This window comes from Ornithorhynchus anatinus, chromosome 3 (assembly GCF_004115215.2).
Source record: "Ornithorhynchus anatinus isolate Pmale09 chromosome 3, mOrnAna1.pri.v4, whole genome shotgun sequence".
Lineage (NCBI taxonomy): Eukaryota > Metazoa > Chordata > Mammalia > Monotremata > Ornithorhynchidae > Ornithorhynchus > Ornithorhynchus anatinus.
In genome coordinates this window covers 141,895,091-141,966,587 of record NC_041730.1, presented here as the reverse complement: position 1 = coordinate 141,966,587, position 71,497 = coordinate 141,895,091, and the positions used below count along the sequence as shown (strand labels likewise).

Here is a 71,497-nt window from a genome sequence, read left to right as displayed (position 1 = left end):
GGTCTGCTGGTGCTTTGGGGGGCTGAAAAGCAGAAAAAAAAAAAAAACATGGGAGGAAACGCAAAACAATGCTGTTTCTCTAAATGAGACACTGCTCCACTACCCCTCAATCAACCTATCGTTCAAAAGGCATCAGACAACATCCACAGAAACCTAAGCTTCTCCACTCCTCCCTCCCCCTACATCTCCACACTCCAAGGCCAGGGAAGACTTGGATGTGAAGGCCAAGATGGTTCCAGGGCAACTGCTGACTGAACAGGTGAGTGAGAAGAGCTACAGTACCCAGGAGAAAGGCACACACAGTCTTAACAAATTTGCCTCCCACTCCCAAGTCAACAACACTCTGGGAGTCACTGATGGGTAAGGCAGTTCCAATGAGAGGACTGTTCAATATGCTCTACTCTACTCCTATACTGGACCCCTCTCTCCCCCAGAGATCCACCCCCAAGTCTCAAACCTGGTATTTCTGACTTCAAATACCCCAAACTTCTGTACAGGCCTATGTCAATTTCTAGGACAATGCCTACATCTTCACCTCTCCAGCCTCTGTGCAGCTTACTCACAGCAGCTCATTCTCTCACCAAAGATATCAATCTCAAATGCCCATAATTCAGTTTCTTCAAAGAGAATAAAGGAGCTCCACCTGGCTCTTTTGTACACGTTTAGCTGATTGTGCATTCGGTGGCTTAGCTCCATAAGGTGTAACTATTTCTATGCCAGCCTCCCCCATCGGCATGGAAGCTCTTTTGATCCTAGGAATGTGTCAGTTCTTTGTTTTTACTTCAAATGCTCAGCTCAGTCCATCACACCCCATGGGTGTGCAATAAGATACTCTACTACCATTGCAGATTTAAGTGAGTTGCATGCACCTGAAGGCCATTTAACTGATATAAATATTAAAAACAAAAAATGATTTACACCTGAGCTATTTAGCACCATACTAAACACCTGCGTCACAGCTTTCACACTTGTATGTTTTCTGCATTGAAGGCATAGCTTTGGTATGTTTACACATTCACACTCTAGCTTTAGTTGCAAGACTCATACATTTGTGTGTTTCATTTTTCTGCGACCAGAGCCCAGCAACCACAGACAGACCCCCCTCCTTCGGGGTACGTCACCCTGTTCTTACCTTTCTTCCTCGTGATTGGGCCGAGAAGACCTAGACGGCAAGACTCAAATATGAGGTTAATGACCTAAAGCCCGATGAGCAAGAGGAGAGGAGTTTCTGTTGGATGCGGAGGTGGATGGGCGACCAATGGCGCGTCGTGGGGTCCAGCATCACATTCTCTAAATATATGGCTGATATGTAAGTGTTTACTATGTGCCAGGTACTGTACTGAGCGCTGGAGTAGATAGGAGCCAATCAGAATGGACGCGGTACCTCTCCCACGTGGGACTCACGATCTTAACCCCCCTTTCGCAGATGAGATAACTGATGAGAAGTGAAATGATTTGCCCAAGGTCACACAGCAGAGGAATGGCAGAGCCGGGACCAGAATCCAGGCCCTCATTCTATCCCCTAGGCCCCATTGTTTCTTTAAGGGGTTAGGGGTTCAGGCCTACCTGCTCTGCGGAGCCCTCAGCCACCTACGAGGAAGAATGTGGTAGACACGTTCGCTGACCTGCAAAAATCTTGGTTGGGAAAGGAGCTCCTGTCCTGCCAATCATCGGACCCCACTCCTTAGAACAGCACAGACCCAATCCCCACACAGGAGACCACCAACAGGCCTGAGACTGGGGCTAAGACATTTTTATTCATTTTTTCCCATGTGCATGAGACCAGAGGGTCCCGGGGCCTATCTCGGGGGGCTGCCGATGGCGTTCGGAGACGATCCCGGCAGACGTTCCGCGAACGTGGCTCCGGTGGTTTCGGCCGGGGGTGTCGAGGAACGATGAATCCGGCACGTTCCGGGATGGCTGCCGGTGGATTCCAGAGGAAGACGGTCCGGCTGGCGGGCCGTGGGCCACAATTATGGGGTCGCTGTTATATCTACCCATTTATTTATTTTGGCGGGGGCCGGGGTGGGAGTAGTGAGAGGAGATGAAGTCAAAGGAGGGAAAGGGCATGGGGGTGGAGGAAGGGGTGCTTGGGGAGAAATAGTCCCCAAGCATTGCCCTCCTCCATGCCCATCCCTCCCCATGACTGCCACCGTCCCCCCTGAGATCTCTCCCTCAGAAGGGTCAGGGGGCACCGAGTGGCAGTGCTGCAGGGAGTTCAGACCCACAATCCCACCTCTTCCTACCCTGTCCTCCCGCTCCCCCTCACCGCGCCACCTCCGCTGCCCCCCTGCAATAAGAGGCCACGGAGATGGCCGCCGGCCCCAGATGCGGACACGATCGCACTACCTCACCGCCGGACACGGAAGCTCTCTCTCTCTTGGCCCCCGTCTTCGCCTCGTTCTTCCCGGACACGGGGACGTCCGGGTCCACTCTCAAGTCGGAGGGTACAAATGACCTCTAGGCAGATATTGAAGGTGAAGATCCAAGCGGAGGTGAAAGCCCTGATAGGGAGTCAGCCTGAAATTCCCTCGCCCATACGATTCATGCCACAGAGCGCCGGGAAGCTCTCCTCCTCTGGAAGTCTTCTCTGATCCCTCTCATCTCGGTCCAGGGAGAAGCCGTCTCCTAAAGGGAATTAGAATATTCAGGGAAAAATCATTCGCTTACACCAAATCCCCTGCTGAAAATAGTCGTTCGCTCTGGGCCCGACCTACAGCCGGAAGAATCCCACAGATCTGTCGGTTTCTCCTCATTCATTCTGGGAGTCACGGTTGAACCCAGCATCTACAGAAAAGGCAAGAGAGACATTTAGAGACTTTCTGGTGCCCAATGGGGCTGCAGATATACAGAAGATTGTCAACTCCTCATGGACAGGGATTCTATCTTTCGACTGTATTATACCTTCCCCGGTGCTCAGTTCGATGCTCTGTACACAAACACCCTTTGTGGATCGAGATCGGTTCGATAAAGGGATGCGTGAGGAATCCGATCACGCAGAAGTACATAGGCTCGACTGAGCGTCGGACCCGTTTTAAAAACCAACTTCTTTAGAATAAGAGTAATAATAAATACTAATTTGGTATTTGTTAAGCACTTGCTATGTACCAAGCACTGTTCTGAGCACTGGGGTAGATACGGGGTAATCAGATTGTCCCACATGAGGCTCACAGGCTTAATCCCCATTTTCCAGATGAGGTAACTGAGGCAAAGAGAAGTGAAGTGACTTGCCCACAGTCACACAGCTAAGTGGCAGAGTCAGGATTCGAACCCATGACCTCTGACTCCCAAGCCCTCGATCTTTCCAGTGAGCCATGCTATTGACAAGTGATATGGGGTTGAGGGAGCGGTGAATAAAGGGAGCAAATCCAAGCGCAGGTATTGAATCGACACGTTACAGGTTAAGAAACTGAGGCAGAGCTGGGATGAGAACCCAGGTCCTCCACAATGCCCAGGCCTGAACTTTTCCTGCTCAGCGACACTGCCCAAACCCAAGTTTTAAGAAAAGATAAAAAGCACCCTGCCCCAGAGTGATGCCGATTCTAACCTGTTCAGTAGGCTCAGAGTCCGAGGTACACGCTCCATCTGGTCACTGCAAAGATAGTAGAGCCGACCGGTGGGAACGATACAGGTGGAGACTCTTCCAGTGATCATCTCTGACTGAGCGGGAAGCTCTTACACCTGTTGAGCCTCAAATGTGGCTAAGCCCCAAACCCAAGGGTAGAGTCCAACCGAGGGGAAAGTGACAAAGCCAAAGCCATCTTCACTCTCCCTAGAGCCCAGACACAAATATGCAACTGAGAAAATCGATTCCCAAGGTTCTGAAGCCAGTCCTTGAGAAGCAGCGTGGCTCAGTGGAAAGAGCACGGGCTTTGGAGTCAGAGGTCATGGGTTCGAATCCCGGCTCAGCCACTTGTCAGCTGTGTGACTTTGGGCAAGTCACTTAACTTCTCGGTGCCTCAGTTACCTCATCTGTAAAATGGGGATTAAGACTGTGAGCCCCACGTGGGACAACCTGACTCCCCTGTGTCTACCCCAGCGCTTAGAACAGTGCTTGGCACATAGTAAGCGCTTAACAAATACCAACATTATTAGTCCCCCATTTTCCTGGCACCAAACTGTTTCTTGCTCTGCCCGATGCTCAGGCCACGAAGACCCGACTGGGAGAGTTACATATGGGGTTCATGGCACTAAGCCAGCCCCCCTTTTGCTTGCACCCATACTTTTATCGCTCTTCCTGGTGCCCGGGCTGTGAAGATCCAAATGGGAAGACTCAAATCTAGAGTTTGGGGAATGAATGATAATGTTGGTATTTGTTAAGCGCTTACTATGTGCAGAGCACTGTTCTAAGCGCTGGGGTAGATATAGGGTCATCAGGGTGTCCCACGTGAGGCTCACAGTTAATCCCCATTTTACAGATGAGGTAACTGAGGCCCAGAGAAGTGAAGTGACTTGCCCACAGTCACACAACTGTCAAGTGGCAGAGCCAGGATTTGAACCCAGGACCTCTGACTCCCAAGCCTGGGTTCTTTCCACTGAGCCACGCTGCCAAGCCCCCTTTCGCTGGCACTCCTATTTCACTGTTTTTGGACCATGAAGACCCAGATAGGAAAACTGAAGTCTGGGGTTCATGGCCTGAAGTCAGTCCCCACTTTTGCTGGCACACATGTAATTTTTATTCTTCTCAATGCCTGGGCTATGAAGACCCAAAATAGAAACACTCAAATACAGGATCTGTGCCATGAAGTCAGCTCTCCGGTTTGCTAGCGCTCATGTTACTATTGCTCTTTCCGGCGTTGGGGCCACGGAGACCCAAATGGGAACACTTAAATCTGGGGTTCGTGGTGTGAAGCCAGCTCACATTTTGCCAGCACTCACAAGATCTGTTGCCTTTGTGCCTGGGCCGTGAAGACCCAGTTGGAAAGATGTGAAAATGGGACTCGTGGCATGAAGACAGTACCCTGTTTTGCCAAAACCCATGTTATTATCAAGCTTTCAAATGCCTGGGCCGTGAAGACCCAAAAGGGAGTCAAATCTGGGCTTCATTTCATGAAGCCATACCCTCTTTTGCCACCATTCATTTTTATTGTTTTTCTCAGTATCTGGGCCTTGAAGACCCACATGGGAAGACTCAAATCAGGGGTTCAGGGCATGAAGCCATGCCCCCTTTTACATGCATTAATATTTCTCTCTCCCCCTGATACCCAGGCCATAATGACCCAATAATAGAGTCAAATATAGGGTTCACAACTTTAAGCCAGTATCTCCCTTTTGCTGGCATGTTTTTATTGTTCATTCCTGTGCCCTGGCCATTAAAAGACCCAAATGAAACTACTCAAATCTGGAGTTCTTGGCATGAAGCCAGATCCCCTTTTGCTGGCACCCAAATTTTTAAATTGTTCTCCCCAGTGCGCAGGTCACGAAGACCCAGATGCAAAGACTCAAATCTTGGGTTCATGGCATGAGGCCACTACCCCTTTTTGCCAGCACTCACATTTTATTATTTTCTCTGATGCCCAGGATACGAAAAACCAAATGGGAAGACTCAAATCTGGGGTTTGTAGCCTGAAGCCAGTCCCTGCTATCTTTACTGTTGTTCCCAGTGCCTGAGCCTTGAAGACCCAAGTAGGAAGGTTCATATCTGGGATTCGTGGCAGGAAGGCAAGACCCTTTTGCCGGTATCCACATTTTCTCTCTCCCCCTGGTACATGGGCCATGAAGACCCAATAAGAAATAAAATCTGGGCTGCATGGCATGAAGCCACACCCTCTTTTACAGGCACTCATTTTTATTGTTCTTCCCAGTGCCCAAGCAATGAAGACCCAAATGGGAAGACTCAAATCTGGGGTTTGTGGCACAAAGCCAGTCCCCACTTCTGCCGGCATCCATCTTTTCATTGTTCTTCCCGGTACCTCGGCCATGAAGACCCAAATTGGAAGACTTAAATCTGGGGTTCACAGCATGAAGCCAGTTCCCCCTTTGCCAACAGCCATACTTTCACTGTTTTTCCTAGCACCGGGATCATGAAGACCCAAATGGGAAAATTCAAATTTGGGGTTTGTGGCATGAAGCCAGTCCCTCTTTTGCCGGCATCCATAATTTCACTGCTTTTCCTGGCACCAGGGTCATGAAGACCCAATGGGAAGTCTCAAATTGGGGGTTTGTGGCATGAAGCCAAGTTTCCCATTTTGCCAGCACCCATATTTGTAATTACTCTTCCCAGCACCTGGGCCATGAAGACCCAAAAAGGGAATAAAATCTGGACTGCATGGCATGAAGCCACACCCTCTTTTACCAGCACTCATTTTTATTGTTCTTCCCGGTGCTCGGGCCATAAAGACCCAAATGGGAAGATTCAAATCTGGGGTTTGTGGCATGAAGCCAGTCCCCACTTTTGCCGGCAACCATCTTTTCATTGTTCTTCCCGGTACCTCGGCCATGAAGACCCAAGTTGGAAGACTCAAATAGGGGGTTCATGGCATGAAGCCAGTTTCCCCTTTTACCACCATCCATATTTGTAATTAATTACTCTTCCCAGCACCTGGGCCATGAAGACCTCAACGGGAAGACTCAAATCTGAGGTTTGTGGCTTGAAGCCAGTACCCCCTTTTGCCAGGACACATGTCATTACTGTTCTTCCCAGGACCTGGGCCATGAAGACCCAATAAGGGAATAAAATCTGGGCTGCATGGCATGAAGCCACACCCTCTTTTACCAGCACTCATTTTTATTGTTCTTCCCGGTGCTCGGGCCATAAAGACCCAAATGGGAAGATTCAAATCTGGGGTTTGTGGCATGAAGCCAGTCCCCACTTTTGCCGGCAACCATCTTTTCATTGTTCTTCCCGGTACCTCGGCCATGAAGACCCAAGTTGGAAGACTCAAATAGGGGGTTCATGGCATGAAGCCAGTTTCCCCTTTTACCACCATCCATATTTGTAATTAATTGCTCTTCCCAGCACCTGGGTCATGAAGACCTCAACGGGAAGACTCAAATCTGAGGTTTGTGGCTTGAAGCCAGTACCCCCTTTTGCCAGGACACGTGTCATTATTGCTCTTCTCAGAACCTGGGCCATGAAGACCCAAGTGGAAAGACTCAAATATAGTGTTTGTGGCATTAAGCCGGTACCTCTTTTGCCGGCACCCATAATTTTAATGTTCCTCCTTGCACCCGGGCCATGAAGACCCAAAAGGGGAAATCAAGTCTGATATTTGTCACATGAAGCCAGGTCTCCCATTTCCCAGCACCCAGATTTTAATTGTTCTTCCAGTCATCAGGCCACAAAGACCCAAATGGAAAGGCTAATCTGGGGTTTGTGGCAAAAAGCCAGCCCCCTTTCTCAGTCATTCTGACCAATGACTAGACCTTGAAGGCTCACGTGGTCCAACGGGCTCAACTTAGTGATGGCCCAGGCCCGGGGCGGGATCACAGAGTCAGACAGGCCCATGGTCCAGCATCAAGGCAACCCTTCCCCAAGGGAGCTCAGGGTGGCAAACAAACCCATCATCAGTGGCAGTGGCCCTGCCCCTCGGTGTGGTTCGGGGGCTCACAGTGCCAGACAGGCACAACATTAAAGCGACCCTGCCCTGGGAGGGTGATCAGAGTAGCAGAAAGACAACATCATGGCAGCCCAGCCCCCAAGGAGCTCAGAGTATCAGACAGGCCCACTGTCAGTGGTGGTGGCCCTGCCCCTCGGTGCGGTGCAGTGCTGGGGGCTCACCGTGCCAGAAACGCACAACGTTGCAGCAGTCCTGCCCCGGGGGGGGGGGGTGGGGTGCTCAAAGTGTCAGAAAGACACATCATGGCAACCCGGCCCCCAGGGAGCTCAGAGGGTCACACAGGCCCATTGTCAGTGGCGGCAGCCCTGTCCCTCGGTATGGTGCGAGGGGATCACAATGTCACATAGGCACAACGCTGCAGTGGCCCTGCCCCAGGCGGGTGCTCAGAGCATCAAACGGGAACAACATCATGGCAGCCCGGCCCCCAGGGAGCTCAGAGGGTCACACAGGCCCATTGTCAGTGGCGGTGGCCCTGTCCCTCGGTGCGGTGCGAGAGGCTCACAGTACCAGGCAGGCACAAAGTTGCAGGGGCCCTTCCCCGGGTGGGGTGCTCAGAGTGTCAAAAAGACAACATTATGGCAGTCAGGCCCCCAGGGAGCTCAGAGGGTCACACAGGCCCATTGTCAATGGCGGCAGCCCTGTCCCTCGGTGCGGTGTGAGGGGGTCACAATGTCACATAAGCACAACGCTGCAGTGGCCCTGCCCCAGGGGGGTGCTCAGAGTATCCAACGGGAACAACATCATGGCAGCCCGGCCCCCAGGGAGCTCAGAGGGTCACACTAGCCCATTGTCAGTGGCGGCAGCCCTGTCCCTCGGTGCGGTGCGAGGGGGTCACAGTGTCACATAGGCACAACGCTGCAGTGGCCCTGCCCCAAGGGGGTGCTCAGAGTATCAAACGGGAACAACATCATGGCAGCCCGGCCCCCAGGGAGCTCAGAGGGTCACACTGGCCCATTTTCAGTGGCGGTGGCCCTGCCTCTTGGTGCGGTGCGAGGGGCTCACAGTACCAGACAGGCACAAAGTTGCAGCGGCCCTTCCCCGGGTGGGGTGCTCAGAATGTCAAAAAGACACAACATAGGGCAGCCCGGCCCCCAGGGAGCTCAGAGGGTCACACAAGCTCATTGTCAGTGGCGGCAGCCCTGTCCCTCGGTGCGGTGCGAGGGGGGTCACAGTGTCACACAGGAACATTGCTGCAGTGGCCCTGCCCCAGGGGGGTGCTCAGAGTATCAAACGGTCACAACATCACGGCAGCCCGGCACCCTGGGGGCTCAGAGGGTCAGACAGGCCCATTGTCAGTGGCGGTGGCCCTGCCCCTCGGTGCGGTGCGAGGGGCTCACAGTGTCACACAGGCACAACGCTGCAGTGGCCCTGCCCCAGGGGGGTGCTCAGAGTATCAAATGGGTACAACATCATGGCAGCCTGGCACCCTGGGGGCTCAGAGGGTCAGTCAGGCCCATTGTCAGTGGCGGTGGCCCTGCCCCTCAGTGCGGTGCGAGGGGCTCACAGTACCAGACAGGCACAAAGTTGCAGTGGCCCTTCCCTGGGTGGTGTGCTCAGTGTCAAAAAGACACAACATTCTGGCAGCCGGGCCCCCAGGGAGCTCAGAGGGTCACACAGGCCCATTGTCAGTGGCGGCAGCCCTGTCCCTCGGTATGGTGCGAGGGGAATCACAATGTCACATAGGCACAACGCTGCAGTGGCCCTGCCCCAGGGGGGTCCTCAGAGCATCAAACGGGAACAACATCATGGCAGCCCGGCCCCCAGGGAGCTCAGAGGGTCACACAGGCCCATTGTCAGTGGCGGTGGCCCTGCCCCTCGGTGCGGTGCGAGGGGTTCCCAGTACCAGACAGGCACAAAGTTGCAGCGGCCCTTCCCCGGGTGGGGTGCTCAGAGTGTCAAAAAGACAACATTATGGCAGTCAGGCCCCCAGGGAGCTCAGAGGGTCACACAGGCCCATTGGCAGTGGCGGCAGCCCTGTCCCTCGGTGCGGTGCGAGGGGCTCACAGTGTCACACAGGCACAACGCTGCAGTGGCCCTGCCCCAGGGGGGTGCTCAGAGTATCAGACGGGCACAACATCGTGGCAGCCCGGCACCCTGGGGGCTCAGAGGGTCAGACAGGCCCATTGCCAGTGACGGCATCCCTGTCCCTCGCTGTGTTGGGGGCAGCTCATAGTGTCACACGGGCACAGAGCCATGGCGGCCTAACCCTTCTCACAATGTCAGACATTCAATCGTATTTATTGGGTGCTTACTGTGTGCAGAGCACTGTGCTAAACACTAGGGAGTGTACAATATAACAATAAGCAGATGCATTCCCTGCCCACACTGAGTTTACAGTCTAGAGATAAGCTTACTTTGCCAGTGCCAGACCAGTCTAAGGATCTGGCAGCCCCGCCCCAGGTGGGTGTTCAAAGTGTCAGAGAAGCACATCATCATAGCAGCCCTCTCTCCAGGGGGAGCAGACAGACCCAATGTCAGTCACAGGGGCCCTGCCTCTCAGTGTGTAGTCCAGGGGTGGGGGGTTGCTCACAATGCGAGACAGGCACAGTGTTGCGGCGGAGCTCGAAGTGTCAGAGAGGCACATGGGTCCGAGGCACGAATCCAGACTCCTTTTGCTCACTCTGGTATTTCTAGTGTGCTTCCTGGCATCCGGGTCAGGAAGATCCAAATGGGTAGCGTCAAAACAGCACTCATGTTATTATTGTTCTTCCTGGTGCCTGGGCCACGAAGACCCAGATAGGAACATTCAAATCTGGGGTTCATGGCACGAAGCCACTACCCCCTGTTGCTGGCACCCAGATTTTAAAATTCTCTTCCCTGGTGCCCAGGCCATAAAGACCCAAATGGGAACACTCGAATCTGGGGTTCATATCATGAAGCCATTCTCCACTTTTGCCGGCACCCCATCTCTATTATTGTACCCACTGCCTGGGCCATAAAGACCCAAATGGGAAGACTCAAATTTGGGGTTCATGGCATGAAGCCACTACCCCCTTTTGCCAGCACCCATATCTTTATTGTTGTTCCCAGTGCCTGAACCATGGAGACCCAAATGGGAAGAGTCAAGTCTTGGGTTCATGGCATGAAGCCACTTCCCCTTTTTGCCGGCACCCATATCTTTACTGTTGTTCCCAGTGCTTGGGTCATGAAGACCCAAATGGGAAGGGTCAAATATTGGGTTCATGACATAAAGCCAGTTCCCCCTTTTGCCGGCACCAAAAATTTTAAATTATTCTCCCCAGTGCCTGGGCCATGAAGACCCAATGGGAAGACTCAAATCTGGGGTTCATGGCATGAAGCCAGTCCCCTCTTTGCCGGCATCCAAATTTTTCATTACTCTCCCTGGCACCCAGGCCATGAAGACCTAAATGGGAACACTGAAATCTGGGGTTCATGGCATGAAGCCAGTTCCCTCTTTGCCAGCATCCAGATTTTTCATTACTCTCCCCAGCACCCAGGCCATGAAGACCTAAACGGGAACATTGAAATCTGGGGTTCTCGGCATGAAGCCGGTCCCCCCAACTTTTGCTGGCACCCATATTTTAAATTGTTCTTCCCAGCACCTGGGCCATGAAGACCCAAATAGGAACACTGAAGGCTGGGGTTCTTGGCATGAAGCCAGTCCCCACCTTTTGCCGGTATCCATATTTTCAGTGTTCTTCCCGGCACCTGGGCCACGAAGACCCAAATGGGAACACTGAATTCTGGAGTTCATGGCATGAAGCCACTCCCCATTTTTGCCAGCACGCAAATTTTCATTGTTTTTTCCAGCACCTGGGTCATGAAGACCCAAAATGGGAAGACAAATATAGGGTTTGGGACATGAAGCCAGTCCCCATTTTTGAGGGCACCCATGTTGTTCTTCCTGGGACCCAGGCTAGGAAGACCTAAATCTGGGGCTCATGACATCAAGCTAACCCCCTTTCTCTGTCATCCAGATTTCTGTTTGTTCTTCCCAGTGCTCGGGACAAGAACCACCAAATGGAAAAATTAAGGCCGGCCCCCTTTTGCCACCACCCATCTTTTTAATCAGTCTTCCCAGCACCCAGGTCCTAAAGGCTTACAGTGTTAGAGACACAACATTGCTATGGCCCTGCCCTCGAGGACTCAGTGTCACACAGATACGTCCCAGTGGCTCTGCTCTAGATGGGTTCAAAGTGTCACATGGGCAGAATATTTTTGTGGCCCTGTCCCAGAAGAGGTGGGGGAGGGAGGGAAGAGACTCACAGTGTCTGACGGGTCCAACATTGCAGCAGCCCTGCTCTTGAGGGCTCACAGTGTCACACAGGTAAAACATCACGGCGGCTCTGCTCTGGATGAGCTCACAGTGTCACATGAGCAGAATATTTTTGGGGCCCTGCCCTAAGGTGGAGGACTCACAGTATCCGACTGGTCCAACATTGTGGGGGCCCTGCCCTCGAGGGCTCACAGTGTCATGTGAGTATAGCATCACGGCGGCTCTGGTCTGGAGGGGCTCACAGTGTCACACGGGCAGAACGCTTTTGGGGCCCTGACCTTGGGGAGGGGGGGAAAACTAACAATATCCAACGGGTCCAACCCTGCAGCAGCCCTGCCCTCAAGGAGCTCCCAATGTCACCCAGGCATAACGTCACTGCAGCTCTGCCCTGGACGGCTTCAGACCACTCCACAATTGTGACAGCCTTGTCCTCGGTAGCGGCGGGTGGGGAGGGGGCCGATGGCCCCAGATCACGGCCGGCCACCCTGCTGTCAGTGTCCCTGCCTCAGGGGGTTCACCATGTCCGACGGGTCCCAGGTTGTGGTGGTCCACTGTTAAGGAGGGTCACTGTGTGCGACGGCAGCCGAGAACACTAGAGTGAGCACAATTTTACTTTAAGAGCATTTAATAATTGCAGTTTGTGCTAAAACCTCCCAAAGGTTTAGTGCACAACAACACACACCATCACTGCGCTTCAGGAGTTTACAAGTACTCTATACACAGTTTGTGTGCAATAAATACCACGGATTCATTGGATTGTACTCTCCCACATGCTTAGTTCAGTGTCCTGCACAAATAAAGTGCTCAATAAATACTACTGACAATGTCATGGCGGCTCTGCTCTGGATGGGCTCAGTGTCACATGGGCAGAACATTTTTGGGGCCCTGCCTTCAGGGGAGGGGCACAGCATCTTGTAGGTCCAAAGTTGCAGTGGCCCTGCCCTTGGGGGGTTCCCAGTGTCACCCAGGCACAAACGTCATGGTCACGGCGGCTCTGCCTTGGACAGGCTCACAGCTTCAGACTACTCCAGAGTTGTGGTAGCCTTGTCCTCGGTAACGGCGGGTGGGGAGGAGGCCGACGGCCACAGATCACGGCCGGCCACCCTGCTCTCAGTGGCCCGGCCCTCAGGGGGTTCACCATGTCCGACGGGTCCCAGGTTGTGGTCCACCCTTAAGGGGGCTCACTGTGTGCGACGGAGAGCCCAGCACACTAGAGTGAGCACGATTTTACATTAAGAGCATCTAATAAAGTACAGTTTTGTGTTAAACTTTTGGGAGGATTCAGCACAAACACACACCATCACTGCACTTCAGGAGTTTACGAGTACTCTGCACACAGCATATGTGCAATAAATACCATGGATTCACTGTATTGTACTCTCCCACACGCTTAGTTCAGTATACTGCACATATAAAGTGCTCAGTAAATACTATTGAAAAGTGTCACGGTGGCTCTGCTCTGGATGGGCACACAGCATCACACGGGCAGAACATTTTTGGGGCCCTGCCCTCGCAGGGCAGGGGGGAGAAGACTCACAATATCCGGCGGGTCCAAAGTTGCGGCGGCCCTGTCCTCGGGGGGCTCCCAGTGTCACCCAGGCACAACGTCACGGCGGTTCTGCCCTGGACAGGCTCACAGCTTCGGATCACTCCAGCTGTGACAGCCTTGCCCTCGGTAGCGGCTGGTGGGGAGAGGACTGACAGCCACAGATCACGGCCGGCCACCCTGTTTTCAGTGTCCTTGCCTCAGGGGGCTCACCGTGTCCGACGGGTCCCAGGTTGTGGTGGTCCACCGTTAAGGGGACTCACTGTGTGTGACAGAGAGCCCAGAACACTAGAGTGAGCACAATTTTACATAAAGAGCATTTAATAAGTGCAGTTTGTGCTGAATCCTCCCAAAGGTTTAGCACACAACACACCATCACTGCACTTCAGGAGTTTACAAGTACTCTGCACAAAGCAAGTGTGCAATAAATACCATGGATTCATTGTATTGTATTGTACTCTCCCACACGCTTAGTTCAGTGTCCTGCACAAATAAAGTGCTCAGTAAATACTATTAACAACGTCACAGCGGCTCTGCTCTGGATGGGCTCACAGTGTCACATGGGCAGAACATTTTTGTGGCCCTGCCCTCGGGGCAGGGGACCCCACAGTATCTGACAGCTTCAACGTTGCAGTGGCCCTGCCCTCGGGGGGTTCCCAGTGTCACCCAGGCAAAAAATGTCACAGCGGTTCTGCCTTGGAGGGGCTCACAGCTTCAGACCGGTCCACAGTTGTGGCAGCCTTGTCCTCAGTAACGGCGGGTGGGGAGGGGGCACATCACAGCTGGCCACCCTACTTCCAGTGGCCCTGGCCTCAGGGGGTTCACTGTGTCCGACGGGTCCCAAGTTGTAGTGGTCGACCCTTAAGCGGGCTATGTGAAACGGAAAGCCCAGCACACTAGAATGAGTACGATTTTACATTAAGAGCATTTAATAAGTGCAGCTGTGTGTTAAACTTTTGGGAGGATTCAGCACAAACAATACACACCATCACTGCACTTCAGGGGTTTACAAGTACTCTGCACACAGCATATATGCAATAAATACCATGGATTCATTGTACTGTACTCTCCCACATGCTTAGTTCAGTGTCCTGCACGTATAAAGTGTTCAGTAAATACTATTGAAAACTTCACGGTGGCTCTGCTCTGGATGGGCTCACAGTGTCACACGAGCTGAATATTTTGGGGCCCCTAGCCTCAGGGGGCACTCACAGCATCCGATGGGTCCAACATTGTGGCGGCCCTGACCCGGAGGGCTCAGTGTCACATGGGTATGACATCATGACGGCTCTGCTCTGGATGGGCTCAGTGTCACACGGGCAGAACATTTTGGGGGGCCTGCCCTCGGGGGGGACTCACAGTATCCGACAGGTCCAACGTTGCGGCAGCCCTGCCCTCGAGGGCTCACAGTGTCACACAGGTACAACATCAAGGTGGCTCTGCTCTGGATAACCTCACAGTGTCACAGGGGCAGAACATTTTGGGGCCCCTGCCCTGGGGGGGGGGGGGCAGCATCCAACAGGTCCAATGCTGCGGCAGCCCTGCCCTCGGGGGGCTCCCAGTGTCACCCAGGCATAACGTCACGGCGACTCTGCCCTAGATGGCCTCACAGCTTCAGACCACTCCACAGTAGTGGCAGCCTTGCCCTCAGTAGTGGCGGGTGGGGAGGGGGCTGAGCCACAGATCACGGCCGGCCACCCTGCTCTCAGTGGCCCGGCCCTCAGGGGGTTCACCATGTCCGACGGGTCTCAGGTTTTGGTGGTCCACCCTTAAGGGGGCTCACTATATGCAATGGAGAGTTCAGAACACTAGACTACGCACAATTTTACATTAAGTGCATTTAATAAGTGCAGTGATGTGCTAAACTTTTGGGAGGATTCAGCACAAACACCCACCATCACTGTGCTTCAGGAGCTAAAAGTACTCTGCACGTAGCAAGTGTGCAATAAATACCATGGATTCATTGCATTGTACTCACCCACATAATTAGTTCAGCATACTGCACAAAGTGCTCAGTAAATACCATTGACTGATTTGAAGGGACACAGCATTATAATTTTTCTTTCTTTTACAACATTTATTAAGGGCTTACCTTTTACCAGGCACTGTACTAAGCGATGGGATAGGCACAATTTATCGGTTGGGACACAATCCCGGTGCCACATGGGGCTCATGGTGTTAATCCCAGTTTTACAGGTGACATATCTGAGGCGGAGAGCAGTGGAGTGCCTTGCCCAAGGTGATGCAGTAAATACATGGCAGAGCTGGGACTAGAACCCAGGTCCTTTTGATTTCCAGGTCCAACTTCTATCCACTAGACCACAATGCTTCCTTCTTGTCTATAATTCCTTACAACTGGTTGGAAGAAGAGTAAGAACAAAAGACAGAGCAGGAAGCAGCCCCCCACCCTCTAACCCCCCTCTCCTAGTCCCGAGGAAGCAACACGGGCTCCTCGCCCACAACCCTGCAGGGGCGGGACCTCCCCTCTCCACCCCTCTCTGCCCTCGACCGGAACATTCTGGGCATCGGGCACCACTTTGAGTTCTGGGTCCTTTGTTTAAGGTATCTGGTAAGTGTTTTCTGTGTGTCAGACCCTCTAAGCATAAGGATAGATACAAGCTTATTGGACTGTGTCCAACGTGATTACCTTGTATCTACCCCAGTGCTTAAAACAGGGCTTGACACATGCTATTGTTATTATTATCATTAAATCATGTCCCACCCGGGACTCCCAATCTTAATCCCCATTTTACAGATGAGGTAACTGAGGCACAGAGAAGTGAATTGACTCACCCATGGTCACACAGCAGACAAGTGACAGACTTGGGAGTAGAAAGCAGGTCTTTTTAACTCCCAGGCCTGTGCTCTACACACTAGGCTGTGCTGCTTCTCATGGATGGAGAGGACAGTGTCCCAGCCCTCTTACTAGAGGGAGTGGGGCAGACAGACCAACATTCAGACACACAGAGGTGAAGACAGACAGACAGTGAGCATGCACCACCTGACACAGCCCACACGCACCATGCGTCCGTCAGTAAGGCGTCCTCTGTCCCAGCCATTCGGTACCCTCGACCGGAGATCCGGCGGTCACCCCAAAACCAGGCCAGACTTTCCCCAAGACCGAGGCTATCTGATCCCAAAACCTTCCCCCAGCCGCCACCCCCCAACCGACCTGCATATGCCCCCAACCCCCAACCAACAAGGGCAGCTCTCAGCCCCAGCTCCTCCTTCCTCAGAACCTCCTCCCACCCCCAAACCAACAATCAGAACCCTCAGGACAATCAGCCCCCGACACTCCCTCTGCAATTTCCCAAATCCTCCCCCACCCCAAGCAATACACAATATATGCACATCATTGGCAATGTCACAACCCATTAAGGCCCCAACACCCTTCCCTTGCCCCCCAACATATATATTTAAGTCATTTCAGAAACCCTAGAATCAACCCCTCCCCTTTCCCCCCCAACCCACCAACCCAATCCTAATGACCCTCCCCAACCTTCATTATCATGGTCGTCGTTGTCATCATCATCATCAATACAATAATCATCAGCAAACCCAACAATTTCAGTCCCACACCCACCCTAAAAAAAAAGAAGGGGAGTGTAGCTGGAACAGCCAGAACCCGGCCCCTCCCTACCTGAGCCCACGGCGGGCCACGCTCTGTCTCCTCTCCTCTTGTTAAACTGAAAGGGGCCAGCGTCAGAAGCCTTATGTAGAGCAGGGAAGGAGCCAGCACCCTCTGGGGCCATAAAGGGCCAGTGCCTCCGCACCTCATTTAGAAGCACCTGGGTTGATTAGGGCTGGGAGCAGGGCTGCCCTGCAACACTGAAAACACCTGAGCTCAGATCTGTTCTTTAACTCAGGCCAGATAAGTGGTTTGCCCAAAGCAGCTCTCTGTGGAGGTGGGGTTGATCAATCAGTTAATCAATCGATCATTCAAACACATTTACTGAGCTCTTACTGTGTGCAGAGTGCTGTACTAAGCGCTTGGGAAAGTATGATGTTAGACAGTTAGTAGACACCTTCCCTGCGCACCAGCTTAGAGACTAAAGAGGGGGAGACGATATTCATTCAATCATGTTTATTGAGCGCTCATTGTTTGCAGAGCACTGTACTTGAGAAAGTACAATACAGCAATAAAGAGAGATGATCCCTGCTCATAATGAGCTCACAGTCTAATTAATCAATCAGTGGTATTTATTTTTATGCTTACTGGGTGCAGAGCACTCTACTATACTGCTTGAAAGAGTTCAATACAACAGCTTGAGAAGCAGCGTGAGAGGCAGTGTGGAAAAGTGGATAGAGCGTGGGACTGGGAGTCAGAAGTTCATGGATTCTAGTCCTTGGGCAAGTCACTTAACTTCTCTGTGCCTCAGTTACCTCATCTGTAAAATGAAGATTGAGAATGTGAGCCCCACATGGGATAGGGACTGTGTCCAACCTTTTTCGTTTGTATCTACCCCCATGCTTAGTACAGTGCTTGGAACATAGTAAGTCCTTAATAAATATATTATTATTATTATCAACAGAGTTGTTATTCATTCATTCATTCAATAGTATTTATTGAGCGCTTACTATATGCAGAGCACTGTACTAAGCGCTTGGGATGAACAAGTCGGCAACAGATAGAGACAGTCCCTGCCGTTTGACAGGCTTACAGTCTAATCGGGGGAGACGGACAGACAAGAACAATGGCAATAATGTTCCCTGTCCATAATGAGTTTACAATCTAGAGGGGGAGACAGATCGTGGCTCAGTGGAAAGAGCACGGGCTTTGGAGTCAGAGATCATGGGTTTGAATCCCGGCTCTGCCACTTGTCAGCTGTGTGGCTTTGGGCAAGTCACTTAACTTCTCTGTGCCTCAGTTACCTCATCTGTGAAATGGGGATTAAGACTGTGAGCCCCAAGTGCGACAACCTGATTCCCTTGTGTCTACCCCAGCGCTTAGAACAGGGCTCTGCACACAGAAAGCGCTTAACAAATACCAACATTATTATTATACTATAAATTATGGAGATAGATATATATCTATTTATATACACATAAGATCTGTGTGGCTGAGGGTGAGCAAAATAAAAAGGATGTTAATCCAAGTGCAAGGGTGAGGCAGAAGGGAGTGGGAGAAGCGGAAATGAAGTTTTAGTCAGGGAAGGCCTCTTGGAGTTGGCTTTAAAGCACTCAATCACCTTGCTCCCTCCTAACTCACCTCGCTACTCTCCTACTACACCCAAGCCTGTACACTTTGCTCCTCTAATGCCAGCCTTCTCAACTGTATCTTGATCTCATCTATCTTCATTCATTCATTCATTCATTCACCTTGTAAACCCCCTCCCCCCTCCAGCGCTTAGAACAGCGCTAGGCACATAGTAAGCACTTAACAAATACTATTACTATTATTATTATTATTCGGGGTGGCTACACCTCTCTATCGCCACCTGGTGGCAGTAGGCTTGTTCAGGGAGGCTGTGCATCTCTATCGCCCTCTGGTGGCACCAATCTTTATTCTGGGCGGCTGCGCCTCTATCGCCCCCTGGTGGCACTAATTATTCTGGAAAGCTGTGCCTCTCTACTGCTCTCCTGGTGAATGAATGAATGAGTACCGCTACCTGGTGCCTCCCCCTGGTGGCGCTAATCGTTACTCTGGAAGGCTGCGTCTCTCTATCGCCCCCTGGTAGCAATAATCGTTATTCTTAGAAGCCGCACCTCTCTATCGCCCCCTGGTGGTGCAAGGTATCGTCCTGTGGGACCGTGCTTCTTTATCGCCCCCTGGTGGCAGTATGGTACGGCACGGCCGTAGGCTTGTTCTCCGAGGCTGCGCCTCCTTATCGCCACAGAGTGATCAATTGATCAATCAATCGTATTTATTGGGCGCTTACTTTCATTCATTCATTCATTCAATCCATTCATTCATTCAATAGTATTTATTGAGCGCTTACTATGTGCAGAGCACTGTACTAAGCGCTTGGAATGAACAAGTCGGCAACAGATAGAGGCAGTCCCTGCCGTTTGACGGGCTTACAGTCTAATCGGGGGAGACAGAAAGACAAGAACGATGGCAATAAATAGAGTCAAGGGGAAGAACATCTCGTAAAAACAATGGCAACTAAATAGAATCAAGGCGATGTAGAATTCATTAACAAAATAAATAGGGTAAAGAAAATATATACAGTTGAGCAGACGAGTACAGTGCTGAGGGGATGGGAAGGGAGAGGGGGAGGAGCAGAGGGAAAGGGGGAAAAGAGGGTTTAGCTGCGGAGAGGTGAAGGGGGGGTGGTAGAGGGAGTAGAGGGAGAAGAGGAGCTCAGTCTGGGAAGGCCTCTTGGAGGAGGTGAGTTTTAAGTAGGGTTTTGAAGAGGGGAAGAGAATCAGTTTGGCGGAGGTGAGGGAGGGCGTTCCAGGACCGCGGGAGGACGTGGCCCAGGGGTCGACGGCGGGATAGGCGAGACCGAGGGATGGTGAGGAGGTGGGCGGCAGAGGAGCGGAGCGTGCGGGGTGGGCAGTAGAAAGAGAGAAGGGAGGAGAGGTAGGAAGGGGCAAGGTGATGGAGAGCCTTGAAGCCTAGAGTGAGGAGTTTTTGTTTGGAGCGGAGGTCGATAGGCAACCACTGGAGTTGTTTAAGAAGGGGAGTGACATGCCCAGATCGTTTCTGCAGGAAGATGAGCCGGGCAGCGGAGTGAAGAATAGACCGGAGCGGGGCGAGAGAGGAGGAAGGGAGGTCAGAGAGAAGGCTGACACGGTAGTCTAGCCGGGATATAACGAGAACCTGTAGCAATAAAGTAGCTGTTTGGGTGGAGAGGAAAGGGCGGATCTTGGCGATATTGTAAAGGTGAAACCGGCAGGTCTCGGTAACGGATAGGATGTGTGGGGTGAACGAGAGAGACAAGTCAAGGATGACACCGAGATTGCGGGCCTGAGAGACGGGAAGGATGGTCGTGCCATCCACAGTGATAGAGAAGTCTGGGAGAGGACCGGGTTTGGGAGGGAAGATGAGGAGCTCAGTCTTGCTCATGTTGAGTTTTAGGTGGCGGGCAGACATCCAGGTGGAGACGTCCTGGAGGTGGGAGGAGATGCGAGCCCGAAGGGAGGGGGAGAGGACAGAGGCAGAAATGTAGATCTGCGTGCCATCTGCGTAGAGATGGTAGTCAAAGCCGTGAGAGCGAATGAGTTCACCGAGGGAGTGAGTGTAAATGGAGAACAGAAGAGGGCCAAGAACCGAGCCTTGAGGAACTCCAACAGTTAAAGGATGGGAGGGGGAGGAGGCGCCAGCAAAGGAGACCGAGAATGACCGGCCAGAGAGGTAAGAGGAGAACCAGGAGAGGACGGAGTCCGTGAAGCCAAGGTGAGATAAGGTATGGAGGAGGAGGAGATGGTCGACGGTGTCAAAGGCAGCAGAGAGGTCAAGGAGGATCAGATTGGAGTAGGAGCCATTGGATTTGGCAAGAAGGAGGTCACGGGTGACCTTAGAGAGAGCAGTCTCGGTAGAGTGGAGGGGACGGAAGCCAGATTGGGGGGGTCTAGGAGAGAATGGGAGTAAAGGAATTCTAAGCATCGATTGTAAACGACTCGTTCTAGGATTTTGGAAAGGAAGGGTAGTAGGGAGATAGGGCGATAACTGGAGGGGGAAGTGGGGTCGAGAGCGGGTTTTTTTAGGATGGGGGAGACGTGGGCATATTTGAAGGCAACGGGGAAGGAGCCCTTGGAGATTGAGTGGTTAAAAATAGAAGTTAAGGAAGGGAGGAGGGCAGGGGCGATGGTTTTAATAAGGTGAGAGGGAATGGGTTCCGAGGCGCAGGTGGAGGGGGTGGCGCTTGTGAGGAGGGAGGAGATCTCCTCTGAGGATACTGCAGGGAAGGATGGGAAAGTATTCATTCATTCATTCAATAGTATTTATTGAGCGCTTACTATGTGCAGAGCACTGTACTAAGCGCTTGGGATGAACAAGTCGGCAACAGATAGAGACAGTCCCTGCCGTTTGACGGGCTTACAGTCTAATCGGGGGAGACGGACAGACAAGAACAATGGCACTAAACAGCGTCAAGAAAGTAGGAAAGTAAGAAAGGAAAGTAGGGGAGAGGGTCGGTGGGGGGGAGGGGAGAGGAGGAGGGGTGACTTCGGGGAGCTCAGACCTGATTGTGTTGATTTTCGTGAGGAAATAGGTGGCCAGATCATTGGGGGGTGAGAGATGGGGGAAGGGGAGGAACAGGGGGTCTAAGGAGAGAGTTAAAGGTCCGGAACAATCGGCGGGGGTGACGGGCATGGGTGTCGATGAGGGAGGAGAAGAAGCTTTGCCCGGCGGAGGAGAGGGCAGAGTTAAGGCAGGAAAGGATAAATTTGAAGTGTGTGAGGTCGGCTCGGTGCTTGGACTTTCGCCAGCAGCGCTCAGCAGCTCGAGCATAGGTGCGTAGGAGGCGGACGGAGGAGGTGATCCAGGGCTGTGGATTAGTGGAGCGAGAGCGGCGGAGGGAAAGGGGGGCGAGAGAGTCGAGATGAGTAGAGAGGGGGGAGTTGAGAGCGGAGACCTGATCATCGAGAGTGGGAAGTGAGGACAGGGCGGCAAGGTGAGGAGAGATGCTTTTGGAAAGACGGATGGGATCGAGAGAGCGGAGGTCTCTGTGGGGCAGTAGCGAAGATTTGCAGGGAGAGGGAATGTGAGAGATGAGGCAGGTGAGAAGGTTATGGTCAGAGAGAGGGATTTCAGAGTTGGTGAGTGAGGAGATTGTGCAGCGGTAGGAGATGACGAGATCGAGGGTGTGACCCAGTCGGTGAGCGGGCGCGGTATGGTGGAGGAGGAGGTCGGCAGGGTCGAGGAGGGATAGCAGGCGGGCGGCAGAGGAGTCGTCGGGTACATCCATATGGATGTTGAAGTCTCCGAGGATCAGAGTGGGCAGAGAGAAGGAGAGAAGGAAGGTGAGAAAGGGGTCAAGGTGGTTGAAGAAGTCGGAGGTGGGACCGGGAGGGCGGTAGATGACGGCGACAAGTAACTGGAGGGGGTGGTAGAGGCGAATGATATGGGCTTCGAAGGAGGAGAAGGAGAGGGAGGGGGGAGCAGGGATAGTGCAGAAGCGGCAACGGGGCGAGAGGAGGAAGCCGACGCCTCCTCCCTTACCGGTGAGTCTGGGGGAGTGGGAGAAGGAGAGGCCTCCGCTGGAGAGAGCGGCGGCGGAGACCGTGTCTTCGGGAGAGAGCCACGTTTCCGATAGGGCGAGGAGGAGGAGAGAGCAGGAGAGGAAAAGGTCATGGACGAAAGGTAGCTTACCTGTGATAGAGCGGGGGTTCCAGAGGCCACACTTGAAAGTAGCTGTGGGTGCAAGGGGGGGAGGAGGGGAAAGGCAGGGGGAGGGAAGGGTTTGGATGGGAAGGAGGTGGCGGGGCCCTGGACGGGGAGAGGGGGATGAGGGGTAGTGGTGGGACAGGAGGACTCGGATGGGGCGTGGGTGGAGAAGAGAGAAGGGGGGAGGGGGTGAGGAGGGGGTTTGGTGGAGGGGAGAGTAGGGGGAGAGGGATGTATAATTCCATTTATTTATACTAATGCCTGTATACTTGTTTTGACATCCGTTTCCCCCTCTTCCAGACTGTTAGCCCGGTGTGGGCAGGGATTGTCTGTCATTATTGCTGAATGTACTTTCCAAGCACGTAGTACAGTGCTCTGCACACAGTAAGTGCTCAATAAATACAATTGAATGAATGAATGAATGCAAGACCTCTTGGAGGAGATGTGCCTTCAATAAGGTTTTGAAGGTGGGGAGAGTAATTGTCATATTTGAGGAGGGAGGGTATTCCAGGCCAAAGCCAGGATGTGGGTGAGAGGTCGGTGGCAAGATTGAGGAGATCAAGGTACAGTGAGAAGGTTGGCATTAGAGGAATGAAGTGTGCGGGCTGGGTTGTAGTAGGAGTGTAGAGAGGTGAAGTAGGAGGGGGCAAAATGATTGAGTTCTTTAAAGCCAATGGTGAAGAGTTTCTGTTCGATGTGGAGAGGAATGGCAACAACTGGAGCTTCTTAAGGAGTAGGGAAATGTGGCCTGAACGTTTTCATGGAAAAATGATCTGGGCAGCAGGGTGAAGTAATAATAATAATAATGTTGGTATTTGTTAAGCGCTTACTATGTGCTGAGCACTGTTCTAAGCGCTGGGGTAGACAGAGGGGAATCAGGATGTCCCACGTGGGGCTCACAGTCTTAATCCTCATTTTACAGATGAGGTAACTGAGGCAAATAGAAGTTAAGTGACTTGCCCACAGTCACACAGCTGACAAGTGGCAGAGCTGGGATTCGAACTCATGACCTCTGACTCCAAAGCCCGTGCTCTTTCCACTGAACCACGCTGCTTCTCGACTGCAGTGGGGAGAGACAGGAAGCTGGAAGGTCAGCAAGAAGGCTGATACAGTAATCAAGACAGAATAGGATAAGTGATTGGATTAAAATGGTAGCAGTTTAGATGGAGAGGGAAGAATGGATTTTAGCATTGTTCTGAAGGTTGCAGGATTCAGTGATGGATTGAATATTTAGTGATGGATTGAGATAGGAAGAGAACCAAGGAGCAGCTTAGTGGATAGAGTACGGGCCTAGGAATCAGAAGGACCTGGGTTCTAATCCAGGCTCTGCCATTTATCTGCTTTGTGACCTTGGGCAAATCACTTACCTTCTCTGTGCCTCAGTTATCTCTTCTGTAAAATGGGGATTAAGATTGTGAACCCTTATGGGAGAGGGACGGTGTACAACCCAATTTGCTTGTATCCGCCCCAGCGTTAGTACAGTGCCTGGCTCATAGTAAGCATTTAACAAATACCACAATTATTATTAACCAAAAGAGAGGAAAGTGGCAGTGAATCCAAAGTTCGATCATTTCAAGGAGAAAGGGGTGGTCTACAGTGTCAACGGTAGCTGAGTGGTCTAGGAAGACTAGGATAGAGTAGAGGTCATTACACTGGCGAGAAGGTCATTGGTTTCCTTAGAGAGGGGTGTTTCAGTGGAGTGAAGGGAATGGAAGCCAGAATGGAGGGGATCTAGGAGAGAATTGGAGAAGAGGAAGAGTAGATATTGGGAGTAAACTACTCTCTCAAGAAGTATGGAGAGAAATGGTAGGAGGGAGATGGAATGATAACTGGAAGAAGCCTGGGTTAAGGGAAGGATATGCACATAAGTGCCAAGGGACATGCCCGTAAATGGTGTCAGAATGAGAGTGGGGTGAATAAAGGGTGCAAATTCATTCATTCATACTTATTGAGTGCTTACTGTGTGCAGACCATTGTACTAAGCGCTTGGAAAGTACAATACAGCAATAATAATAATGATGGCATTTATTAAGAGCTATGTGCTAAACACTGTTCTAAGCACTAGGGGGATACCAGGTAATCAGGTTGTCCCACGTGGGGCTCACAGTCTTCATCCCCATTTTACAGATGAGGTAAATGAGGCCCAGAGAAGTTAAGTGACTTGTCCAAAGTCACACAACTGACAAGTGGTAGAGCCGGGATTAGAACCCATGATTTCTGACTCCCAAGCCCGTGCTTTTTCCACTGAGCCACACTGCTTCTCTATAAGAGAAGTTTCCCAATTGCTTCTCCATAAAGAGAGACAATTCCTACCCACAACGGGCGTACAGTCTAGAGGCGGGGAGACAGACACCAAAAGAACTAAACAGGCATCCATATAAATCCAAGTGCAGCCACCACGCATAAACTTGCTTTTCCCTTATACTTCAGTGGGTGTTCAGCAGAGAGACTGCAGCTGGAAGGCATCCAGACGATCGGCTTCTGGGTTCCCTGTCTTTCTGCCTGTTGTCATGGAGAGGACTCGGCTCCTCTTGGGAACAAATGGGATTTCCAATGGGAGCCACCTTACCCTGGGATGCTGCGCCTCTCTACCACCAGCTGGCCGCAGTAAGCTTGTTCACAGAGGCTGCGCTTAGAAGCAGCGTGGCTCAGTGGTAAGAGCCTGGGCTTGGGAGGCAGAGGTCGTGGGTTCTAATCCCGGCACCACCACTTGTCATCTGTGAATTTGGGCAAGTCACTTCACTTCTCTGTGCCTCAGTGACCTCATCTGTAAAATGGGGATGAAGACTGTGAGCTCCATATGGGACAACCTGATTACCTTGTATCTACTCCAGCGCTTAGAACAGTGCTTGGCACATAGTAAGCGCTTAACAAGTGCCATCATTATTATTATTATCGCCCCCTGGTGGCATTAAGCATTATTCTGCGAGACTGCGCCTCTCTATCGCCACCTAGTGACACTTCTTTCCTCTAGCGCCAGTTGACTTTCTCTGTCCCACCTATTTTTTTTTTAATTGTATGTGTTAAACGCTTATTAGGTGCCAGTCACTGTACTAAGCACTGGGGTAGATACAAATTAATCAAGTCGGACAAAGTCCACATCCCATATGGGGCTCACAGTCTTAATCCCCCTTTTACAGATGAGGTAACTGAGGCACAGAGAAGCTAAGTGACCTTGCTAAAGTCACATAGCAGCCAAGAGGCAGAGTCAGGACTAGAACCCAGGTCCTTCTAACTTCCAGGCCCGTGCTTTGGTCCCACTCCCGACCCCATGCCCTACTGCATGTCTCGCCTCATGCCCTACCCCTTTCCTGAACCCACGGCCAAACCTCTGGAGCAGCTGATGTGCTGAGCAGACGGAATGCCTCGAGCCCCTCTCCCCGTCCCCACCCATACCCCCACCTCAGCATTCACCAACCCCTGCGGGCTCACAGGAGGAGCTGGGGAATAATGGTTGGGGAGTTCGCCTTTCTGTTCAAGAGTGACGGGAAGTGTGGTCGGCAACCGGCTGGGGGGTGGTCAACGGGTTCTGGTCAGGGCCCACAGTTTGGGAAGGAGATGCTGCGGAAGGTCAGCAGGGAACTCAGACCACACCGTTCATGCCCCGAGCCATGAACATTGCCACTGGTGCTGGTTAGAGAGAAGCCTGCATTCCCAGCCTACCAGCTCTCAGCCTACTCAACTGTATATATTTCCATTACCCTATTTATTTTAATGAATTGTACATTGCCTTGATTCTATTTAGTTGCCCTTGTTTTTACGAGATGTTCTTCCCCTTGACTCTATTTATTGCCATTGTTCTCGTCTGTCCGTCTCCCCCGATTAGACCGTAAACCCGTCAAACGTTAGGGGCTGTCTCTATCTGTTGCCGACTTGTTCATTCCAAGCGCTTAGTACAGTGCTCTGCACATAGTAAGCACTCAATAAATACTATTGAATGAATGAATGCATGAAAGCTCTCCCCTTCCTGTTTCCTCAGCCACCCATTCTTCTGACTCCCTGACTCTGGTGCCAGATGCCAGTCGCCTCCCCACAGCCTTCATGCCTGTGATATCTAGTCCCCTCAGGTCACCCTCCCTCACCCCACCAAGAGGGCCCCGGCCCTGAGTGAATTGGGCAAAGGAGATATCAATGTAACCCTGAAGATCCTGTGTTAGAGTGGCCCAGGCTGAGGGGGGTGTCAATCAATCAGTGCTATTTATTGAGCGCTTTCTATATGCAGAACACTTAACTAAGCACTTGGGAAAGTACAATAGAGATGGTAGACATAACCCCTGCTTGTAAGAAGTTTATAGTTTAGAGGGGAATGTATATTTCTTCTTTTTCTTCTCTCTTCCTTCTCTCCCATTACACCCCTGCTTGTACTCTTTACTCCTCTAACCAGTCTATTTAACTGTGCCTTGATCTCCTCCTTGCCTCACATCCTTTCTCCACCCTGGAATGCCCTCTGTTCCACTTTCCCATCTTCAAGTCCTACTAAAATTACATCTCCTCTCTTCTCTCCACCCTATTCTTCCTCCCTCTTATACCCATCTAAACACTTGGGTCCATGCCTCCTAGGCACTTTGATACTCACTCACCCCCACAACACTTGAGTACATGTCCCTGTAATCTGCATCCTCTACTGGTAATTTATTTTGTCTGCCTTCTCCCTAGATTGTACGCTTCCTGATAATTAATCATTATTAATCAGTATTGAGGGTGGGGATCATATCTACCAGCTATATTGTACTCTCTCAAGCTCTTTGTATTCATTCATTCAATCATATTAATTGAGCATTTACTGTGTGCAGAGCACCATACTAAATGCCTAGGAGATTACAACAATAAACAGATACGTTTCCTTCCCTCACCGAGTTTATAGTCTAGAGAGTGCTCTACCCACAGTAAGAGCTCAGTAATATTGATTGGCAGGCTGGAAGAGAGGAAGCAGGAACAGAAGGCCTGGAATGGAGGGAGGTGAAGGGAGTGGGATTGTGCAGGGCCTTGGAAAGAGACTTTATCTGGAAAAGCAGTATGGCCTAGTGGATACAACACGGACCTGGAAGTCAGAGCAACCTGGGTTCTAATCCCAACTCTGCCACTGGCTGTTGTGTCACCTTGGGTAAGTCACTTCACTTCTCTGCATCTCAGTTACCTCAACTGTAAAATGGGGATTAAGACTGTGAGCCCTATGTAGGACATGGACTGTGTTCCAACTGATTACCTTGTTATCTGCCCCATTGCTTAGTACAGTGCCTGGCACATAGTAAGTGCTTAACAAATACCACAAAAAAAAAAAAAGATGAGATGATGAAGCAGGAAATGAGCTGGAGGAATCTGACTGGAACTTGGAAATTCAAACAGAACAGGGGGCTAAAATGCACCCTGTGCAGCCTGAGATCATCAGCTGAATTCCTTCAGACCCAAACGTGAATGAGAGTCAGAGGAAACCGCGGGGACCGGGAAGGTCAGCGGCCAGCGGTCACCAGCTGCCGGGCTCTGTGCTGGTGTCGGGCTGCTGCATTGGCTCAAGGGGTGGAGGAGAGCATGCCTGACCACAGCCAAGCCTTTCGAGGGGTTTCACTTAAAGAGTGACCAACTCAAAAAGAGCTGAACAGCTCTTAAAGCTGAAGATTTCCATGTGACTCTGATCTGTCACCTAGGTAACTTTGAAAATTGTTTCCTAAGACAAAGAATGTAAAAGTAGCTGAAAATTGCTTTTGCATATGGTCAGGGGAACGTTTCTTCCTGGAGTTTGCTTCACTTCTGGTTTTTATAAACACATAATATGGATTTGTTTTCAGCCTGGGTTTTGTGTGGTCTTTTCACTCCAGGATGTGGATTTGCAAAGTTTCTTCCTCCTCATCTCCTTGAAAAAATTTCCCAAGAGTTAAATTCTCAAATTTCCCAAATCTAATTTTACCAAACCTAAAAGATCCCCCTGAGATTATATCCAAGCCCCCTCGCAGGATCCTGAATGTACCCCTCAAACCCCCAAACTCTCCCCACCTCCCCCAGTTCCCCCTTCCCTTCCCCTGGCCTCTCAAGTCTCTCCCCCCTCCCACCGCCCTGACTCTCCCTTCCCTTAACTCCCCACTCCTGTGACTCCCCCCCATCCCCACCTCCCTGCCCACTCCTCGCCACTGCTGCCCCCAGACCCAGGTGCACACTAAAGGACTAGAAAGGTTTTCTGCAGCCCATCCTTCTGCCTCCAAGTCAGCCGGCATCCAAACAAGAATCGGCTGATTTCTACACTTTCCCGGAGAGAAAATCCTCACCCTCCCTCAGCTGCCTGGCCCATATCTAGAATCTCTCCAACTGGTAGGCCTGCCGGGCCGCCTCTGCTCCCTGGGGTTCACACTCCCTGGGGTCTCCATCCCCAGCCACGTGGGGAAGAGTCAGGCTCGGCCTGTGAGCCATGAGGCCGGGGGGGAGGGAGAGCGGCCCCCCCTGGTCAGGAGGTTGGGAGTGGAGCTCTCCTCTAGCTTACCCTTAAAAGTAGCAGGCCAGGGCATCCGGGCTGGAAGAGGAGATGGTGTTGGGGGCGGGGCGGGGGTGAGACACAGAGCTTCACAGGAAGTCCCAGGCCTTCAGCAGGAGGACTGGCAGAGGAGGGAGTCAATCAATCAAACAATTGTATCTATTGAGCACTTACAATACAGCCTAATGGATAGAGCGCAGGCCTGGGAGTCAGAAAGACCTGGGTTCTAATCCCAGCTTGGCCACTTGTTTGCTGTGTGATCTTGGGAAAGACATTTCAATCCTCTGTGACTCAGGTACCTCATCTGTAAAATGGGAATTAAGACTGTAAGCCCCATGTGGGACAAGGACTGTGACCAACCCGATTTGCTTATATACACCCTAGTGCTTAGTGTGATGCTTGGCACTTAGTAAGTATAAACAAGTACCATTATTATTATTTTTACCGTGTGCCGAGCACTGGACTAAAAGGTTGGGAGAGTATAATACAACTGAGTTGGTAGATATGTTCCCTAACCTCAGGGAGTTTATGGTCTAGAGGGGGAGAGAAACATGAAAATAAATTACAGATAGGGACTTAAGTGCAGGGAACTGAGGGTGGGGTGAATATCAGAGTGCTTAAAGCATACAAATCCAAGTGTATAGTCAACACAGAAAGGAGAGGGAACAGGGAAAATGAGGGCTTAGTTGGGGAAGGTCTCTTGGAAGAGAAGTGATTTTAATAAGGCTTTGAATGTGGGGAGAGTGACTGTCTGTCAGATATGAAGGGGGAGGGAATTTCAGGCCAGGGGCAGGACGTGGGTAAGAGGTCAGCATCAAGCTAGATGAGATCGAGGTACAGTGAATAGGTTAATTTTAGAAGAGCCAAGTGAGTATGCTGGGAAATAGTAGGGAAACAGGAAGGTAAAATAGGAGGGGACAAGGTGACTGAGTGCTTTAAAGCTGGTGGCAAGGAGTTTTTGTGTTTGATGAGGATGTGGATGGACAACCACTGGAGGTTCTTGAAGAGTGGGGAAACATGGCCTGAATATTTTTTAGAAAAATGATCAGGGAAACAGAGTAAAGTCTGGACTGGAGTGGGGAGAGACGAGAGGTAGAGAGGTCAGTGAGGGGGTTGATGCAGTAGAGGATAACTAGTTGGATTAACTTTGAAGCAGTTTGGAAGGAAGAGGAAGGGGTGGCTTTTAGAGATTTTGTGATGGTTGAACTGATAGGATTTGGTGACATTAAATAAGTGGGTTGCATGAGAGAGATGAGTCAAGAATAACGCCAAGGTTACAGGCTTGTGGGACATGGAAGATGGTGATGCTGTCTACAGTGATGGGAAAGTCAGTGGGAGGACAGCGTTTGGGTGGAATGATGAGGAGTTCTGTTTTGAACATGGTAAGTTTGAGGTGGTGGGACATCCAAAAAGATATATCTTGAAGTCTGAAGGAAATATGACAGTGCAGAGAAAGAGAGAGGTCAGGGCTAGAGATGTAGATTTGCAAATCATCCACGCAGTGATGGGAGTTGAAGTCATGGAACGAATGAGTCCTCCAAGGGAGTGGGTGTATATGGAGACTAACTCTCTACATAATGATAATAATAATAATAATAATGGTATTTGTTAAGCACTTATCTATGTGCCAGGCACTGTACTAAGTCTACAAGACCTCTTGCTCACTTCCTGCCTCAGGCCCAGAACACCCTCCTTCTTCATACCCTGCAGATACTCTTACCTTACCATACTCTTACCACCCTCAAAGCCTTACTAAAAGCACATCTTCTCCAAGAGGCCTTCCTCGACTTTGCTCTCATTTCCTCTTCTCCTACTCCCTTCTGCATCATTCTTGCACTTGAATTTGCACCCTTTATTCAACCCACCCTCAGCCCCGCAGCACTTGTGTACATATCAGTAATTTATTTATTTATATTGATGTATGTCTCCCTGTCTAGCCTATAAACTCACTGTGGGCAGGGAACATGTCTACAACTCTGCATCACTGTACTCTCCCAAGAGCTTAGTCCAGCGCTCTGCACAAAGTAACCACTCAGTAAGTACGACTGATTGATGGATTGAATGTAGACTACTCGCTCAAGGAGTTTGGAGAGGAATGGTAGGAGAAGAGTGGTAACTGGAAGGAGCCAGGGGGTCAAGGGAGGGTGAATGAGGGAGAGCAGCGGTGCCAGCAGCATTCTGGCAGCCCAGAGCCCCTCTGAAGCATCAGCAGCATCAGTCTGGCATCTGGATTTCTGGGCCTGATTCTCATCTGCGAGAGGGCAGGTGTGGAGAAGTGGAGGGTGGGAGCTGCAGCCTACATTCCACAGCTTCAGGGCTGAGTGTTGGGTGTGTTAGGCAGAAAGCCATGTTGGGAGCCCAGGGAGGGGAGAAGCTGTGTAGGCTAATGACTAGAGCACACACCTGGGAGTCAGAAGGACCTGGGTCCGAATCCTGCCTCTGCCACTTCTCTATGTTCGTTCATTCAATGGTATTTATTGAGTGCTTACTATGTGCAGAGCACTGTACTAAGCACTTGGAATATACAATTTGGCAACAGATAGAGACAATCACTGCCCAATGACAGGCTTACAGTCTAATCGGGGGAGAGGGACAAAAACAAGACAACATAATCATGATAAATAGAATCAAGGGGATGTACACCTCATTAACAAAATAAATAGGGTAATAAAAATATATACAATTGAGCACAGTGCTGAGGGGAGGGAAAGGGAGAGGGGGAGGAGCTCTATGTGACCTTGGGCAAATCACTTCACTTCTGTATGCCTCAGTGATCCCCATGTGGGGCATGGACTGTGTCCAGCCTGATAAGCTTGTATCTACCCCAGTGTTTAATACAGTGCCTGGGACATAGCAAATGCTTTACAAGTACCATAAACAAAAAAAGAGGGGAGGAGAGCGAAGGTTTGGATCAGGTGGAGACGGTCAATGGTGGGGGGAGGGTCATGGGGCTGCCACCAGGTACATGTGGAGGCCAGTGGGGATCAGCAGAAGCTGACCATGAGTGTCCATTGTGGGGCAAACCCATCCTGTATTCTGCTGTCCAGATTATCTTTCTACTAAAACGTTCAGGGCGTCAACCCCCTCTCCTAAAAAATCTCCAGTGGTTGCCAATCAACCTCTGTATCAAACAAAAATCTTCACTATTGGCTTCAAAGGTCTCCATCACCTTGCCCCTTATTACCTCACCTCCCTTCTCTCCTCCTACATCCCAGCCCGCACACTCCGTTCCTCTGCTGCTAACCTTCTCACTGTACCTCAATCTCACCTGTCCCGCCACCAACTCCTGGCCCATGTCCTACCTCTGGCCTGGAATGCCTTCTCTCCTCATATCCACCAATCACTCTTCCCCCCTTCAAAGCTCTACTGAAGGCATACCTCCTCCAAGAGGCCTTCCAAAACTAAGCCACCTTTTCCACAGCTCCCCCTCCTTCCACATCATCTCGACTCACTCCCTTTGCTCTTCCCTCCCCTCGCTCCACAGCACTTAGGCATATGTATATATCTATAATTCTATTTATTTATATTGATGCCTGTTTACTTGTTTTGATGTCTGTCACCCCTTAGACTGTAAGCCTGTTGTGGGCACAGATTGTCTCTCTTTGTTGCTGCATTGTATTTTCAAAGCACTTAGTATAGTGCTCTGCACAGTAAGCACTCAATTAATACAACTGAATGAATTGTAATGAATTGAAAAGAAGGAAGATAAACGGGCAACAGTTTGGTCCCGAAACAGAGGCGGTGGCTCTGAGGCCAGCATTTGGTGCCAATCGAAGTGCCAAAGAAAGGTGCAGGGGAGGGGGGCTTGGCACTCAAATGGCACGAGGGGTACGAGCACATACTTCTTCCCAGGCTGAGGATCACATGGGCCCCCATCCCAACTCCAGCACAGTCTCCACCTGCACCCCGACTCCGGGTGTCAACGTGGCCCAGACTCTACCTGTACACCAATTCAGAGTACCGATGAGGCTCCACACCCCAACTCCAGGCACAGACACCACCCGTTCCTGGACTCCAGATACCAACACTCCAGATACCAACACGGCTCCAGTAGGAGATTGTCGAGGAATGTGAGTTTAGCGTCTATCAATCAAAGCCTTTTCATTGTCTCGATAATACACATTGTCTTGAAATAAATCAGTGTGCTGTATTTGGACAGCAATCATGAATTCATTTTTAATGATGTTAAACATTAATGAACCTACAGAATAATGATTGTGGCTCAAACATACCTTAATGCAAACAGACAATTATAACTTCCAAACCGGCACAAGGCATTTGGCAACTCACAATACCTCCAACACCACGTTACAAGGAATGGTCGATTTCCCTTCAGTTTAACAGTAGAAGCTGGAGATTCATTGTTTTATTCAGTTCTGCTCAACCAGTAATTCACAATGCTATAAACAAGAACTATGCCTTAAATGAGAAAAGAAGAATCTGTTTTAACATGTTTGAAAAGCGTGATTGGAACATCTCAACAGTATCAGTACAGATATGTGGGCATTCTTGGCATATAAAAGGAGTTATAATTAACCGATACTAGAGCCGATACAGTACAATTTAATAATGCTTCTTTAAGAAGCAGAAGTTCAATACATGTTCTCCACATGCATAGGTGTGCGTAAGAAAAACTCTCGTTAGAACTGCAGGACGTGTTGTAGCAAAATATTTACTTACAGGTATGTAAGTTTCATGGCAAGAAGTGAATGTCAAAGAGATATTCAGAGTGTTGACTCTCTGCCAACATCAGTACAGAAATGGGTCCACTTAAAAAAATGCACATGTACAAATAAATATACACAGTGACTGGCTGTGTTCCCACCATTCCCCTATCAAGTCTTTCCTCAGCCAGCTCTCCAAAGCCAATTGCGGTGAGTGGAGCTGCTCGGGACATCCATATATTGCCAGGGTCTTCGGGATTAGTGTCCCTGATTCATCTCCTCCAGGTGGTTTTCCCTGATTGCTAACATACACTATCTATCTTCCAACTCCCACATCGGCACTTCCACTCCACCTAAGCCCTTGGGTCCTTGCACCCCTACCGTGACACCTACAAACAGATCTTTATCTCTGAACTCTCTTATTTCCTCTAATCTGTAACCTGTTTTAGTGTCCATCTCCCTCCCCGCCCACTGCTAGATTATCAGCTCCCTGAAGGCAGGGATACCAAGTCCCCCAAGCACACAGAACAGAACAGTACCCACAGGAGGTGCTCAAAAAATGCTACCGACTGACCAGTTCTGTCGGCCCTGAGCCAGTCTGTGTCAGACAGTCCAGCTAATGAGATCCCGGGCCCATCAGCTGATGGTCATGGGCAGGACTGGATCCTGTTTACCTTTTCTGGGGATGGGGATCACTCCTGGGGAGAGACCCCACTCTCTCCCTGCCCTCCCCTCCCTCACCCCCCACACTCTGGGTTTCCAGGTCCTGGTTAGGGAGGACCGTTACTTCAATGGAAAGACTTTGTTTTCCAAAACCTTCCAGTGACTACTCCCTCCAAGTAGCACTCCATGGTCCAAATGCGGGCATGTCAGAACAGGGTTTCTGGTTTCCATCCTTGCTTCTTGCCTCTTCTGCTGCCTCTGGCCTCCCAGGCTCTGAACCAGGCACAGGCCTGCTACCGTCCATCCGAACCCAGCTGGTGGGGCCGGGCTCCTTGCCTCTGACCTGGGAGCAGATGGACGCAGTCTGGGAGCAGCACTGGGGCTGGACGATGCTGGGAAGAGCCTGGGGCCAGAAACCACCTGGCAGCTGAAGCCAGCCATCCCAGGCAGAGCCGGTTCCTTAACTCATGCCCAGATCAGCTCAGCTGTGAGGCACAGCTCCTCCCAAAACACCTACCACCACTGCTGCTCAACCTACCCTGCAGAAACACTTCTTCTCATCCCACGCTGTGATGGATGAGGGCTTCAAACAGAGGGGCCCACCTGCCCACCCCCCCACCCACTCACCTGTGACCCTCAGCTCTCCACATCCTGCCCCTTTGAGGCATTCGACTAGCTCCTCCAGGCAAAAATCCCAGCGGCTACCTGGGAAATCAGAACAGGGCCTGTCCAGAACGTAGGTGGAAGAAGGTGCTGGAGGCAGCTTTCCCAAGGGCAGTCCTTCAGTTAAACTGTCTAAGGACTGGAAGGACACATATTTTGTCTAAAGAACGAAGAAATGGGGGGTACTGCCGATTTGAAATGGGTGAACGAAAACTGGGCTTGGACAGAAAGAGGTTACAGAAGAAAGGAAGTTGTGAGCCTGGTGCCTGGGGCCTGGCGGCCAGGGGCTGGCGGTTCTGCTCGGACTCATCTCGCAGTGAGTTGGGAGGTCCAGCGAGTAGAACTGTGTGGCACAGAGAACCGTTACCGGGCTTTCCCTCCCTCCTTCCCTTTGCCAACATGGGAGGAGGCACGGGACAGTGACTGGGTGAGTGGGGGGCAGGGGAGAGCTGTGGGGAGGGGTCAGATGATCACCACCGGACATTCAACTCGTAGAGACGCTGAGGGCTTCATCCCGCAGAATGCAGACAGCCAAGGAGATAGGAAGCACATTCCTCGCAACGGGAAAATGGAACTCAGAAATGGAAGCATCTTCACGTGGGGCCACGGCGGCTGCCCCCTGCCCTCCCGACTGCCTCACGGTGACATTTTCCATAAGAAAGCAGCACTGCCCAGGACCTGGGCCAGCTTGGCGTTGAAAGGCTGGTAGAAGGCGAGGAGGATCTCCCTCGTCACCGGCCACATGGGTCCCAGGCTGCGGTCCTCCGGCCGTCGCGTGTTGGAAGCAGGACTCCGGGTGACCAGGGCTTCCTGCTTCTGGTCCAGGGGTCCTGGGAGGCAGAGATCAATGGCTTCAGTTCATTTCCCCCTCCACTTCCCGGCTTCAAGATTTCACTCAATTCGGTCACCTGGCAAGACCAGAGGCTACTGAATGTCTATGGCAAATGAGTACTCTTTGTCTAGTGATTAGTGTCTAGTTGTCCTTCGTAGTCACAGAAGATGACCCGGACAGTAAAATTCACACATGTTGGGGGGGTGGGCAGAAAAGGCCAAAGTGGGATTGCATTCGATCACTGGCATTTATTGAGTGCTTACTGTGTGCAGAGTCCTGTACTAAGTGCTCTATTTATCTGTGGACTCTATCCACAACAAACTTACAATCTACAGGGGGAGATACATTAAAATAAATGTCAGAGTGGGGAAATAGTATGGTGTAAAGATATGGACATAAGAGCCGTGGGGTTGGGATGAGTACCAAACTGAAGAAGGAGCCAAGTATACAGTCACTGTGGAGGATCAGGCAGATAGGGGAAATAAAAGGGCTTCAACAGTGAAGGCCTCTTAGAGGAGAAGGGATTTTAGGAGGATTTTGAAGATGGGGAGAGCGGAGGTCTGTTGGATATGAAGGGGGAGGGAGGTTCCAAGCCTGAGGGAGGAAATTCTAGGCAGGAGGGAGGTCACGCTGTTATCTTTTAAGAGATTGCATGAAACTGCAGAGATACAGCAGCCCTGGCTCTGGCTCCCCACCCCCACCCCACAGAGTCTGGGCTCTGGTGGCGAGTGGAGCTTGGACACAGACCCTCTATGAGCACCTTCCTTCCCTCCGACTCCCCAGCACTCGGCCCGGAGTGACGGAGGCCCTGGACCTAAGCAGGAGCTTGATTGCCCTTGCCATGGGACCGATGGTCCCGTCCACGATCCATCCATCCATCAATCAATAATAATAATAATGGTATCTGTTAAGCACTTACTATGTGCCAAACAGTGTTCTAAGCACTGGGGTAGATACAAGGTTATCAGGTTGTCCCACGTGGGGCTGACAGTCTTAATCCCCATTTTACAGATGAGGTAACTGAGGCACAGAGAAGTTAAAGTGACTTGCCCAAAGTCACACAGCTGACAAGTGGAGGAGTTGGGATTAGAACCCATGACCCCTGACTCCCTGAATCAGACTGAATCAAACAATGGTATTTATTGAGTGCTTACTCTGTGCAGAACACCCCTCCACGCTCAGGCCCGCCACCTTGGGGAGGGGACCCCTCGCCTCCACCCAGCACCCGAGTCCCGGACCCCAACCACGTGGTAGCAGTGAACTTAGGATGGCAGGTCCTGACGTGCCCTACCACGAGCCCCAGGCTCTGACGGCAGCGACCACTGACTGGCTCCGCGAACGGATCACTTACCGGGCAAACGATGACAGGCCACAAAACCTGTGCACCGGCGGGACCCTTGCAGGGAGATGTGGAGTGGGCCACAGGAGGGGTTATATTCCTCGGCAGAGAGACAAAAGCCCAGGTCTGCAGATGACATGTGCTCAGCATACGGACCTGCGGTCCTGTGGGCTGTGGCTCTGCGCACATATGTTGAGCCCTTCTGATAGGGAGTGGGAATGAAGGCACGAGACCAAAAATGAGCTGTTGTCCCAGGCCTCCCTAAATTGCACCTTTCTGGGATTGGTAGCAACTCTCACACTACTTCCTGCTCTTCCCTTGTCCTCCTGCCTGTTCCTACAATGTAGAAATAATTTCTGCCGGCCCGTTTCCTCCATTAGATCATGAGCACCGGCACTTTCTATGTGCCAAGCGCTATACTAAACACTGGGAAAAATACAAGTTGATCAGGTCCCATATGGGGCTTACAGTCTAAATAGGAAGAACAGATATTGAATCCCCATATAAAAGATGAGATAACTGAGGCACAGAGAAGTTAAGTGACTCGCTCAAATTCTCACAGCAGGTATGTGGCAGAATCAGGATTATAATCCAATTCCTCTGGCTCTGTGCTCTTTCCACTAGACCACTCTGCTTCAAGCATTTTCTCATTTCAAGCATTCTTGCTGGTGGTCCACATATCACCCAAAGTGCCGCCCGGCACTCGGCCATCTCTGCCTCTGGGCTTCCCGTAGAAGCAGCATGGTGTAGTGGATACAGCCCGGGCCTGGGAGTCAGATGGTCACGGGTTCTAATCCCGGCTCCACCACTTGTCTGCTGCGTGAGCTTGGGCAAGACATTTCACTTCTCTGTGCCTCAGTTACCTCATCTGTAAAATGGGCATTGAGACTATAGGCCAGGGAGTGAGTCCATTTGCTTGTATCCAGTGCTTAGGACAGTGCCTAGCACATAGTAAGCATTAACAAATACCATTATTATTATTTTTATTATTACTATTCCCAGTGGTGTACATCTGGGCCCCAGACCAGGTGGCCCCCGATTTCATTGTATCTACCCCAATCTTTAGTATAGTGCCTGGCACACAGTAAGCACTTATAAATACCACAGTTATTATTATTATGATTGCCTAAAATCAACCAGAAGCTGGTGGGAGAGCAGCACCCTCCCCTCCACCTCACCACAGCCCAGAACTCATACCTAAATTCAGAAACTGGAAGACCTTGTGCATGGTTTGCCTGACGTTGGCCGCGTGGTCCTCCAGGCGCAAAACCAGGATCTGCTCTTTCTCGTAGATAGCCAGCCAGTCCAGGAGATAAACAGCATACAGCCCCACCTGCAGCCTCACCTGACAGCCAAGAGAAAAAACGATGTGACTCTCTCTCCTCCTTCCACTCTGGAAAAAACTTTTCATAGACAGTACGAAATCCGTGTCCGGAGACACTGGCCCATAATCAATGATGTGGATTTGGAAATCCATTTGTAGGAAGAATAATAAGAAATAATAATAATAGTATTTATTATTAAGTGCAAGGCGCTGTACCAAGAACTGGGGTGCATACAAATAAATCAGGTTGGACAAAGTCCCGTCCCACATGGGGCTCACAGTCTTAATCCCCATTTTACAGATGAGGTAACTGAGGCATAGAGAAGTGAAGTGACTTGCCCAAGATCACACAGCAGACAAATGGTGGAGCAGGGATTAGAACCTGTGACTTTCTGACTCCCAGGCCATTGCTCTATGCACTACACAGTTATGCATCATGTTTATACTTTGCAAACTACCTGAGCCCAGGGATCAGTTCTTTTAACTGCATTGCATTGTACGCTCCCAAGGTCTTAGTTGAGTGCTCTGCACATCATGAGTGCTCAATAAATAATGTTGATTGACTGAGTACTAACTATGGGTAAAGTCTGGACCAGATTAGCCAAGACCTGGACCTAAATGCTTTCACACGAGCTATTTGGGAAAATACTTCCAAGCACACAGAGTGCTTTCAGTTTCTGTAGTTCTTTCATTTCACTTTCCAGGTCACACTCTCTGTGCATAAGGGATGGGGTGGGGTAGGGTGGGGAGGCGGCAATTAGAGGAGAAGCTGAATGTTGCTCCTGATCCCTTAGAATCTACCCCACATGGACACTGAGACCTGATGCTCTACCCACCTTCAAAACCCTTCTACAATCACGCCTTCTCCAAGAGGCCTTCCTGACTAAACCCCCACTTTTCACATTCTCCCTTCCTCTGTCTCTCAATCAATCAATCAAGCATTTCTTTAGTGCATAACATGGGTAGAGCACTGTACTACCAATTGGAAGAGTACAATATAACAGAATTGGTAGACATATTCCCTGACCTCAAGGACTTGATGTTTAGCCTGGTTGATTCCATGTCAACTCTGCATTTGGGCATGTAATAATAATAATAATGTTGGTATTTGTTCAGTGCTTACTATGTGCAGAGCACTGTTCTAAGCGCTGGGGGAGATAGAGGGTCATCAGGTTGTCCCACGTGAGGCTCACAGTCTTAATCCCCATTTTACAGATGAGGGAACTGAGGGACAGAGAAGTGAAGTGACTTGCCCACAGTCACACAGCTGCCAAGCAGCAGAGCCGGGATTCAAACCCATGACCTCTGGTTCCCAAGCCCAGGCTCTTTCCACTGAACCATGCTGCTTCCCTGTGTACCCCTTAAGCAGTTATTCAAGACTGAGCTACATGTCCAAGGCTGAGCTCCTTATCTTCCCTCCCAACCCTCTCCTCTCCCTGACTTCCCCGTCACTGTGGACGGCGCAACCATCCTTCCAGTCTCACTTGCCCGCAACCTTGGTGTCATCCTTGACTCTGCTCTCCATTCACCCAACACATCCAATCTGTCACCAAAACCTGCCGGTCTCACCTTCACAATATCGCCAAGATCCGCCCTTTCCTCTCCATTCAAACTGTCACCTTGCTGGTACAAGCTCTCATAATATCCCCACTGGATTATTGCATCAGCCTTTATGAGCTCCCATCCTCCTGTCTCTCCCCACTCCAGTCTATTCTTCATTCTCCTGCCCGGGTTATCTTTCTACAGAAACGCTCTGGGCATGCCACTCCCCTCCTCAAAAACCTCCAGTGGTTGCCTATCGACCTTCGCATGAAACAAAAACTCCTCACTCTTGGCTTCAAAGCTCTCCATCCCCTTGCCCCCTCCTACCTCACCTCCCTTCTCTCCTTCTATAGCCCACCCAGTACACTGTACACAGTACATTTGTGATCTAAAGAGAAATGAGGAACCACTGACCTTAGAGTTTATATCTTTTTATAAGAATAAAAGTCCCCAGATACACACACACACACACACACACACACACACACACACACACACACACACTGTCCCTGACAAATAGCTGGCCATCATCTGAATTCTGTTGACACCAAATAAGGATTGATGTGGGAATATGAGCTGGGGTCACTGCGGGAGGATCTGGTGGGAGCCAAGGACTTGTCTCCTTGGTTTGAATCTCAATTTTAAGTATGGCCCTCAAAGTCTGCAGCATGGGACCAAATCTGAGAATAGGAAAAGAAGGGCCATTTAGCAGGGCCATTAGACCCATCAATCAAGCAGAGGTATCTATTGAGCATTTACTACTTGCAGAACACTGTGCTGAGCACTTGGAAGAGTACAGTACAACAGAATTAGGAGACATGTTCCCTGCCCATAATGACCTTACAGTCTAGAGGGGGAGGCAGACATTAATATGAATAAGTAATTTATAATATATAATTTAAAGATATGTTCATCGGTGCTGTGGGGCTGGGTTGGAGCAAATATCAAATGTTCAAAGGTCACAGATCCAAGAGGATGACTCATGTCAGTAAGGCAGAAGCTTCTGGGAGATGGGACAGGGGGCTGGTCCCGGAGGGGTCTCCGGTCACTAGGCTTTCCCCCGACTCAGCAATCCAGAGGCCCAGCTGGCAGAGTTGCCATGAAACTTGGCTTTATGACATGCCAATTCCAAGGGACATTCGAGTCCCACCTCATGGCCACAAAGAGGATGCAGCCCGGGACAGGGAGTCGGAAGACTTGGGTTCTATTTCTGGCCCCAGCAGCAGCGTTTCCAGTGAATTCAATCAATCCATTAATCAGTGCTATTTAGTGAGTGCCAGTTGGGTAGACAGTACTTAACTAAACACTTGGGACACTACGGTACAGCAGAATAGGTAGACATGACCTACAAGACAAGTTGGGGAGATAGACATTAAAATAAATTAGAGATGGTTATGTACTTAAGTGCCATGTGGGGTAAGGTGGAAATCAAAATGCTAAAGGATTACAGACCTAAGTGCATAGGCGATACATAGGGAGGGCAAAGAGGGGACATGAGGACTTAGTTAGAGAAGCCCCCTTGGAGGTGATGTGATTCGAGTAGGGCTTTGAAGATAGAGGAAGTGGCCATCTGCTAAATATAAATGGGGAGGGAATTCTAAGCCGTGAGACTAAGGATTCTAGACAAAAAGGTCCTTTTTTTTTAAAAAAAAATATTTTAATTAAAAAAAAAATTTTAATGTTATTTTTTAAGCACTTTCTATGTGCCAAGGACTATAATAAGCACTGGGGTAGATACAAACTAATCAGGTTGGACACAGTCCCTGTCCCACAATGGGCTCACAGTTTTTGTCCCCATTTTACAGATGAGGTAATTGAGGCACAGAGAAGTGAAGTGACTTGCCATGGTTCACACAGCAGACAAGCGGTGGAGCCAGGATTACAATGCAGACCCTTTCGACTCCCAGACCTGTACTCTATCCACTAGGCCACACTGCTTCCTTCTGGGCAGGAAACATGTCTACTGACTCATTTGTATTGTACCCTTCCAAGCGCTTAGGACTGTGCTCTGCATCCAGTAAGTGCTCAAGAAATGACAGATTGATCGACTCTTAGGGGTGAATCAGTGACGTTCCCTGGTCTTACTGCCAACCCACCTGCGCTCAGAACATCCACTCTCAGTCATCTGCACTCAGCTACAGAAAAACCAGACTGGTACTCTCTTGCAGTGGCACTCTTGCCTTGTAACCGCCAACAATCCACGGGGGACAAAGACGCAAAACGCTTGGCTGACCCAGACACCAAAACTGTGTTCTCTCTAATGTCTCAGAGGGAACCCGTAGGCAGCACTGCATACTCAACACGTCCCTGGTTTGTATGCAGAACTCGACACCATGCTTCTCCCTGATCTTGCTGACTAAATGTGCTGTTGCTTAAAAGCGGCAAAGGAAGCTGGGAATACATACCGGCATCGCGTTGTTAAGTGTGTTGTTGTAGACGCAGGCTCTCAACGCATATTCCAACAAGCAATTTCCAAACAGCTGCAGGGATTCAGCCACTTTTTCATGAAAGTCCTCTGCAGATTTATTGGAGCTTGCAAAGTAGAGATAGTCTGAATACAATCTGCAAATGAAAAGCAAAGATGTCTCACTGAGTGGAATGCAAAGTGGCCGCTTTCCGGTAAAAGTGAAAGTCAGCGCCTAACCATCAACTGGTTGGAGGCAGGAAGATTGCCACTTTAATAATGATGGTATTTGTAAAGCTCTATGTGTATTAAGCACTGTTCTAAGTGCTGGGATGGATACAAGCCAATCAGGTTGGACACAGTCCCTGTCCCACATGAGGCTCATGATCTTGATCCCCATTTCACAGATGAGGGAACTGAGGCCCATAAGTTTTATTGCCATTGTTCTTGTCTGTCTGTCTCCCCCGATTAGACTGTAAGCCCGTCAAATGGCAGGGACTGTCTCTATCTGTTGCCAACTTGTTCATTCCAAGCACTTAGTATAGTGCTCTGCACATAGTAAGCGCTCAATAAATACTATTGAATGAATAAGTTAAATGACTTGCCCAAGGTCCCACAGCAGAGAGCTGAGGGACTACCCTGCTTATCTCCCTCGCTCCCTGCTCCCTCCCCATCACTGAGTCCCGAGTCCCCAGTCTAAGGTGGCTTCTGGGGATGCACTTTCCCTGATGGACCAGCTTGAGCTCCCAGAATGTGGTCATTTATGAAACCACAGTCTTCTGGAGTCTTTGTTTTCCTATGATAGAGACATGGGGTTCCCGACAAATCCCACGGTACCGAGAACTCAGTCCATCGGTGGTACTTATCGACTGCGGGCTTACTGTGTGAAGAGTACTATACTAAGCACATGAGAGAGGGCAATATAACAGAATTGATAATCACAGTCCTTGCCCACAGGGAGCTTACAGACTATCAATCAGTGATATTTATTGAGGGCTTGCTATGTGCAGAACGCTCTACTAAGCACTTGGGAGAGTACAATATAACGATCGAAAGACTCACTCCCTGCCCAAAATGAGCCTCCACACTAGAGGGAAAGACAGACAATAATAGAAATAAATTATTTTAAATACATATAAGATATGCATGTAAGTGCTGTGGGATTGTGGGTGGGGCAAATACCACATGCCCAAAGGTCACAGATCCCAGTGCAGAAGGGAGAACTAGCCAGGGAAGCAGCATGGCTTAGTGGAAAGAGCATGGACTTGGGAGTCAGAGGTCATGGGTTCTAATCCCAGTTTTGCCATTTTTCAGGTGTGTGACTTTGGGTAAGTCACTTAACTTCTCTGTGCCTCACTTACTTCATCTGTAAAATTGGGATTACGACTGTGAGCCCCAAGTGAGACAACCTGATTGATTACCTTGTATCTACCCCAGCTCTTTGAACAGTGCTCGCCATATAGTAAGCCCTTCACAAATACCATCATTATTATTATTATTATCATAAAAGAGGGCTTAATCGGGTAAGAGGACTGAATCGGAGAGGAGGGAAGCCAAGAGGAGACAGACATTAATATAAATAAATTACGGATATGGATGTAAGTGAAAACTCTATGGATAAATCCATAAAGTTGCTGTGGATCGGAAATGACTCTATGGTATTTGATGATGATGATGATGGATGTAAGTGCTGTGTGCAGAGAGGGGTTGAACATAATAATGGTACTTGTTAAGTGCTTACTATGTGCCAAGCACTGTTCTAAGCACTGGGGTAGAGTCAAGTTAATCAGGATGTACACAGTCCCTGTGCCATATGGGGCTCACACTCTTATCCCCATCTTTTACAGATAACTGAGGCCCAGAGAAACAAAGTGACTTGCCTACGGTCACCACAGCACACATGGGCAGAATATGAAGGCGTTAAATATCCGAGTGCAAAGGTGATGCAGAAGGGAGTAGGGGAAATGAGGGCTTAATCGGGGCTTCAACGGGGATGGTCTCTAGTCCTGCAATACTCAGTTCTAGAGCCCCTTCTATTCTCCATCCACACTCAGTCAACTGGAAAACTCATTCACTCCCATGGCTTCAACCAAATCTACATGCCCAATCCTGTCCTCTCACCTTCTCTGCTCCCTCACATTTTCTCCTACCTTCAGGACATCTCAACCTGGATGTCACACCAAACTAAATATGTTCAGGAGCAGCATGGCCTAGTGGAACGAGCACAGGCTTGGGAGTCAGAAGGCCATGGGTTCTAATCCCAGCTCTGCTAACTGCTTGCAGTGTGACCTTGGGCAAGTCACTTAACTTCTCTGTACCTCAGTTCCTCAACTATAAAATGGGGATACCTCTTCTCCTTCCTAGACTGTGAGCCCCAGGTGGAACAGGGTCTGTGTCTGACCTAATTAACTTGTACCTACCCCAATGCTTAGCACACTGACACGTAGTATGTGCTTAACAAATCCATAAAAAAAGTCAGAAGGACCTTGGTTCTAATCCTGTTTCCTCCACTTGTCTGCCAGGTGACCTTAAACAAGTCACTTAGCTTCTCCATGACCTCAACTGTACAATGGGAATTAATACCGTGAGCCCCATGTGGGACATGGACTGTGTCCAACCAGATTAGCTTGTATCTACCCCGGCACTTAGTACAGTGCCTGGCATATAGCAAGTACTTAACAAATACCATAAAAAAGTGACTTGCCCAAGGTCTCACAGCTGGTAAGTGGTAGAGCCGGGACTGATTAGTCAGTCAGTCAATCGGATTTATTGACCGCTCACCGTGTGCAGAGCATTGTATTACGCATTTCAAAGAGTATAATATAACAGATACATTCCCCGCCCACAACATGTTTACATCTAGAGGATTAGGGGTAATCCTGGATTAGAACCCAGGTCCTCTGACTCCCAGGCATGGACTTTTTCCACTAGGCCACACTGCTTTCCTGGGTTAAATTCAGTGGAGAAGGAAGTTTTGAGCAGCGATTTGGGCTTCAAGAGGTAATAGGCTGGGCATGGAGACCAAATGGAGAATCAATCAATCAAGCAAATCGATCAATCATACTTACTGAGCCCTTACTGTGGGCTGAGCACTATAATGTTGGTATTTGTTAAGCGCTTACTATGTGCAGAGCACTGTTCTAAGCGCTGGGGTAGACACAGGGGAATCAGGTTGTCCCACGTGGGGCTCACAGTCTTCATCCTCATTTTACAGATGAGGTAACTGAGGCACAGAGAAGTTAAGTGACTTGCCCACAGTCACACAGCTGACAGGTGGCAGAGCTGGGATTCGAACTCATGAGCTCTGATTCCAAAGCCCAGGCTCTTTCCACTGAGCCACGCTGCTTCCCTGCTTCTGCCAAGCACTATATGAAGTGCTTGGCAGAGTACAATATAATAAAGTTGGTAGACATGTTCTCTGCCCACAAGGAGCTTATAGTCTTGAGGATATGATGATTTCAGAAAATTGGAGTGGGTCAAACAGTTGGAGATATCTGTGGGGAGGGAGTGTTTGGGAGAGAAGGCAGGTGAGGAGGTTGAAGTTGGATGGAGGGATTTTGAAGGTGGGGAGGGTAGAGACCGTACAGTGCCCAGAGATGGTGAGATCACGCATATGTCCAAGTTGGTGAGTGGAAGAGGTGAGTGGTGAGCCCACAACAAGCTGCCTTATTAGTGACCATCTGATCCCGTGAACACAAACAAGGAAGAGACTCGCAAAGGCACTGATGGGCTCTACCTGGGATAGGTGATTGCTGGCCTGAGGGGACGGAGCATGGATAGAGATGTGGCCTTCTCTCCCTGTTCCACCTGGTAATAGGCCTGGACCAATCAATGACTGTCAAGTAGAGCCCCAGCTGCGATGCCTAAGGCAGATAAAAGGTGCTCACTTTGAATTGCACTAGAGGCACACATGGAGGCAGACATGGCAGAAACACCACAGAGAACTAGCAGAAGCAGCAGGAGAGCAGCACTCAAAAAAAGCAGCAGAAAGCAGAAGCACTTGGAAGCAGAAAGAAGAAGCATTGGCAGAACGGGCTTCTTTGACCACAGGCTGGTATGGGTACCTTGGTAGAGTGGAGTGAGTGTGTGTAGGTGTCACTCTCACACGCTGGTAAAACTAAGAACTTTCCACAGTAACCTTGGTGATCAGAGGTGTGGTGTGACTGTACTACATGTCACCGAGGCTCCCCCGAACCAGGAAGGTCCTGGTTGGGGTAAGTAAGTGAGTAAGTAAGTAAGTAAATGGTGGTATTTGTTAAGCACTTACTATGTGCAAAGCACTGTGGGATACAAGGTTATCAGGTTGTCCCATGAGGGGCTCACAGTTTTAATCCCCATTTTACAGATTAGGTAACTGAGGCACCGAGAAGTTAAGTGACTTGCCCACATTCACACAGCTGACAAGTGCAGAGCTGGGATTCGATCCCGGGTACAATCCGGGGCCTCGCGACAGTGAGGTGGAGCAAGAGGTCAGTGGAGTAGAGAAGTGAGAGGAAGCAGACAGCTGAAGGGTTATCAGGGACACCCACGTGTGCACTAAAGACCCCAAGGATCAAGGTAAGAATGTACGTAGAAAGAGAAAAGAAATGTGAGAAATGGATCAAAATGGTTAAAGTTGGAGGTGGGGCCTGGGAGTCGGTAGATGACCATGACTAGTAATTGGAGCGGGGGGAGGAGGCAGATGATATGGGCTTCAAAGGAAGGGAAAGAGACAGATGGGGAGGTGGAATGGTGCAAAAGCAGCATTGGGGAGTGAGAATGAAGTCTTGGGGAGTGGGAAAAGACGAGGCCCCTTCCAGAGAGAGAGGCAGGGGACAGATGATGGTGTCATCTGTCATGGGTTCTAACCCCAGCTCTGCCATGTATCGGCTATGTGACCTTGGGCAAGTCACTTCACTTCTCTATCCCTCGGTGACCTTATCTGTAAATTGGGAATTGAGACTAAGAGCCCCACGTAGGGCAGGGACTATGTCTAACCCGATTTGCTTGTAACCACCCCAGCACTTAGTAGAGTGTTTGGCAAATAGTAAGAGCTTAAATACCATTATCATGATTAGGATTATTATTATTATAATTATCCGGGGAGAGCAAGGTTTCAGTGATGATGCGGAGGAGTGGTGATTGGGTCAGGAACAGGTCAAGGATGAAGGGAAGCTTCCCCATGATGGAGCGGGGGTTCCACAGATTGCACTTGGCTGAGGCTGTCAGGGGACAGAGCAAGGGTGAGAGTCATTGTTAGATGGGAGTCAGATGACTTGGGGGCAGGAATTGGGGGAGGAGGATGAAGTGTAGCACTATGGAAAAAATTCAGGGATGGGATGAGGAGCAGGGGTTGGATGGAGGGGGTTGAGGGATAGTGCTGGGAAAGAAGGACAGGGATGGGCTGATTAGATGAAGAGAATTAAGGAGACCCGGTGAGGTCAGAGAAGCTTAAGAGAGGTCATCAGGTGCCTCTAAAGATCAGGCCACATACTTTATGGATAAATTGAAACCATCAGGCGTGATCACCCTATAACCTCCCATGCTCCTCTATAGCCTCTCTCTCCTCCTGTCCCCATTTTCACTCTCCTATCTTTCCCAGCAGTATCTCAAAGAGTGCTCCCTCTTCCTCCTCTCAAAATCTACCCCTTCCACCTGTACTTCTGACTCCATCCCTTCATACCTTATCAAAGTGCTTGCTCCCCTGCTTCTTCTCTTCCTGACCACCATCTTCAACTGTTCATTCTCCAGTGTAGTCTTCCCCACTACTTTCAAACATGCTCCCCTACAGTAAAAGAACCTCTCTTGACCCCACAGCTCTCTCCAGTTATCACCCCATCTCGCTCCTACCATTTCTCTCCCAATTCCTTGAGTTATCTGCACCTGCTGCCTCCACTTTCTCTCTTCCAAGTCTCTCCTTGATGCCCTCCAATCTCATTTCTGCCTCTTTCATCCATGGAAACTTCACTCTCTAAGGTCACCAATGATCATCTTCCCAAATCCAACAGCCTCTACTCCAACCTAATCCTCCTTGACCTCAAAGAAGTATTGAAACTAGGACTCAAAGTCGGACAACACCCTCAAATGGCTGTTCAGTCCATTATTGAAAATCTTGTTCTAGATAAGAGTGTTCCTAAATTTCCCTGACCTAACAAAAAGTTTCAGGGACTCAAAAAAGCACAACCTTGGGCAGTGCCACACTCCTGCTGAAAACTGGAAATTGAATGCTGAGGAGAGACCAGCCTGGGGCAGTGAAGTCAGGAAAGGGACACCTTTTTCAAGCCAAAGGTTTGTAAGGATCATGAGACCAGGAGGTGAAAACGAAAGCAGTACCAGGGATAGAACTTATCCTGTCATGCTTTTTTTTTGGGGGGGGAGGTATTTTTCAAGCACTTACTACATGCCGGGCACTGTTCTAAGCACTGGGATAGATACAAAGTAATCAGGTTGGACACTGTCCATGTCCCACCTGGAACTCAAACTCTTAATCGCTATTTTACAGATAAGGTAACCGAGGCACAAAGAAGTTAAGTGACTTGCCCATGGTCACACAGCAGATAAGCAGCAGAGCCAGGACTAAAATCCAGGTCTTTCTGACTTCCACTCCCATAATGTATCCACTAGGCTATGTTGCTTCTCTGCTGTCTTGGTTACTTCACCTGCCATCTCACTGACCTCGGGGCCTCCTGTCTCTCCTCACTCCAGTCCATAATTGTCTCTGCTGCACAGATCATTTTTCAACAAAAACTTTCAGTCCATATCTCCCCACTCCTCAAGAACATCCAGTTGCTGGACATCCAACTCCGCATGACAGACTCTTTACTATTGGCTTTAAAGCACTCAATCAGCTCAATCAGGGAAGCAAGCGTGGCTCAGTGGAAAGAACCTGGGCTTCGGAGTCAGAGGTCATGGGTTCGACTCCTGGATCTGCCACTTGTCAGCTGTTTGACTGTGGGCAAGTCACTTAACTTCTCTGTGCCTCAGTTACCTCATCTGTAAAATGGGGATTAACTGTGAGCCTCACGTGGGACGACCTGATGACCCTGTATCTACCCCAGCGCTTAGAACAGTGCTCTGCACATAGTAAGCACTTAACAAATACGAATATTAGCTTTTCCCCCTCCTACCTCATCCTACTAATCTCCTACTACAGCCCAGCCCACACACTCCACTCCTCTACCGCTAACATACTCAATGTGCCCCAATCTTCTCTCTAATTCATTTATTTAATTGTATTTATCGAGCGATTAGTATGTGCAAAGCACTGTACTAAGCACTTGGGAAAGTAGAGTACAACAAAAAACAGACACATTCCCAGCCCACATCGAGCTTACAGCCAAGAGGGGCCCCGACCCCTTTCCCAAGTCCTCCTCTTAGCCTGGAACTCCCTCTCCATCAGAATACACCAGACCACCACTTCCTCCACCTTCAAAGCACTGTTAAGGTCACATTTCCTCCAAGAGGCCTTCCCCAGTTAAGCCTTCTTTTCCCCGGCCTGCTCTCCCTTCTGCGCCATCCTCACACTTGGATCTGTGACCTTTGGACTCTTGCTATTCATCCCACTCCCAACCCCACAACACTTGGATACATATCTTTAAATTGTTTATTATAAATTATTTATATTAATGTCTGTCTTCCCCTCTAGCTTCTATAAGCTCATGATGTGCAGGGAATGTGTCAACTAATTCTGCTGCATTGTACTCTCCCAAGACTTAGGGCAGTGCTCTGCACGTAGTAAGTGCTCAATAAATACCACCGAATAATTGATTGACTATTTATAGTGATGAAAAAGAAGGAAGGGTTTGGAAAGGAAGATGAGGAATTCTGCTTAAATATCCTGAAGGCAGGAGAAAACGTGAGATCGCAGATGAGAGAAGTCAGGGCGGGAGAAGCAGATTTGGGTGTCAGGCACGTAGAGATGGTGGTTGATGCGGTAGTGGTGGTTAACACCCCCCAGAGAGAGGGAGACTCTCTCTTCCCCTTCCCCTCTCTGCCCGGGATGGCGCTCACCTCTCGACCGGGTCCCTCAGCATCACGATGAGTTTGGCATCTGGCTGGAAGGCGTGGATGAAGTCCTGGACCAGAAATGGAGGCTCCCCAGCTGAACCATTGTCATAAAAGAAATTCCAGGCATTGTTGTCCCACATGGTTGAAGCGCTGGCCTCTCCTAGAAAGGGCAAACATTGAAAAGGACAGAAGTGATTTCCCCTACAAGAGAGGCAGCAGAAGTCCTCCCATGGCCCCTCCCCCCATCTCTGGATGCCAACATTTTCTGCCCAAGGACGGGGGATTCAAGCTCAGTGTGAGTCTTTGCTTTGGGGGTTTATGGGCCAGTGAGGAACATAATAATTGTCAGGCAATCGAAGTCTGTCAATCAGCAGTATGGGCTGAGGGTCCACAGAGTGCAGAGCACTGTACTAAGTGCTGGGACCTCAGAAAGACAGGTGGCTTCACTTGGTGTTTGGCTCCAAGCTCCACCGCAGGGGCCACCATCACATCCCTCCCCAGTCCAAAAGGGCATAGGCACAGCACCTGAGGCTCCAAGCTCTACCACGGGGGCCGCTGTCCCATCCCTTCCTGGTCTGAGTGGACATGGGCGCTGCCCCTGAGGTTCTGATCTCTGCCTTGGGAGCCTCCATCCCTCCCTTCTCCAGTCCAAGTAGACACGAACACTGAACCTGAGGCTCTGAGCTCTACCACAAGGGCCGCCATCCCATCCCTCCCTGGTCTGAGAGGATGGGGCACTGCACCTGAGCCTCTGAACTCCACCACAGGGGCTGTGGCCCCTTCCCTCCCTGGTCCAAACAAACACAGGCACCGCACCTGAGGCTTTGCGCTCCACCATAACGGCTGCCATCCCATCCCTCCCTGGTAATAATAATAATAATAATTATGGTATTTGTTAAGCATTAACTATGTGCCAGGCACTGTTCTAAGCGCTGGGGTAGATACAAGGTAGCCAGGTTGTCCCACGTGGGGCTTACAGTCTTAATCCGCATTTTACAGATGAGGTAACTGAGGCCCAGAGAAGTCAAGTGACTTGCCCAAGGTCACACAGCAGACAAGTGGCAGAGCCAGGATTAGAACCCATGACCTTCTGACTCCTAGGCCCGTGCTCTATCCACTATGCCATACTGCTGGTCTGAGTGGACACGGGTGCAGTGCCTGAGGGTCCAAGCTCCGACTAGCAGGCCAACACCCCATTCCTCCTGAGGATCCGAGCTCCACCATGGCGCCACCACCCCATCCCGCTCCCAAGGCTTTAAGCAATGCTGTGCTAGACACCGGGCTGTCCCCACAGGATGGAGCCAAAAGGCAGGCCACCCGGCAGGGGAGACTTCCTCATTCAAATATCTGGGGGCTCAAGTTCTAATGGTTCTACTCTTGTCCCAAAGTTCCAATTGGGCAGAATTCATTCATTCATTTAATAGTATTTATTGAGAGCTTACTATGTGCAGAGCACTGTACTAAGCGCTTGGGATGAACAAGTCGGCAACAGATAGAGACGGTCCCTGCTGTTTGACGGGCTTACAGTCTAATCGGGGGAGACGGACAGACGAGAACAATGGCAATAAATAGAGTCAAGGGGAAGAACATCTCGTAAAAACGATGGCAACTAAATAGAATCAAGGCGATGTACATTTCATTAACAAAATAAATAGGGTAATGAAAATATATACAGTTGAGCAGATGAGTACAGTGCCGAGGGGATGGGAAGGGAGAGGGGGTGGAGCAGAGGGAGATGGGGGGAAAAGAGGGTTAAGCTGTGGAGAAGTGAAGGGGGGGTGGTAGAGGGAGAAGAGGAGCTCGATCTGGGAAGGCCTCTTGGAGGAGGTGAGTTTTAAGTAGGGTTTTGAAGAGGGGAAAAGAATCAGTTTGGCGGAGGTGAGGAGGGAGGGCGTTCCGGGACCGCAGGAGGACGTGGCCCAGGGGTCGACGGCGGGATAGGCGAGACCGAGAGACGGTGAGGAGGTGGGCGGCAGAGGAGCGGAGCGTGCGGGGTGGGCGGTAGAAAGAGAGAAGGGAGGAGAGGTAGGAAGGGGCAAGGTGATGGAGAGACTAGAAGCCTAGACTGAGGAGTTTATGTTTGGAGCGGAGGTCGATAGGCAACCACTGGAGGTGTTTAAGAAGGGGAGTGACATGCCCAGAGCGTTTCTGCAGAAAGATGAGCCAGGCAGCGGAGTGAAGAATAGACTGGAGTAGGGCGAGAGAGAAGGAAGGGAGATCAGAGAGAAGGCTGACACAGTAATCTAGCCGGGATATAACGAGAGCCTATAGCAGTAAGGTAGCCATTTGGGTGGAGAGGAAAGGGCGGATCTTGGCGATATTGTAAAGGTGAAACCGGCAGGTCTCGGTAACGGATAGGATGTGTGGGGTGAGTGAGAGAGACGAGTCAAAGATGACACCGAGATTGCGGGCCCGAGAGACGGGAAGGATGGTCGTGCCATCCACGGTGATAGGGAAGTCTGGGAGAGGACAGGGCTTGGGAGGGAAGATGAGGAGCTCAATCTCGCTCATGTTGAGTTTTAGGTGGCGGGCCGACATCCAGGTGGAGGCATCCTGGAGGCAGGAGGAGAAGCGAACCTGAAGGGAGGGGGAGAGGACAGAGGCAGAAATGTAGATCTGCGTGCCATCTGCGTAGAGATGGTAGTCAAAGCCGTGAGAGCGAATGAGTTCACCGAGGGAGTGAGTGTAAATGGAGAACAGAAGAGGGCCAAGAACTGACCCTTGAGGAACTCCAACAGTTAAAGGATGGAAGGGGGAGGAGGCGCCAGCGAAGGAGACCGAGAATTCAATTCCCAAATCTGGAGGGAAAGTATCTACCATCTCCATCTTTTTGGGTTGGAAGATCTTTATTATTTATGCACCTAGTGAATGCTAAGCATGTAGCTTCGGAGAAGGAGCGTGGCTCAGTGGAAAGAGCACGGGCTTTGGAGTCAGGGCTCGTGAGTTCGAATCCCAGCTCTGCCACTTGTCGGCTGTGTGACTGTGGGCAAGTCACTTAACTTCTCTGTGCCTCAGTTCCCTCATCTGTAAAATGGGGATGAAGACTGTGAGCCCCACGTGGGACAACCTGATTCCCCTATGTCTCCCCCAGCGCTTAGAACAGTGCTCGGCACATAGTAAGCGCTTAACAAATACCAACATTATTATTATTTAGTGTTAGAGAGACTAGGCATTAAGGTTGAGGGGCCCTACAGCCAATGCTGAGGAAATTTAATTCATTCATTCATTCAATAGTATTTATTGAGCACTTACTATGTGCAGAGCACTGTACTAAGCACTTGGAATGTACAAATCGGTAACAGATAGAGACAGTCCCTGCCCTTTTACGGGCTTACAGTCTAATCGGGGTAGATGGACAGACAAGAACAATAGCAATAAAAACTTTAACTATATTAATGGGAAATCCTGGAAAGAGCAGGAGAGTTGGGTGGGGCAGGCAGTTCCTGGCATTAACGGGAAAAGGCAGGTACCAGGAGCCACATGACAGTGAAGAGAATAGAAAAGGAGGATGGGATCAGGACAGCTATACAAACACAGCAGAGAAGGATGATATGGCCACAACAAAGAATCAATCATCCCATCTTTACCAGGGAAACCATTGAAATTGGCAACGTTGAAGGAGCAGGGAAACTTCCCCCACTTAATCGGCCCAAGAAGGTCATACTAGTTGAGCTGACCATGACCCTTTCACCAGAACCGTACAGGTTCCCAACCTGAGGACACCCCAAAACATGCGGACACACCTCAGGAACGTCCAAGACCACCCAGACTGCCATCAGAGGTGAGGACTCCCACCTTCAGGGTGAAACCAGAGAGGGGCAAGGAATGTTGGAGAGTATAATAAGGGGTCCAGTGGCAATGGTCTTGGCTCTGAGGGCTGGAGTCCACTGGTCCCAGCATCAGTGTAAAGGTGAGCCAGTAAAAGGCTCTGTTATTGTGGACCTCTCGCCGAGTTGCCCCGTTCTTGGATTGGCAATTATAACAGGGTGACAGGTGGGTTCTCTTTAGGACCCCCTGTCCACTGCTGATGGGAGGTGATTGTCGGCGATACTTGGCACCTGGGAGGTACAGTAGTATCAAGGAAATCTTCTTTGCCCTCAAGGAATTTACAATCCAATGGGAGAACAAGCACAACACAGTTTACTGATAGACAGGAGGAAGAAGAGAAAGAAAAGATGACTAGTGGAGATGGAGATGGAGAAAGACGTGTAGGTCAGGGTAGAATAAGGTTCTTGGGATGGCCGTGACTATATAATGCTGCATTAGTGCTGCATTACAGTACAGGTGGCAGGTGAGGTCATGACCTAATAAGAAAGAAATTAGTTGAGGAAAGCCCACTGGAGGAAGGGGAATTTCCAGAGTATTGAAGCTGGGGAGAGTTGTCATTTGGAGGTTTGGAAAGGCAGGAAGAAGGGCAAGAGCCACGCATCAGAAGAGGAGGGTTGAGAATGAGGCACGGTAAGAAGGTGAGCTTGGTAGGAATGGACAGGGCAAGCTGGAGTGCAACTGGAGACGAGAGTGGATAGATAAGGGGGAGGTATCTGATGGAAAGCTTGAAGCCATCTGCTTGAGATGGAGAAGAATGAAACACCATAGGTTTTGAGGGAGTGTAGAAATGGTGCAGAACGAGGTTCTAGAAAGATGATCCAGGCAGCATCATGAAGTATTGACTGGAGAGGGGCAAAGTTTGAGGGAGGAAGAACGATGATAAGACTGATTTATTAATTTAATTGGGGTCGGGTTGGTGGCCATTTTGATGAAGGAAAGGGGTGAACTTGGGAAAGGTTGTGAAGGAAAAACTGGCAGGATTTAGTGGTGAAAGACAGAGGAGTTGGGAATGCCATCAAGGTTGTGGGATTTGGGGGGAGGGAAGATGGCGGCACTGTTATTATTATTATTATTAATTATTATCATTAACAATAATAATAATAATAATAGCATTTGTTAAAGGTTGAGGGCAGGGCTCAGGCCTCCTGTAGTTACTGAACTCTCCCAGGCATTCAGTACAGTGCTCCACACCGGTAGACGCTCAAGCAAAATGATTGATTGAGATGGGAGTCATAATTAAAGATCCTGAGAAGTCTGCTTCCAGGCTGGATTATGAAGGGATGCCATCCCCTGTTGGCTGACAAAGAGCCATTGGCATCTGTCCTCTACACTTTTATGGGCAGGGAATATGTCTGTTTGTTGTTCCTCCCGCGGTCCTGGAATGCCCTCCCCTCCTCACCTCCGCCAAACTAATTCTCTTCCCCTCTTCAAAACCCTACTTAAAGCTCAACTCCTCCAAGAGGCCTTCCCAGACTGAGCTCCCCTTTTCCCTCTGCTCCCTCTACCCCCCCCACCTCTCCGCAGCTAAACCCTCTTCTCCCCCCTTTCCCTCTGCTCCTCCCCCTCTCCCGTGCCATCCCCTTGGCACTGTACTCATCCGCTCAACTGTATATATCTTCATTACCCTATTTGTTAATGAGATGTACATCACCTTGATTCTATTTATTTGCTATTGCTTTAATGAGATGTTCTTCCCCTTGATTCTATTTATTGCTATTGTTCTTGTCTGTCTCCCCCGATCAGACTGTAAGCCCATCGAAGGGCAGGGACTATCTCTATCTGTTACCGATGTGTACATTCCAAGCACTTAGTACAGTGCTCTGCACATAGTAAGTGCTCAATAAATACTATTGAATGAATGAATGAATGAATACTGTACTCTCCCAAGCACTGAGTACAGTGCTCTGCCCACAGTAAGCGCTCCAGAAATACGATTGACTGAGCCGTGGAGATACCGAGGCCCTGTCAGCGTAGGCCTTGCTGGGCTGCCTCAGTCTCAAGGGATCTTCCACAGGCCCTGGGGGCAGATCTGAGGTGCTAATTTGAGAACTATTCCCTAGGCCAAAGAAATCAATCCATCAGTGGTATATATTAAAGTGCTTTCTGTTTGCAGAGCACTATAATAAGTGCTTTGGGAGAGTGCCATGTAAAAGAGTTGGTAGGTATGTTCCCTGACCAGAGGGAGCTTAAGGTCTAAAGGGGGAGACAGACATTAATAAAAGTAAATAAACTGGGCCTATGGACATAAGTGAACTAAAGGCATAAAGTCAACTGTAAGCACTGGATCTGCATTGATCTGAGTTTCACAAAAGTCACCTTACATCCGGAAAATGACCTTTCCCACTGCAAATGTCAATCAAACCTTCTGAAGCCTGGGGGCGTGGAGTCACACAGGAAACCCGGGAACAGCAGAGGAGGGGTGCAAGAGCCTGGCAGGGGTGCAAGAGCCTGGCAGGCTTTCCACGGGGGAGGGAGTGGGAAGGGAGAGGGAGTGCCGTACCGATGACGATTCTATTCATCTTGCCATGGCCTTTGGTTGAGTCCCCCTCAAGGCCGTGCTGAATTTGATGGGTAGCAAAATCAAACAGGTCCAAGTAATCTTCCACTGGGTAGCGGTCACGAAGCCCATCTCTCAGGCGAACGATCCCTAGTGGGGATGAGAAGGGGTGAGAAACTGGAAAAGCACCGGGTGGCCAGCCAAGAGAAGCAAAGTCCATACTGACCCCCTTCCCTCCTCGATGTAAGCGTGATGCTTGGGAGGGGACTCCAAACCTAATCCTCCGACCGTGGAGAAGCCCCCAACCACGGAGAAGCCCTCGACCACAATCACAGGGAATGGAGTGCTGCCACCTTGGGATTCCCAATTCCTCAGGGAGATTTAGGCCAAAAATGAATTTGGGCAGGAAAACTTTGCTGTGAAAAGAGCCCAGGTTCTTGCAGGGATGATTACTGGCTGGGAACAAAAATGAAAACTGCAGCGATGGGGCTGGGGGAGGCTGGAGGCTGGACTTGACTGGATATGCTACAAAACGGGCCACAACCCACTGTTAATTCCTTTCCTTCCTATGGTTTCTGCTCAGTTCCCTCCTTCTTTATTCATTCCCTCATTCACTCAATGGTACTTATTGAGCCCTTACTGTGTGCAGAACACTGTACTGAGCACTAGAGAGAGTACAATATCACAATAAACAGACATATTCCCTACCCACAACAAGCAAGTTCCCTGCCACCTGGCTAATCCCTGCTTCCAACCAGGGTACACACAAAGCTCTTCAACACAACAATAAGAGTACTAGTTTTGAAGTCTCCATGGGTCAGATACAGGATAATCAGGTTGGACACAGTCCCTGTCCCACACGGGGCTCGAAGTCTAAGTAGGAGGGAACACGGATTGAATCCCCACTTTACAGATGAGGAAACAGAGGCACAGAGAAGCCAAGTGACTACTTCCTCTCCATCCAAGTCCCCCGTGAAGCCCTGCTCCAGCACCATTCCCAGAGACCAGGCTGGCTGGGAGACTAGGGAAAACAGGGAGCTTGGGGGACCGGGAAGACTAATCTCATCTGTACCAATTGCTCTGCCAATTGCTTGCTGTGTGATCTGTGGCAAGTCACATAACTTCTCTGTCCTTCACTTTCCTCAACAGTAAACTGGGGATTCAATACCTGTTCTCCCTTCTACTTCACACTGTGAGCCTCTTGTGGGATAGGGACCATTTCTGACCTAATTGTATTGTACCTACCACAGTACTTAGAATAGTGTTTGACGCGAGGTAAGCGCTTAGCAAGTACCATAAAACAAACAAAAAATTAGGGTGACCAGGGGACCAAGGAACTGGGGAGATGAGTGGAACAGGGAGAATGGGGAAGGCAGGAAGAAATGGGGGGACCAAGGAAATCAGAGGGCTGGACCAAGGAGCTGGAAAGAATGAGTGTACCAGGGGATCAGGGTAACTGAGGGAACCAGGAAAATTAGGGGGACTAAGGGACCTGGGAGGGACCAAGAAACTGGAGAAACCAGGGAACTGGGTAGACCCAAGGGGCTGGGGAGACTGGGAGACCAGGAAACCAGGGGGCCCAGAGAGACTAGGGATAATATTGGCAATAAAAATAATAATAATAATGATCGTGATATTTGTTAAGCACTCACAATGTGCCAGGCCCTGTAATAAGCACTGGGGTGGATAAAAGGCAAACTAGGTTGGACACCTTGACCCTTCCTACCTCACCTCCCTACTCTCCTATTTCAACCCAACCCACACACTTCATTCCTCTAATGCTAACCTTTTCACTGTACCTCAATTTCATCTATCTTGTTGCTGATCTCTCACTCACTTAACAATAATAATAATGATGAATATTACAGTATTTGTTAAGCACTTACTATGTGCCGGGCACTGTACCAGAGAAGCAGCATGGTTCAGTGGAAAGAGTAAGGGCTTGGGAGTCAGAGGTCATGGGTTCTAATCCCGGTTCTGACACTTGTCAACTGTGTGACTTTGGGCAAGTCACTTCACTTCTCTGTTATCTCATCTGTAAAATGGGGATTAAGAATGTAAGCCCCACTTGGGACAACCTGATTACCTTGTAACTCCCCCAGCGCTTGGAACAGTGCTTGGCACTTAGTAAGCGCTTAACAAATTCCATTATCATTATTATTATTATTATTAGAAACAATAAGGTCTAGCGGCAAGAGCACAGGCTTGGGAGTCAGCGGTCATGGGTTCTAATCCTGCCTTCGCCACTAGTCTGCTGCGTGACCTTGGGCAAGTCACTTAACTTCTCTGTGCCTCAGTTCCCTCGCCTGTAAAATGGGGATTGAGACTGTAAGCCCCATGTGGGACAACCTGATTACCTTGTATCTACCCTAGCGCTTAGAACAATGCTTGGCACGTAGTAAGCGCTTAAGAAATATCACAATTATTATTATTATTATTATTATTATTATTATTACTACTAAGCACTGGGGTGGATACAAGGAAATTGGGTTGGTCACAGTCCCTGTCCCTTGTGGGGCTCACAGTTTCAATCCCCATTTTACAGATGAAGTAACTGAGGCACAGAGAAGTGAAGTGACTTGCCCAAGATCACACAGCAGAAAAGTAGCAGAGGTGGGATTAGAACCCATGACCTGCCTCTGGCTTCGAATGCCCTCCCTCCTCATAGCACATAGATAATTACTCTCCCCCACTTCAAAGCCTTATTGAAGTCACATCTCCTCCAAGAAGCCTTCCTTAAGTTAGCCCTCCTCTCCTCTTCTCCCACTCCCTTCTGTGTCGCCCTGACTTGCTCCCTTCATTCATCTGCCCTTCCTTCCCCACAGCACTTACATATATATCTGTTATTCATTTATAACTTCAGCCAAATTTATAATTTTTTATATATATACTTTATAAGACACTTCAAAGCCAAAGCAAGTGGAGGAGCTGGGATTAGAACCCAGGTCCTTCTGACACCCAGGCTCTACCCACTAGGTCATGCTGCTTCTCTACCAGGCCACACGGCTTCAGACAGTAGGCCCTCAGGGCATCCCCCTTACTGGTTGCTGGACTGAAATGGGAATTAGTCTGTTCGCTCTGCTTCCATTCTCCTGGCTGGGAAGCGGACCAGGAACCTGATTCCACTCTGGCCAACCTTCATCCTCCTAAGGGTGTGTTCCCTGGTCCGTCCAGCCTGAGAATGGGGTTTCGGCCCCCAGGGCTTTTTTGGTAACAAATGCTAGTGGAATGTTCACAGCTAGCATTCCCAACTAACATACCACTGAGAATTCAAACACAAGAGGCCAGGGCCTCCAGGGGATCTGCAGAGGAATCAGCCATGTACCTTGAGGCCTCATTCTCCAGCCGCTTTCTTTCAAATACAGTGTTGGGTATAGAGGACACTTAAATGGAAAAACACCTCCCCCTTGGCAAGCACAGTCTTGACAGGGAGTGAGCATTTACCCTCTCTTAGCCTGAGGAACAAAACACTTCTTGGAACACATGGAAAAAGTTCAGAAAAGCCAACAGAGGGCTGTGACTGCCTGGGCTGGGCTCCGGGCTCTGGGTTCCAGACCCAACTTCAGCCTCTGAGCTTCAGTTCTGGGTTCTGGGCTCCAATTCTGGGCTCCAGGTCCAGGCTCCAAGCTCCCGGCCACAGTTGTAATAACATAGTATTTATTAAGGGCTTATCATGTGCAGAGCGCTGGGAGAAAATACACAGGTGGGAATTAAACCTGTGTTTAATTTAATCCCTGACCTCACAGGTCATCACTACAGCAAACAGGAGGTGAAGCAGCCACCCACAGTCTGCAGGAAGAGTGACATAGGAGGGGAGCTGGGTCAGGATGAGGTGCCTCAATTTCTCCAAAACAAGAGCACAGCCACACCTCCCCTGGAGCAGATGCCTGGGAGGAGGTACTGGGGGTAGTGGGAAGATCCTGCAGCAGTTGGATGGGTTGGGGGGGACACTACGAGGGCAGGGGAGTATGTGGGGGGTTGGTATGTGAGGCAGCGCGGCAGTAACCTTGTGTTGGCAGTGATGGAGGGGGATGCCCCAGGATGCCCTGCTGAGCTAGGAGGCAGCTTTTGGGAAGGACAGTCCCATTTCACTCTAGCTGTCCCACCCAAGTGTCTAGAGGGCTTGTACCCAGCTTTTTGGAGAGATGGTCCCATTTCACTTTAGCTGAGGGGCTTGTTACCAAGAGGCTCGACGGTCAGGTCAGAATGTCAGCCGGACCATGGCTGGGTCAGCCAAGATATCTACAGCGCAAACCCAACTCCAGAAACCCTATGCTCCTCTTCCCAGGCCCGCAAGGAGAAAGAAATGCCTCATCCACAAAGCCTCCCTTGGGCAAGAATAGGAAGCTTCCCATGCGTGCAAGGTGAAAGAAAGCCTCCCCTGGGGGAGAAGGCCCAGTGAACATGAAGCTTCCCACACCCATCGAGTAAAAGAAATGCCACTTCCACAAAACCTCCCCTGTGTAAGAAGGAAGCCCAGTGATGCCTGTGAGGTGAAAGAAATGCCATGTTCGCAAAGCCTCCACTGGGTGAGGAGTCCCCAAAAATATGAAACTTCCCATAGCTTCCCTAGGGCGAGGAGACCCAGCAAACACAAACCTTCCCACCCCTGTGAGGTGAAAAAATGCCATATCCACAAAGCTTCCTCTGGGCAAGAAGGAGGTCTAGTAAGCATGCCTGAGAGGTGAAAGAAATGCCACGTCCCCAAAGCTTTCCCTGTGAGAAGGAGGCGCAATGAACATTAAGGTTCCCATCGGGTGCGAGTGGCAGCTGATGCTTGGCCTTCAACTCACCAAATCGCTTTCTCGTCCACCAGTGAGGCTCCTTGATAGCCGAGAACTTGACGTCGGGGTGCAGCTTGAGGCGATCGTAAAGGTCCGTGGTCCCACACTTGGGCTGCCCGATGATGTAGAAGCTGGGGAGACACCGTAGCCGGTAATGTTTCTCCTGGTGGTGATACAAGTGGGCCCAGAAGTCCTTCCTGAGGGAATCGAAGGTCGACCGAAAACGCTTCGAGTACAGCGCATAGGAGTTCTTGGTGTAAGGGTCGGAGGCGTTTCGGCCTCTGTACTCGTCGTACCAACAAGGATTCTTACTGTTTGGAAGAAATTTCCTAGGAATGACTGAAAACATCTGTAACAAAGAAAAGAAGGAAATGTTTAGGCAAACAGCCGGTGAAGGTGATAGTTGGGGCTGCTTTGTGGCCCCTAAGTCGGGATCTCAGCGTTCCTCCCTCTTGTAAATGCAATTGATAACTATAACGTGGAACTGCACAAGAGATGATTTTTTATCACAGTTCCTCTGGAAAAAATGGATCAATTGGAAAAGGTCAAAAGTTTGGGAGAACTGAGGCAGAATCCCAAAGGCGACTGTCCCCCTTCACCTTGATTCCCACCATAAAAGGCAATTTTTTAATGGTATTTATTAAGTATTTACTATGAGTCAGTCACTCTTCTAAGCTCTGAGGTAAGTTTAAAAGTAATCAGGTTGGACACAGTCCAGGTCTCACATGGGGCTCACAATAGTAATTCCCATTTTACAGATGAGGGAACTGAGGCACTGAGAAGTGAAGTGACTTGCCTATGTTATATGCCTATATTATATGCCTATGTTATACGCTATGATATTGCTAAGCCTATGTCTAAGTGACTATGATCACATAGCAGACAAGTGGCAGAGCCAGGAACTGTATATATTTTCATTACCCTATTTTTTTTTGTTAATGAGATGTACATCACCTTGATTCTATTTATTTGCTATTGTTTTAATGAGATGTTCATTTCCTTGATTCTATTTTTTGCTATTGTTCTTGTCTGTCCATCTCTCCCGATTAGACTGTAAGCCCGTCAAAGGGCAGGGACTGTCTCTATCTGTTACCAATTTGTACATTCCAAGCGCTTAGTACAGTGCTCTGCACATAGTAAGCACTCAATAAATACTATTGAATGAATTACTAATAATACTGATAATAATAATAATGGTATTTAATAAGTGCTTACTATGTGTCAGGCACTGGTTTAGTGCTGGGAAGGATACAAACAAATTGGGTTGGACAGTCCCTGTCCCACATGGGGCTCACAGTCTTAATCCCATTTTACAGATGAGGGAACTGAGGCCCAGAGAAGTGAAGTGATTTGCCCAAGGTCCCACAGCAGAGAGGTGGCAGAGCTGGGATTAGAACACAGGCCCTTCTGACTCCCAGGGCCTTGCTCTATCCACTAGATCAGCAATCTATGGAAATTAGCAGCATCAGCTGGAAGATGGGAGAGATGACCATTTTAAGGTATTACGGAGAGCTTCTCCGATGCTGGCTATACTAAGCGCTTGGACTAATAATGATTATGGACAGCTATTTGGCTGTGGAGGGAGCCGTTAAACTCAGTTCACCTCTGCCATTTAATCTGAAGCTGGGGATTATCTGGAGGCCCTAGAACCCCAAAGATCAGATTTCAGAGAAAATGGCTCAGAATGCAAGTCTCATCCAGGAAATGTATTCATCTAGTCATGCGGTGCCTCCAAAGCCTCCACCAGCATCATTTATTACCAAGAGGAATTCCTTATAAACAGCCTTGGCTATTTCAAGCAAGGGTTCCTCTCTCCCCTCTGGCTTCTGGAAAGTGTCCCCAATTCTTCCTCTTGACTATAAGCTCCTTGTGGGCAGGAAACATGTCTATCAACTCTGTTATACTGTATGCTCACAAAATAAGCCCTCAATAAATATGATTGATTGATTCCTCCATGGCACGGGAGATTGTCATTTGCAATTTCTCCCTCGCTCTGCAGTTTATAAACCAAAGAGAAGAGAAAGAGGGAAGAACCCCAGTTCCAGTCCTTATGGAACGAGGCCAGATCCAGCGGAGCAGCCCGCCCCTGGGCATACTCACATGCGTCTCCTGTTTCTCCAGATCTCCCGGGTCTGGCAGCTGCCGGGCTTTAAACTCGACCTTCGAAGCGATCGTGCTGAGAATGAGCCTAATGCTCGGAGAGACCGTTGCATGAGAACTATTGGTCCCAGAGAGTTGGGACTGGTCTCTCCCATCACTCAGGTTGCCGCCGCCCATTAAGCTGGGATCGTTCGTAAAAGCCCCGGATTGGAATGGGGACGGGAGCAGCAGCAGTGCATGCTGGGCACCCGGCAGGATGTAAGATGCCATCACCAGAGTCATTATGACCAACCCCAAGATGATGCTGCACCTCTTTCCTCTTCTGGCGCGCAAAGACCCATCCCAGCCTTCCCCGGCCTCAGGCCTCACGTCTAAAACCGCGAGCAGGTTCGTCGGCTTGCCGTCCACGTGCAAGAGAAGTTGGTTTTCTGGCCTGCACCCGGGACACTTCCGGTGCTGGGGGGAAGGGCCCCGGCAGCCGAAACACTGCCCGTGCAAGTCTGTGGGGAACAGCTGGATGCAGCAGTGGGTGCAGCACCTCATATTAGTGCTTCTTCGCCACCCTGCCCGCGAGCCACCAGGCCGCCATCAAAATGGTTTCTCAGGAGGGAACGTCGTGCTCGGCACCTTGAGCCTCGGAGTCATGATGCAATTTCAGGGACAGCTTCTACTAAGGCCCAGGCCAGGGAGCTATAGCAGAAAACCCCACTTTGGTTCAGCCCTCAATGTACCTAAAACAAAAACATCTCCAGCTGGTGGGCTTCACGGAAGTCCTCAAGTTCAACAAAGAAATTCAGCTCCGGAGGCTCTCATTCAAGTTTCTCCCATGGGGCCACTCAAAGGGCAAGAGGCTTCCTGCCGAGTAGGGGGCGGGGGCCACAACTTGAGGAGACTTCACTGCAGAGAAGCCAAGACACAGAGCTTGCCTTCAGGCTCCCCGGGGGCTCACAGCATGAAGTCTGCACAAAAAGAGCATCTGTGAAGATTTTGCTTCCAAGAGGGGACTCTCCAAGACCTTCTGGATCACCTAAAATACAGAAAAACTCTTCTCAGTGATTGATGATCTTATTAATAATAATACTACTAATGGTAGTTGTTAAGCACTTACTATGTGCCAAGCACTGTTTAAAGCACTGGGGAAGATACAAGGTAATGAGGATGACCCACATGGGACTCACAGCCTTACTCCCCATTTTACAGATGAAATAACTGAGGCACAGAGAAGTTAAGTGGCTTGCCCAAGATCACACAGCAGACAAGTGGCGGAGGCGGGATTAGAACCCACGTCCTTTGACTCCCAAGTCCGTGCTCTTGATGCTAAGACACCCTACTTCTCTAGGAGCAGCCGTAATTTGTTTATATTAATATCTGTCTCCCGCTCTAGACTGTAAGCTCACTGTGGGCAGGTCTACCAACTCTGTTACATTGTACTCTCATTCCTCTCCAAACTCCTTGAGCAGGCTGTCTCTACCAGCTGTCACAAGTTCTTCTCCTCCAATTCTCTCCTTGATCCTCTCCAATCTAGCTTCCGATCCCTTCACTACACAGAAACCACCCTCTCAAAGGTCAAAATTGATCTCTTCCTTGCCAGATCCAATGGCCTCTACTCCATCCTAATCCTCTTCGACCTCTCAGCTGCCTTTGACACTGCTGACTACTCCAGGAGGCCTTCCCAGACTGAGCCCCCCTTTCCCTCTGTTCCTCCTCCCCTCCCCATTCCCCCTTCTCCCGCCCTCTGCTCTTCTCCCTTCCCCTCCCCTCATCACTGTGCATATTTGTATATATTATTTATTACTCTATTTTATGAATGATGTGCATTTATCTATGGTTCTATTTATCTATTTTAATGGTAGTGATGCCTGTCTACTTGTTTTGTTGTCCATCTCCCCCGTCTAGACTGTGTGCCCATTGTTGGGTAGGGATTGTCTTTATCTGATGTCGAATTGTACATTCCAAGCACTTAGAACAGTGCTCTGCACATAGTAAGTGCTCAATAATTACGATTGAATGAATGAATGAAACGTTCTCCAGTGAACCTTGGCTTCACTGACACTGTTCTCTCCTGGTTCTCCTCCTACCTCCCTGGCCGCTCATTCTCAGTCTCTTTCTCGGGCTCCATGTGCTTCTCATCCCCTAACTGTGGAGGTCCCTCAAGGTTCAGTCCTGGGTCCCCTTCTATTAATCATCTACACCCACTCCCTTGAAGAACTCATTCACTCACTGTACCTCCATCTCGTCTATCTCGTCATCGAACTCTCGCCCACATCCTACCTCTGGCCTGGAATGCCAGCACGGTTCAGTGGAAAGAGCCTGGGCTTGGGAATCAGAGGTCATGGGTTTGAATCCCGGCTCTGCCACTTGTCAGCTGTGTGACTGTAGGCAAGTCACTTAACTTCTCTGTGCCTCAGTTACCTCATCTGTAAAATGGGGACTAACTGTGAGCCTCACATGGGACAACCTGATTACCCTGTATCTAACCCAGCGCTTAGAACAGTGCTCTGCACATAGTAAGCGCTTAACAAATACCAACATTATTATTATTATCATCAGATAATTGCTCTACCCTACTTCAACGCCTTATGGAAGTCACATCTCCTCCAAGAAGCCTTCCCTGATTAAGCCCTCCTCTCTTCTTCTCCCACTCCCTTCTGTATCACCCTGACTGCTCCCTTCATTCATTCTCCCTCCTATCCCCACAGCACATATGTACATATCTTTAATTTATTTATTTATTCATTTATGTATATTAATGTCTGTCTATCCCCCGGCCTGTGAGTTCTCTGTGGGCAGGGAATGTGTCTGTTCGCTGTTGTATTATACTCTCCAAAGAGCCAAGACAGTGCTTTGCGCACAGCACTCAATAAGTACAACTGAATGAAGGAATGAACTCTCCCAAGTGTCAGTTCAGTGCTCTGCAAACAGCAAGTTCTCAATAAATACGACTGATTGATTGATTCCCAAATTTACATCTGCAGCCCTTATATCTTCCTCTGCAGCCTCACGTTTTCTCCTGCCTTGACGGCATCTTTACTTGGATGTCCCACTGAAACCTCATATCCTAACATGTTCAAAACAGAACTTCTTATCTTCCCACCCAAACTCTGTACTCCTCCCTTTTTCACAAGTAGTTAACATTGACATTATCCTAGACTCATCTCTCTCACTGAACCCACATATTTGATCTGTCACCAAATCCTGTTGGTTTCACCTTCCCAACATTACTAAAATCCTCCCTTTTCTCTCCATCCAAATTGCTGCTGTGCTAAACCAAGCACTTATCCTATCGCTCCTTGATTACTGCATCAACATCCTTGCTGACTTCCTTGCATCCTGTCTCTCTCCTCTCTGCTGCCCGGATCATTTTTCTGCAAAAACATTCAGTCCATGCTTCCCTCCTCCTCAAGAATCTCCAATGGTTGACCATCCACCTCCACATCAAACAGAAACTCCATACCGTCAGCTTTAAAGCACTCAATCACCTTGCCCCCTTCTACCTTACCTCGCTGCTTCCGTACTGTAACCCAGCCCACACTCTTCGTTCCTCTAATGTCAATTTATTGTAACAATCTCGTCTATCTCACCACTAACCTCTCACCCATGTCCTGCCTCTGGTCTGGAATTCTCTCCCTCTTTATAACGGACCAGAAATCACCCTCTCCACCTTTAAAGCCCTATTGAAAGCGTATCTCCTCCAATCGGCCTTCCCTGATTAAGCCCTCATTTCCTCTTCTCTTGCACTTGCATTTTCACCCTTAATTCACCTCTCCCTCAGCTCCACAGCATCCATGGCCATATCCGTAATTTATTTATTAATTAAATTCATGTCTGTCTCACCCTCTAGACTGTAAACTCATTGTGGGCAGGGAACTTGTCTGCTGTAATGTATTCTCCCAAGTATTTTGTACAGTGCTCTGCACAAAAGCTTTGGCTTCAAAGCTCTCCATCACCTTGCCCCCATCCTACCTCACCTCCCTTCTCTCCTCTTACAGCCCAGCCCACACACTCCGCTCCTCCACTGCTAACCTCCTCACTGTGCCTCGTTCCCGCCTGTCCCGCCCTCGACCCCGGCCCACGTCCTACCTCTGACCTGGAATGCCCTCCCCGCTCACATCCGGCAAACTAACTCTCTTCCCCTCTTCAAAGCCCTACTGAGAGCTCACCTCCTCCAGGAGGCCTTCCCAGACTGAGCCTTCCTTTTCCCTCTGCTCCTCCCCTCCCCATGGCCCCTACTCCCTCCTTCTGCTCTACCCTCTTCCCCTCCCCCACAGCACTTGTATATATTTGTACATATTTATTGCTCTATTTTATTAATGATGCACATTTATCTATGGTTCTATTTATTTTGATGGTAGTGATGCCTGTCTACTTGTTTTATTTTGTTGTCTGTCTCCCCCTTCTAGACTGTGAGCCCATGGTTGGGTAGGGATTGTCTCTATCTGTTGCTGAATTGTACTTCCCAAGCCCTTAGTACAGTAGTTTGCACACAGTAAGTGCTCAATAAATATGATTGAATGAATGAATTAACGAAATGCTCAATAAATACGATTGATTGGTTGGTGAAGGTGGAGAAGAGTTCCCTAGCTAGCCTCCAGGTTCTGGTGGACAGACCTGAGTCTCCCCCCCGATCCCCGGGGCCAAAGGGAGAAGCTGTTTCCCCTGCCCGGAGTTCATCATCCTTTCATGAGTTCTGGGAAAGTCCCACCAACCAAGTCCCATCAACCACACACCGGAACAACCCATGTGATTTAACTTGTCCCAAACAGAATTTCTCTTTCCACCCAAACCCTACCCTCCTCCGACTTTCACCGACATCCCCATAACCCTCCTCCCCCTGACATGTCATAACCCTGACACTATCCTCAAGCCATCTCTCTCATTTAACCACATATTCAATCTGTCACCAAATCCTGTCGGTTCAACCTTCACAACACTGCTAAAATCCACCCTTTCCTCCACATCGAAACTGGTACCAAGTTAATCCAAGAATTTATTCCTATACCACCTTGATTACTGCATCAGCCTCCTTGTGACCTCCTGCCTCCTGTCTCTCTCCACTCCAGGCTACACTTCACTCTGCTGCCCAGACCACTTTTCTAAAACAACATTCACTGTTTCTTCACTCCTCATGAATCTCCAGTGGTTGCCTACCCACTCCATATCTATAGGAAACTCCTTACCATTAACTTTAAAGTGCTCAATTTCTTTGCCCTCTCCTATCTTACCCCACTGATTTCCTACTACAACCCAGCCCACACACTTCGCTCCTCTAATGCCAACTTACTCACTGTACCTGGATCCCATCTATCTCACCACTGACCCCGCTCCCATATCCTGCCTCTGGCCTGGAACTCCCTTCCTCTTCAAATCTGACAGATCACCACTTTCTCCACCTTCAAAGCCTTATTAAAATCACATGTCCTCTAAGACACGTTCCCTGGCTAAGCCGTTTCTCCTACTTCTCTCTTTTGTGTCACCCTTGTGCTAGGATCTGTACCCTTTATTCACCTTACCATCAGCCCCACATCACTCATGTCCACATTCACATTTTATTTTATTTTACTGTCTCTCTCCCCCTCTAGACTGTAATCTCCTTGTCGGCAGGGAATGTGTCTATTAACTCTGTTATAGTGCCCTCTCGTAAGTACTTAGTTCAGTGTTCTGCACACAGCAAGCATTAAATAAATACAATCGACGGATTGATTGGCTCTATGGCAGCAGCCTAATTCCAGAAATCCCCTTGGCTGGGTGGAGGTGTGTCTCCTCCCAGGGGTCTCTAGCTCTTGGGAGAATCAAAATGCGGCTTCTGGTTGGAAAAGATTTTTCTGAGGTTGTTAACTGGCACTATGTCAAGAGGATACCCAACTATTTGGTGCAGTTATAGTCTCCCAAGTGTTTACCACTCAATAAAACTCAAGAATTTTTAAAATAATGACATTTTTTCACAATTTCCCTGGGAAGAAGATTGGGGCAGTTTATTCCCATCTTTCAGATTAAGAAACTACAGCACAGAGTGGTTTTGATTGGCCTAAAACCAATCCCACAGCTATTCACAAACCAATAAGAGAATTAGGAATCCTTGATCTCCCAGCCAAAGTGCAATCTACCAATCAAAGCCTCAAAACTCCAGGGGCCCCAGGGGCCTCTGGGACCAATTAGCCTTGGCCAGGAATCAGGCCCGTTCAAAACATGAAACACTCTTTTGTTTTCTAATTCCATTTCCTCCTTCTCCCCCAGGGCCTCCTCTGGGATTACTCCCCCAGAATCCAAGAGCCGGGTGTGCCCTCCAGAGGATGTCTTGTGACTGGAGCCATCATGTGACTTCTGCAGGCAAGAAGGGGTGGGCGGGCCCCCTAAGGAGGGCAGCCCCGTCCTGTGCTGACTGAGCTGTAGACCCCGCTGGGGCCTGAGCCATTTAAAGAGAGGCAGGATCCAGCACCCACGGGTGGCTGACTGCATCTGGGGTGGGTTCTTAGCCAGGGCTCCACAATCACCCAAATTTCACCCTGCCTCAGGCCACCAGGTGGACCCCGCACTATAGCAATAATAACAACAATAATTGTGGCATTTGTTTAGTGCATACTATGTGCCAGGCATTGTTCTAAGTGCTGAGGTAGGTACAAGCTAATTGGGGTGCCCCTGTCCCACATAGGGCTCACAGTCTTACAACGCACCCCCACTCCACACGACGGCACAGATGCTCTTCTCTTACACCCCCCCCCCCCCCATCTCTTTCCATAGCATGGATCCTGCACTCCCCACCACTCTGTGGACTCCGCACTCTCCCCTGACCACCACCACCACCAGGGCACCGCTAACTCTACCTTCTAGTCCGGGGGCCGTGTTAACACTGTCAGTAATAATGTTGGTATTTGTTAAGTGCTTACTATGTGCAGAGTACTGATCTAAGCGCTGGGGTAGATACAGGGTAATCAGGTTGTCCCACGTGAGGCTCACAGTTAATCCCCATTTTACAGATGAGGTAACTGAGGCACAGAGAAGTTAAATGACTTGCCCACAGTCACACAGCTGACAAGTGGCAGAGCTGGGATTTAAACCCATGATCTCTGACTCCCAAGCCCGGGATCTTTCCACTGAGCCATGCTGCTTCTCGTGGACTGGCAGCCAAGTAGCCACCAGAACAGGCACTAGGATTGAAGCACATGGGAAGTGGGAGTCGGATGGCATGCGGGAGTGCCTGGGAACAGGCTATTGGGTAGGACTGTGAGCCTTCACTCTGGGGAACTTGCCGAAGTGAGACCCTCCACCCTTTTTGCTGGCTCGCTGCCCCCTGTTTGGGCCGAAGTGTGGGCCGGGACTCCCCAAGGTTCAGAGGTAGGAGGCTGGGCCGGGGCTCCCCGAGGCACAGAGGACACCATAACCCTATAACTCTCCGATGGGAACCGGCCAAACTGGCCACTGCCTGCAGGGTCTGTGGGGAAGGGTCTGGGGTCAAACCTCGGCTTATCGCTTGCTGCTGCCACAGCGGCGTTCCTGGGACACACAGCTTTACCAAACAAAGAGGAGAAACAAAAGGGCAGGAACCCTTTTGAAACACTCTCTCTCATTCCCCAAAAATGTGCAAAATTGGGAAGGTCAAAAGGAGTTTAAACACAAGCCAGGGACCACAGGCAGCCATTCCAACTGAGGTCTGCAAGGTGTCCTTCCGCCCGCCGGACAAGGACTAACAAAAATGGATAGTCACCCAGAACTTTGAACCTGTAGGAAAAAAAAAAAAATGTGTGCTCCCTGTGTACAGGACAGGCTTCCTGCACCCGTGACATATCCCCCGTGT

General features: G+C 49.8%; 1 protein-coding gene and 1 long non-coding RNA gene across 3 annotated transcripts; both read right to left on the bottom strand.

Annotated features, from left to right (window-relative positions):
• Positions 1 to 1,738: 1,738 nt before the first annotated feature.
• Positions 1,739 to 3,821, bottom strand: LOC114810199. 2 transcript variants are annotated; one of them, XR_003757926.2, is made up of 4 exons: positions 3,548 to 3,821; positions 2,714 to 2,787; positions 2,350 to 2,628; positions 1,739 to 1,993 (listed from the first exon to the last, which is right to left on the bottom strand). It is a non-coding gene; the product is annotated as an uncharacterized LOC114810199 (long non-coding RNA). The 2 variants fall into 2 exon arrangements; XR_003757925.2 differs by having other exon boundaries at positions 2,355 to 2,628; positions 3,548 to 3,820.
• A 29,391-nt stretch (positions 3,822 to 33,212) lies between these two features.
• On the bottom strand, positions 33,213 to 64,726 carry CHST15 (carbohydrate sulfotransferase 15). The gene is made up of 7 exons (XM_029060471.2): positions 63,706 to 64,726; positions 61,615 to 61,954; positions 56,825 to 56,971; positions 50,500 to 50,656; positions 42,512 to 42,668; positions 38,438 to 38,585; positions 33,213 to 35,899 (listed from the first exon to the last, which is right to left on the bottom strand). The coding sequence occupies exons 1-7, from the start codon at positions 64,246 to 64,248 to the stop codon at positions 35,706 to 35,708; spliced, it is 1,686 nt and encodes a 561-aa protein (XP_028916304.1). The 5' UTR covers positions 64,249 to 64,726; the 3' UTR covers positions 33,213 to 35,705.
• Positions 64,727 to 71,497: the final 6,771 nt, after the last annotated feature.

Bases quoted from the DNA above. Each gene is read 5' to 3' on its own strand.
- CHST15 (XM_029060471.2), bottom strand. From the start codon at position 64,248: ATGAGGTGCTGCACCCACTGCTGCATCCAGCTGTTCCCCACAGACTTG. The intron at 50,657-56,824 runs GTACGGCACTCC...TGCCCTTTCTAG, and splicing joins GATGAATAGAATCGTCATCG to GAGAGGCCAGCGCTTCAACC. The intron at 42,669-50,499 runs GTGAGCGCCATC...TTTCATTTGCAG, and splicing joins CTGAGGGACCCGGTCGAGAG to ATTGTATTCAGACTATCTCT.